Source organism: Mya arenaria, chromosome 5 (assembly GCF_026914265.1).
Source record: "Mya arenaria isolate MELC-2E11 chromosome 5, ASM2691426v1".
Lineage (NCBI taxonomy): Eukaryota > Metazoa > Mollusca > Bivalvia > Myida > Myidae > Mya > Mya arenaria.
The window spans coordinates 49,409,103-49,481,191 of record NC_069126.1 but is presented as its reverse complement, the minus strand read 5'-3'; the positions used below and the strand labels follow the sequence as shown (position 1 = coordinate 49,481,191).

The following is a 72,089-nucleotide window of genomic DNA, read 5'->3' as shown; positions in this document are numbered from 1 at the left end:
ATCTGAGATGTTAAATCGTTTTCCTGCATCAACGCCGTGCTTAATAGAGCTATGCGATTATTTCTCGACGTTGGGAGATATATACCTACTGATGCTGTTTCAGGCGAAATGTCATGGGTTCCACCGATGATCCGTCAGTGAAAGGATATAGCCGGTCATTGGTATATCGGAAAATACACCTGAGACACGTTTCACTTTGAGCAAACAACAAGGCATGTAGTTCATACAAATCTTGGTGTTATTATGTAAATAAGAAATTGATAAGCCTTGACTTAGATGTATATACTAATATGAATGACAATTACTAAATACCACCATTGTTAGCCAATTATATGATATAATGATGTCAGCGTATGTCAATGATTTACTCGATACTATAAATAGAACATAAGGTATACATGGAAGGGTTGGAAATAAGTTAAGAACTATTGTAAGTATAAAATTAATTATTCTGTTGTCATCAAAACATAGGGCAGCGTTAAGTAAATTTCGATGTGGAGCCATTATTCGAGTGGAAACGGGCCCTTAATGACCGTCTTTGCCATTTTTGCAACTCTATTGAATCAGAAATGCATGTGTTTTTCTATTGTACGTTATACTATAATATACGAATGCCATTATTTAAAAAGGCGTACACAATCAATCCAGTATTTTAAGGTACATGACCACGTTACTCCGAAAAATATGAATGTCGGCCGATTTCAATGAAACTTGGAACAAACAATCGTCAATGACTCTACTTTAACGAGGTGTAATAATTTTTTTTTGAATCCCGTCTTTTGTTGATTTACAGCGCCACCTAGCGGACACGTGCTATTTGGCGCTAACATTGATAAAACCGTAAAAAAAATAAAACTTTACGGCTTTTATTTACAAAAAAAAATCGGAATATAATTTATTGTACGATGAATAAATAATCCTATAATTTTAGTATAAGTATTTAAGAAAAAAATAATTAATTTTAAGTTTTATGACAAAAAGGCTTTAATAAGAAATCGCCAAAAACAGATACCCATCGGTGAATTTGACGTATTTATCTCGAAAACGAACTCGGGTAGGGTATGTTTTTATTTAGTCATAGGAAACGGAACGGAATAATGAATAAAATTATGTAAAAAAATAAAAAGTTGACGGTGAGGTTAATTGCTAAAAGATATAAGTAACCTAAGAAAATTGATAGAGTTAGCGTGATTTCAACGCCAACGTCAATATAAAACACGTCAAGTTAGTGACGCCATTGGTTTGTTTGATGCATGAGAATAGTTGTGGATGGAACGTTGTATTCGTCCATAAACGATGGTATCTGTATCTTTTTTATTTTTAATCAAATATTTTCCAGTATCGGAACTAAGTAGAATATCAGAAAATAGTAGGAAAATCAAATTCTTACTACCTGAAATATATCTACAGAATTGAAACAAGAATTTACGGTTATTATGAACCTATTAAAACTGGGATAAACTCAGAAGCCATGATCGATTCTAATTTAAATTAATTTTATTCTCGCTAAAAACTGCATCAAGCGCTGATGCCAATTTTGTGTAAAATTTCCCTGCACCCCGATCTTTCAATACAGCCTGCATACCATCTAGGCCCGATCTTGAATATACTTTTTTCAAGTGGTCTATTGAAATTCCACTCCTAGATAGGCGCGTGGCCTGTGCTTTTGATATTATTTTTGACTCAACAAAAGTTGTATATGATCCCTTGTATAGTTTTTCGTTGTTTAATTCCTGAAGTTTGAATTTCACGGAGGACACAGTAGTAGCATAATTCGACAGTTTATCTAGGTTTGTTTGCAACTGGAGAATTGAAGAAAGCGCGTACACGTCTTCAGAGGCATCATGAACTCCGAAGTCTACACCTGCAATATCGTGAACTAAACTTGCCAGGCGGTAATTCTGTCTCCCGGGGTAAACTGTTCTAAATAAACGCAGACTGTCTGCGAAGCCTATAGTTTCTGGGACAGTTATTCCTTCTTCTTGATATTTTGCTACTAACAGTCTTGCGTCAAACATGACATTGTGTGCCACAAGCAAAATATGACTTCCAAATGCCTCAAGCCAGCGTTTGAAGGCAAGAAGTGCTTCGCTGGCTGCCACGCTCGTCACTTCTTTACAGTGCTGGTATAATACCCCATCATGGAACTCGAGACCTGTTATATTGGAGGCAGTAGTGGGAATGTATCCACATTTGGGTTTTACGAATAAATTCAGGTGTTGTCCCGAGGACACGTGCAAAGCTGCTATCTGTACAATGCTGCTATTTGTCCCTGAAAGCAAAATACTCTCTGTAACTGTTTGGATAAACTTTTAAATACCAGTGGCTAAGACAAACATTCATACAACACATGTATTCTCATTTGTAGAATTGACTATATTTAAAATGTATTATTTACCTAATCCTGTAGTCTCAAGGTCGAAGACGATGACATCATCTTGCCCGTACGCATGGGGCGTTTCACTGCATTCAGCAGGGCAGGGTGGGATGTCTTCAATATGCTCAATTTCGATGTCAGAGACGCCAACCGCTGTTTCGTATGTTTAATGATAAGATTTAATACTGTTCGATTAAAAATAAAAGCCTTTTTTTCACGAGTCTTGATGGCTAAAATTAACATCAAACATTTCAGGTTTGAATAAACTTCGTTTTACGAAACTGATTATCATTATTATTATAACTATCATTTGCATGACCCCTGCTACAAAAATGAAGAACACGTAAAATGTGTAAGACATATATAGTGCGTACCCGTGTATCACGTTCTGGAAATCTTTTCTCAATTCGGTACCCTGCAGTATGTGCGCCTGTCGGTAATTCTCGTCCCTTAGAGACTTACACAAGGTTGGGCTGCATGAGGAATGTTCATTGAACATGTGGGAGGGCAGGGCGTCTAAACTGGTCTTTATTCCATGCGTGCTGCCCTTATTTTGACTTATTCCATAAGAGAAGCATTTCTGAATATGGGCAATATTATTGTTTGATAATGATTTGTGTTTTGATTTTAGCTTATACAATTCATTTCCGAAATTTTTGACAATATGATTTTTATCATTTGATGTTTCAAGTTCTGGAAATAAAGACCGCTTGACGCGAGCAAAAGTGGTTGAATCTCCGTCCATTGTTAAGCGTTCGATATTCAACCCCTTTTGTTTCACTTCCTGTGTATGTTGTCAAGACTTAGTGCCAAACCTGCAATGATACTCTTAATAATAGGACGTTTTTTTGTAAAAGTAACGCTGTTGTAGTTTTAAACAAACTATTGTAGTATTTTATGTATCTATAGCTAAAAATAAATTCCAATCATTTTATCTACGGTCTGACCGGGGTGATATTAGATTTTACACCCATTTCTTAAGTATTGCGCACGTTAATGTCTTTTGTATTTTAGTTTGTTTGAGTAAAATAAGTTTTAAAACAAGATTAGCAATAGTTTATGGTTTCTTACTTGTAAATAGATATAGTCTCTTATTACTCATTCACTGAGTGGCAATACATGTTTAAAGGTATATTTATAACGTGATATATGTTGTGTTGATGAGACGTTAATAAACTATCAAATATACTTAAATGGCAGATCCAGATTTATTAACTGTAAGTAAGAGACATGTTTGTAAAGGAGGACTCTCAATTTTATGGAACAAACGATTTAATGATATTGTTTCGCCTAAGCCTAATATTCGCCTTAATTCGAAGTATCTTATAGGCATAGAAATTTATTTAAGAGTTGGGCATTATGTATTTGTATTTCAGGTTTATGTACCTTGTAAGAACCACAATATAGCACCATTTGATAATTGCATTAATGATATTGAAAACATTATATGCAGTTACATAGATAGAGGCAAGATTTATGTTATGGGAAATTTATAATAATACCGAAATCCCCTCTACGCATCAAGCGTCAATTACCTTAGACTCGAGGGTAAAAAAAAACTTGTTGATTTAATGATGTGACACCAGTTGGTCGCTGTAAATGGTTGATCGATTTATACAATAGCGGAGTTCAGTAATGTACCATATAACGAGATTAAAGATGGCGTCAAGTATGGTCAGATTTATTTACCTGTGCTGAAAAAGTTCATTTTTTTGGTGTTAATCTCTTATTAATAGTGATATATATTCTGGATTAAAAGGCATTTAGAATGTCTTTAAAGTTGCTTTAAGAAAATTGCACTTATAAGTTATTTAAACTGGAGAAAATGGATTTAACAGCCAAAAATCGGTTTGAGGTTTTATCTTCGCGGGATAATGAATCGAACAAAGAAGTTTCACATCATTCAAGAGATGACTTTATGTAAGGGAACATGGATAATAAACTGTTGTGTATGTTTGATGAACTACGATTCATACGTACTGAACAGGTAATATTCAAGCCTTTCAATACGTGCATTTCAACAAAACATCATGGGTGTAAACGACAAATTGAACCAAGTGATTAAAGTGGCTAATTCACAAACGGACTTTATGAAGACGCTGGCTTATAAGTCTATAGACTCTGGGCACATTTATGTTCATCGGGCTCATAGGTTAGGCAGGCCCAACTCAAATAGACGTTTTCAACACAGGCCCATCATAGTAAACTTTAGAGACTACGGCGTTATAGAATTAGTTATGGCGAACGTCCGTTCTCTTAAAGGGAGCCCCTTTTCAATTGACATGGACTTCCCCCGTGAAATTCAAGAAGCATGCGGTCGCCTTTGGCCGCGTATGAAGGAGCTTAGAAGGGATTTCCCAAGATCACGAGTCCAAATCGTTTACCCGGCAAAACTTATCCATGACGGAAGGGTGGTAGGTGATGAGCTTCCCGAATGGAATCGTCTCGTAGGGGCGAATCGGATCACGTCACTCAACGCTCTAGGGCAAATCAGCAATACACACTTGAATCGGTCAGCGCAGTTGCTCAATACTGACAGCACGAATAGCATGCCTGGTGTTATATGTGGTAACAGTGGTGTTAACTCCGCCGATGCAAACACTTTACCAAATGCCGTCCCTAGCATGTCCCCGGTGACATTCGACCCACCGCCAGTGTCCGCTATCCATGTTAGCTCTAACGCTGGTAACCCCGAGCAGGTTGATCACGTCACCATGGAAACCCATATCGCGGCTTCTGCGAACCAGGCCGAAGTCCTTACAGAGTCGATCATCACACCGGCTAAGTTCGTGATGCCAAAGCCGGTTTTACAGAGAACAGGTGCTACCGTCGCCTGTCCGGTTTTACAGACGTCAGACACTGACGAGACAGTGTTAAAAACTATTTCCAATGTCGCTACCCGTGGCACACCTCGCTCCGTGGCTAGATCTGAGAAAATGTCACAATCCGCAAAACCGTTTAGGAAACAAAGTCTTAGCAAAACGCGGACTGCAAATGGCCCGGTTTTCCCCATCGCCCAAAAAAGTAACAGTGATGCAGGTCATATTGACAGCGGTGGTCATCTGGCGGAAAGGAGTCAGACCGTTACAGCATAGAACAATAATGAGAAGATCACGGTGAGATGTACGGTGTTAAATGTTCAAGGACTTATAAGTAGACGAACTAAAAATTATTAATAAATTACAATCTCCAGAATTAATTAGTATTTTTCAGACAAATGATGTTATTCTATTAACAGAAACTTGGACTAACGAATTTTCTGATTTACATGTTAATAATTTTGAATGCTATGTTTTAAATAGGGAAGAAAATAAGCCAAATAGTAAACGATCGTCTGGTGGTATAATTATCTATTTGAGTGATACTTATGTAACGAACGATCTTGAGGTTATATAATGATTTGTATTTCTGTTTATCGTATGTTGTACCGGAAAATAGTAGTAGACAAAGTTTAATTGAAAGACATACTTTTGATAGGTTACTTTCACATATAACCGATCTTGAATCAAATAATTTAAACTTTTATTTTGTGCTTTGTGGAGACTTGAATGCACACACGTTGGATTACCCTTATTATGTTACAGATGATAATTGTACGCATATAAATGATTTTTTACCCGATAATTATATAACTGATGTACCTATTGCGTGATGTTCGAAGGATAAAGGCAGGATAAATAATTACGGATTAATGCTATTAGATTTGTGTAAACAAACCGGATTACGTATCATAAATGGTCGTTTTGATAAAGTGGGCAATTATACACATGTTGGTTGTCGAGGGTCAAGTGTTGTCGATTATGGTTTAACTACACACAATTTATTTGAGCATGTTTCTAGTTTTGTTGTTGATTCACCAAACATATTATCAGACCACTGTGCTGTTAATTTTGCATTGTCTTTTAGTAAACATACAGCAGATGTAACGTGTAATGAGAGTAGTCGTATTAGCGTTAAAGGTAAATACGTGTGGGATAGTAGTAAAAAAGATGTTTTTATGCAAAATTTATCATGCCAAGATACATTTGATGATTTACAATCTTGTAATACTAGGATAAAAAATGCTACAACAGCCCAAGATTTGGACTCTTGTATTTCTGAGTTTTCTGCTATTATACATAATTCGGCACAACCATTTATGCGTAAATGTTTTACTCAGTCGGACACAAATCGTTTTGAATATAGCTCTAGCAATGACCAGCCTTGGTTCAATGAAGATTGCTATGAGAATAGGAGACTATTTTATAGCACATTAAATACTTGTAGACATTACAACTCCGAAGAAAATAGATTAAATATGGTAAATGCAAGATCTCGATATAAAATGTGCATTCGTAGAAATAAGCTTTCTTATGATAAATTGCAAACAAAAAAGTTAAATGAATCGCGGTTTAAAAATGCAAAGTTATATTGGAATATGTTAAAAGGCTGTGCTAATATAAAAGCCACCAATATATCATTAGACACGTTTGGACGGTATTTTAAAACGGTAAATAACCCTAATGACCCTTTTTTCTCTATCGATAAGGATGTTGTTGATTTCATAGATAGATATGAGAAGAATAAATTCGATGTTATGTTCAATGAATTAAATACACCGATAACCTCTAATTGTCTGATAAAGGCTACTTCACAATTAAACACAAATAAAAGTGGTGGACCAGATATGTATATAAATGAGTTTTTCATCCATGGAAAGTCTGTATTGTTACCGCATCTACTTACACTTTTTAATAAGTTGTTTGATATTGGATATTTCCCAAAGACATGGTCTGAGGGTTTTATTATACCATTTAATCCATAAAAAAGGAAATGTTAATGATGAAAATAATTATCGAGGGATAACATTGTTGAGCACAATTGGTTAATTATTTACGCGGATATTAAACAATAAGTTGACTGATTGGGCAGAACTATACAATGTGTATATCGAAGCACAGGCAGGTTTCAGGTCAAATATGGGAACTGCTGACAACATTTTTGTATTATATGGTATTATTAATCATATGTTAAACCAAGGTGAACGTATATATTGTGCTTTTATAGACTACACAAAAGCTTTTGATTATATTGTAAGAGATAATCTTTGGTACAAACTGATTAAACTTGGAATTAGAGGTAAGCACTCATTCTCAGGAGAATTGGGATATTGATGTCGCCCAGTATCAATTCTGTATATTGTGTTTATGATCCAAAACTATTATGGTGAATGTGTAGTACTAACTACCACAAAAAGTTAACACCATTGTCAACGTTGGTACATGCGGACTTTACCCGCATTTTGTAATGTTCGAGACTGTCGCTTTTTAACTTCTTCAACTTTGAACAAATGTTCATTAAAAACCTGTTGCACCTGATGCTATATTGTATATATGTTTATAAAACTAATTCATGTATATTTAATTTGGTGACTTTTATACACGATAATTGCCATTTACGCTTAAAAATATGTGAAAAACCGTTGTCACCTGAGTTTGGTATATTGCTGTAATCTCCGCGATTCTGGCACAATAACACTTATAAATGACGATGTGATGTCGCCTTATGTACAATCATTGTTAAGATCAAGTCTAGAATGACACTCTTATACGATTTAGTGGGTATTTATATACTAAACTATCATGTATGTGAAAAATATGCATCCAAACGTACAACCTATTTTTTATGTGAACAAAAATGTAATGTTCGCTACGTCAATTTAGTTCTTTTCTCCTAATCTGTTTGCAATAATTGTTGAATTATCACATAGTAATAATAATAGACATTAAAACAATCACGCGGCGAAGATTCTCTAATCGTACACATTTTAATTTTTGAACAAAATTCACTGATGTGTAATGTACGAGACTGTAATGTTCAATACCATTTTTATAACACCACCAATATTTGCAAAGTTCTCGCTTTAATCTACGTAATTTCCGAATATAAATTTACATCATCATATATTTCGGCTATATTAGAACAGTTGTTACAGTTTTGCCGAAAACAAAAACATACATTTGGTAAGTACTTTTTTCTTGTATTTTAACATACAAGTTATGAAGTTGATGAGATACATGTATTTTAAAGTGCATACTTTCTTGAAAGCAGTAATAATGTACAACGTTTTAAGATATCTACAGTTGTAAAAATAAATAAACATGTATGATTATCATGTTTTGTAATGTACGCTACCAATGGTAGCGAACATTACACAGTTTGGAATGTATCTTGTACAATTGTTTTTATTTATCACAAGTGGTTCCAAATGACGAAAACTGTTCACTTATTTATTTAATACTGTTCTCTTACATTAAAATTACTTAAAACATCATAAATAATTATACGTCGGTTATGGGAATTAGAAACCTAACGAGAAATAAAGTTAAGGAGACACATACTTACACTATTTATCATGTCATCTTCTGGTGATACATGTACTTAAATACTCTGGAACTGATGTATTTTACTAGTTAACTCACCAGACTTCATTTGAATATAATTTTAACAAACCTATGATGCTACATATATGATACAATGCTAATTATCTTGGTCTCGAACCTTACATATAGATGTAGCGAACATTACATAATGTTAAACCCCATTTTAACTTGTTTATTCACAGAATACAATGGTATAATCAAGATCAGAAATTTGAAGATATTACCGAAAATGATTAAAAGAGAAGGACAATTAATCTGACCTACGTAGGAACGAGTAAGAAGACAAAGAACCTATGTGCCAACAAAACAACAAAGTGAATTTGAAAAAGCTGAAAGGCGGCGAAATTGTCGAGAGGTTGTAAAAGATGCCGTGAACGAAAGAAATACAAGAAACAATATAAACGTTCAAAATGAATCGATGGACACAAGTGGTTATGAAAGTGTTAATGTACCAAACGAAAGCAACAACAATTTGGTAGTGACAATGCAATTTCCGAGAAGATCAGCATGACCAAGAATAAAGGCCTGCTAACGATCTTAAACATGCCAATGAGATGGTTTTGGAACTGAAGCATGCCAATATTAACTTAGCTAGAAACCTGAAAACAAAACAAAGATGGCGACAAAGGGTGAATTAGAGACTCCAAAGCTCTCCAAACACACCAAGAAGCAAAACAGAAGCTTTGGTGAAAGACTCATAGAGGTACAGAAAAATAAAGTAAGAAAATAATTAGTGTTTGGAAAGGTTGTCGCTGATCAGATCCGTGAAAAGAGAAAAGAAACAATAGGTGGTCTGCACATGATACTAGCCGGCCAGATATTGGGTCAATATCAATGTAGTTCTGCCCTCTGCAATAATACTGTCATGGCCATGATTCAGAATGCGTCTGACTTCTTCACATGGGCGATAGAGAAATCTACCTTTGTAAACGTGATTTGTTCCGGACACAGCTTTCAGAGAATGCAAGCAAACTCGGAAACTCATCTGAGGAGTTGCGGCTAATAAAAGATATAATGACTTTTTGGTGCAATTTACTGCCTTCTAAAGGCTGTTCCCCTTGCGAAAAACTGTCCATTTTCCCAAAATTTTATAAAAAAATCAATTTGATATGCAGTATGTAATGTTCGAGACAGTCTTTGTTTAATATTAAGTTAACATAGCATTTCTATCAATAAAAATGTAAATTTTTGTCCTTAATGATGTTAAAGCTTGTATTAATATTTTTATTATTCGGATACGATTTAAATACTTGCAAAAACACACACAAGTTGTCCCCTGTATGTTTAAAAATGTAATGTTCGCTACATGTTCAATTTTGCAAGTTATGATTTTACAATGCACCAATAGATAACTTTTATGTTTTAATGGTTAAGATATGGTGTATTTGTTTAAAATTGGTCACCCTTTCTTATTGGCATTAAGCTCAGAAGCTCAGAAACAGATGATTAATGCATATTAACAGTTTTATTGCTGTTAGGTCCAAAGATTTTGATAAAATAAGTTGCCATCTTTCTTATCAATAATGAATTACTGGCAAAGTATCTTAAAACAAAACAATGTTAAAAGTAAACTTATGGGGACAAAGTTTTAATTCTAAATTCCAGAGTATTTGTTTTCACATATCTTTAATCAAAGCCTACCCCGGTATGTAATGTTCGATACAAATTACATGTTTGCAATTATTTGAAAGCTTCGTACCAATTTTAGTATATTAACATGTCATCAGACATTACTAGAATATTACTACATTCATCTTACAGATAAACCCAAGAACAGATATTTTAAATCAGGAATGGCTCAGCAATATTAAAAGTCTAACCTAGTGATCCTATGGACAGTGTATTCCAATCTACTTATGCATTATGTAATTTGATTTCACAATTAAAAAATATGCATATGAAATGAAAAACATGTAAGACTCTTCATACTAAGATTTTGAGATATCATGTGTTTACTTCGAGATAGATTATATGTTTTTATTAAACCATTGAAAACAGTTTTACTTGATGGTTGTTTATGGTAAGGATGAGGTATCGTACATTTCAAATTGAAAAATAGCAAAAACTGTACTGTTTCTTTCAGCGCTCACCACAACTTTAATGTTTATTTCAAGTTCAAGATAATTTGCAAACTTATATTTCAATGATTTTTCTGTCAGATTTCAATAAAATATATAAGTTTTGGAGAACTTATATTTTCACATTTTTTCTTGCCAATATCCCAATTTTCCTGAGAATGAGCGTAAGATATTAAATATAGTTAAATCAATGTATGATAATGTCAAATCGAAAGTTAAACATAATAATTTACTAGGAGAAGGCTTTGACTGTAGGTTAGGTGTACGGCAAGGCGAAAGTTTGTCGCCCTTCCTATTTTCTATGTTTTTAAATGATTAAGAAGATGTTTTTATACACAAAGGCCTAGATGGCATATATGTCTAACATATTTCTGATTTTATATGCTGATGATATAGTGTTAATTGCAAATTCTAAAAATGAACTACAGTTAAGCTAAAATGCTTTGTTTGAATATTGTAATAGATGGAAACTCGTAGTAAATACTAATAAAACTAAAATTATGATATTTCATAAGGGTGGACGATTAAGGGGGGATATGAAGTTTTATAACAACAATGTTGAAATAGAAATTACAAACAAGTTTCCGTACCTTGGCATTGTGTTTAGCAATGGAGGATCGTTTTCTGATGCTCAAACAACATTAGCTGGTCAAGCACTTAAAGCGATATTACAAATGAACAAATATCTTTATAAATTTACTAGCGTATCAGTTAAACATCTGTAAACGTCTTCTCGGTGTAAAAAAGACGACACAAAATGACTTCATTTATGGAGAGTTAGGGAGGCTTAGCTTTAAGACAATGAAAGTAAATATTATAAAAATGTTTTTAACATGCTGAAAACAGATATGGAACTGAGCATCCCAACAAACCAAATTGGTGTTCACTCACAAAAGACCTACTTTGTAGTTAGGCTTATATGATGCCTGGTTTTATCAAGAAATTGGAAATGTTAAGATATGTTTGTGTCTTGTTAAACAAAGGTTAAAAGATACTTTTATTCAAGATTGGCAAAGTACATTAGACATGTCCAGTAGGGCTTGGTTTTACAAAAATATGTCAGAATTTAGATTTCAACCATATCTCAACATTTTAAATATTACTAAATTTAGAATGTCGGTGTCCAAATTGCGGCTATCTTCACATAGATTAAGCATTGAAACGGGACGATGGAATAGACCGCAATCAACGCCCTTGAATGAACGTAAATGCACGGTTTGTTCCTTATTAGAAGATGAATACCATTTTCTTCTAGAGTGTACATTATTTAATGAACTAAAAATGATATTTATACCTAGGTATTATAGACAATATCCTAGTATGTATAAATTAATTGCGTTGATCAATACAGAAAATGAAACTATTATAAAAAATCTGAGTTATGTTTATATACAAGGCTTTCGAACTTAGAAATGTTGCATTATATCCAACATAAGTATGTGTGTGTTATATGTGTATATCTATGGGTGGGTGTTTATGTATATGTATATGCATATAAAATATAATCACATTTATATCAGTAATTGTATTGTTAAAATTGTGGTTATTGTATGTTTTGGTATGTTATTTGTTGTCTGTAGTGCACGAAAGGTCATATATATGTATGAATATTTACACATGTTTTGTACGTGTCGTCATTTTTGTATGATATTCGGCCACACGAGTCTATGATCTTCTGGTAAATAAATGATCTGTTCTGTTCTATAACAGTATAAAAAATCTAATATTGACTATATCGTATATGTTAATTCAAAGTGAGAATGTCAATAATGTTGTATATTGTAAAATGCCAAATGATAATTGTATTAATGTATCAAGCCACCGTCCTATCAATATAGACATGAAAGTACAAGTAACAGTACTGAGAAAAAATGATACAGATATTATAGATTGGATAAAAGAAAGGTTATAATATAACTAAGTATATTGAGTGTGTGCAGAATCAGTGTTTTTAGTGCAATCTATTGTCTTCTAAAGGCTGTTTCCCCCTTTTAAAAATGTTCATTTTTCACCAAACAAAATATATATTTCCCAATTTGATAAATGCATTAATGAAAACGCAATGGAATTCTTTAAAGATAAAACAAAATCTTGATAACACTCTTTCACAGCTTAATGTATACATAAAGAAGTGTAAACATGTTAAATCGCCATTATATTAGCTATTTTGCTCTGAATTGCATTTTCTTTAAGTCAGTTTTTTCCCAGAAAACATAGACAACGCACGCAAGGTGAAACAAAGTGCTGAAAGCACTGATGGACTAGGGCCTCATTCAGGGGAATGTTCACAACCATGTTCTAAGCATTGAAAAAATCAGCTCATATCACTCTTGTGACGTCGGTACGCCGCTCTTCTATCTGCTGTTGTAGAACCGAGCGTTCACGACGTAAAGCATCCAGAGAGTCGTAAGAGATCTCCTTCTTCGGAGTCAAATTCACAAGCTCCTCTTGTATTTCCTTGTTCTCCTCCAATGGAGACTCAATGGCCTCTTTAACTTTTTGCGAAGGCTTTGTCTACGGTCGAGCGCCATTTTCTGATGCCGCCATTTTTTAAGTCAAATACTGGACGTCTGGACGGGACGAAATTAAACTGAATAATGACCAGATCGGATTACCACCTAAGCGACTATGGGTGACTGCGCATAAAAGTAGTTCCCATAATTATAACATTTTAGGCTAAGATGTGGTAACTGCGTTTTGATCCGGATATGGCGGAATGTCATATTTGGTTCTGGTAGTTTTTTTGTAGATTTTGATTTTACTTGGCTTGTGCCGTGTGGTGTCCGAATCTGCAAAAATCTACTTGAGTCGAATACAACCTACTGGATTAAAACGCAGTACTTATAACCCTATTATGTACAAAACCTGTTACCCCGTGGACAGAACATATTTAACCCACAGGGCCATTGTAACTTGGAACAATCATTGTAAAAGACAACTACATACATGTACAAGATGCTTAAGGAAGTAGTTTGGAAAAAATAGAATTATTTTCTCCGTCTTAATTTGTATGCATTAGATAACTCAATAAATGCAGCATTCTTATATTGTCCTCTGTCACTGTCCTGATAGCTCCCTATCTCAATAGACGCAAAAGGTTGTAGGTTCTTGATTCCCTGGTCCAATATGTCATACAGAAAGAAGATGTTGAATGTAGAATCAAGAAGCTTTCTTTTCAGGCACTCCAAATTGAATAGTACTGTAACATTTGGAGTGCCAAGAATTTGTTGGATTCCTAGGCAACAGGTATCAGGTGTTGCAGTACATTTGGAAAATACTTTTCACCCGTCCTTGTAAATCTAAAAAAGCTTTCATTTCGCAAAAGAAGTTCATATAACTAAATTAAGGTTGCTAAATCAGAGTTTGAATAATTATCAAAACTAGATGTGCCTTTAATTGTAGTAATTTGAACTCTAACTCATAATGTCAGTTAAGCTGGTTATGCAATACTGCAGTTCCTTGGTGTTGGGATTGCTTTATTTACTTGAATAAACAAACAGTTCTTGTGTTGGAAAGTACAATGTATTAACATGCATTTTTCTTGCCCTGACTCCATCCAAGCCTTAAGTCTTAGATCAACATGTACTTGGGGCTATGTGTAATATCAATGAGAACTATAAATTATGTTCAATTTAGTGCCACTTATGATATTTCATTCCACATACAAAAACACTAACATGTTCAAACCAATATCTTATGTTATGATAAAACCATTGCCAAGTTGGTAATTTGAAAAGACAAGAAATTATATCTGGTCAGGGTTTGACATAGTCTTTCTAGACAGCTGGACTTGTTTTGCAGTTACTTTGAAAATCTTCAAAAGCTAAACTGAACAAGACTTGAGCAAAAAACTCACAATACCAAAAGGGTTTTTAAAGACTTATGAGATCATTCTCACATCACCTATACCATTAGTTCTTATCTACAAACTTAAGGTCAACATAATTATTGATGTTTTACATAAATATTGCAATGAATAAAACATATTGCAATAAGTGCCATTAACATAGCAATCAAGTATGATCACTATAGGCCTAAACATGAGATTTCAACCATTTCCTGATAAACAATAAATAATTTGTCTTAACAATTTTATCATTTTTTACACAAGCTGAAAAAAATGGTCTCTTTTTGAATACTTCACATATTTCATGACTTTCATCATTCAAACTAACATTTCGCTTGTTATTTCAATATTCAATGATTGTGTAAACATTCATAAATGATGGTTAAAATTAACATTCGTGCTAATCATTCCTACCAAAAGCACCTGACTGACCAATCAGTATCCAATTTTGGCAGGGCTTATTGGTGGTTCATTGAAATCGACCATGACCTTCCACAATCTGCACTGATCAACAGTAGTTAATGATTTGTTTCAATTGTTCTTATTTTCATAAACTTAGAAAACACAACTGCAGTGAATAAAATTTATTCCTCATCACTGAGAGAAAGTTTAGAAAAATGAACAAGCCGAGTTACATGTAGTAGGATATCAAATCCTACAAATGTATTCATCATTTTTTATAACCGTATTTAGTAAATGTTAAACTTTTGCATGTCTAAAAAGTTTCATTTTTTGGTATATCAAAGAACATTTGTGTGTATAAATTTGATGATATTTTGTGATTTATTTAATTTCATTCCTGTTTCATTTAGTGTTCAGTCCCAAGCTTTCTTGTTCACATTTAAGTGCAAGAAAAGTCACTGATCTGAATAAATTCATTATAATGTAAGGTCACATTAAAGATATACTGTGCTTTTTTAAAAATATCATTTTTTCATCTGTTTAAAATTATGTCAACTGAAGTGCATTGACATTTTATTATGAGTTTAAAGCTGCACGCTCATTTTGACAATTTTTTTAAATTTTTGTCTTGGAACGACAATACCTATCTTTTTTAATGGAAAAACACGAAATAACTGCTATTAATAAATCATTTGTAAACTATGGGGATCATCAGTAGAAAGTTTTAATACATTAATTGTACACAACGATACCAAGTTTATGTCATTTTTCTACAATTTTCTTTAAATTTTTGCTTTTTTATCATTAACTTAGTACAGCACCTTTAAACTGTACCTTATAATGTCTGTGACTTATCAAATATTTAATAGTAATGGTCTACAACCAAGATTTGTTTTAATTATTCAGGTTTCAAACTGCATTGAGTATGCGATTGGAAAGGTAATCTTGAAAGCTCACTTAGTATAATTTTTACAAATAACATTCACCCTGCAAGGTACTCATATTTGGATGATACAAAAAGATTTGCACAGTCATTTATGTATATTTGCATTTATTGATAAAGGATACCTTTTTCAAATCTTTGAATTAGATTACAAAGTATAAGTTATATAAATAAATATTTATTCTTAACTTTATCTGAATACACACGCTAATGCATCAGTCAATTGTAACCATGCCCCCGCCCCCCGATCCCGGTATAGCAGGGACTTTTACTTTCGGTCCAGCCAAACCCAGCTAAAGTCCCCGACCTGCGGTGATAATCTGATGGTAAAGTCCCCACCAAATGCCCCGCACCCAAGGGACATTAGGTTAAGCCCCATCCACACTGTATTTTCCGGGAAGACCTGGCACTGCGGGGCCACCTGAAAGGTAAAAACATGGCCCATTTCGCCGGCTATCCCCGGTATACCCCCGGATGTGAGGGCCGTGGTTACAATTGACTGGTGGATAATGATACATAGTGTTCCAAGCTCATGCCAAGATGATTTCTGGTCTGACATCGCGAGGTTAGATATTCCTAAGCATAAAAAAGCCTTGAAAGCATTTGAGAAAGACTGTTGTGAGATTAAATCTTCATTACTTTACTATTCCACAACATTAGGGATCTTTATTGAATATTTATATTTTGTTCCCTAAACGCCACAAGTCAATTGATGAATTAATACAAATTCAATTATATCTCCACAATTTTCGGCACTGCATTGTTAAATAAAACTCAAAAGTTACACTTGTAAATTATTTAATTAAATACCTTTCCCTCAAATACTTCACAAATTTATATTGATCTATCAACAACAATGCATCACCATACTGTATCTCTGACTGATTTTTTATTTTCATTCTTGGCTAGAAAATAAAAAGTGAGCACAAAGCGTCTTCAGAAAAAGAACTTGTAAAGTATGCACCAGACAATTGTAACAACGCCCTCCCCCCTCGGATTTTCACCGCAATCACCCAGCATTGCGAGGACACTAGTTCTGGCTTCCATAACTGTAATGTTGATATTTATTTTTTTAATGTTTACAACACGTCCAAAAAGGTAATATATAATGTGTTCGCTGAAGTTCTTTAGCTACGAGGACACCTGAAAGGTAAAAACACAGCCCTTTTCCCTGATATATCCTCGAGGGGGCCGTGGTAACAATTGACTGGTGCATTATGTAAGAGAGGAAATCAAAATTGAGCATGCAAGATTGTTTTATCAATGTCATGGCGATGGTTTATCACAATGTCATGTACTTACACTGAGAGTGGCTCCAAGAATTTTCTACGCACATAGGTAAACAATCATCTTATTCACAGATGCTGTGTACATATCCATATATTTGGCTTCATTTAGAATGAAACTTCATAAATAAGTATGCGCATATTTGATATTTTTTATCTCCATTTTGCAAAATTGAAATCACATGAGTTTTTCAAACGAACTTGTATTGCTTGAAAATTAACGTGTCAAATTAAAAATGCTACCCTCGGTAAGATGAAAATAAATCCGTTTGATGGTGGTAATCATTCAATGGCGGCTTTATTGATAAATTTCCTCAATAAAACGCTATAAAATTCACATCATCAGCATCCGGAAGTAGTGATAACATACATGTCTGAATCATTCGGCCGCTCTGATCAGAGTAAATTTTGAGGTCAATAAGTAGACTGGTACCCTGATTTACTTTTCCTCAAAAATATAAAGTTATACAGGTACGCGGCATATGGTTTTTAGTTAACATTAATAGTATTTGAACAATAGATACCAAAAATCATGTTGTATTTTAAACATTGCTAAGTGCCATGCGATGATTAGTTAAAAAAACTTTGTATCGAAAAGAAAAAAATCACGGAAACATGCAAATTATGTCGAAAAAAAGATCAGGGGCCGACTTCGGAATACCAACATTGTATACAAAGGATAACACTACTTTTTTAAACCAACTTTCCTGGTTGTTTTCTACTTAGACCGCACGCTTTATTCGCTTTTAATACGTATGAATTCACAAGATATTTCGAATGCGCGACGGGCACCACGGTTAGCTGATACTAAATTCTTTTCGGATAAAAGCGAAAGAAGGTACCAGTATATCAATACAGAGCATTGAACGGAAAAACCTCGATGCGTACTTTTCCAATATGTTCATATTCTTATTGCATATAATCTGACCGTATGCAAGTACATTCATGTGGTTAACCCGATTAACTCACTCGCTACGTATGCATTTATTGTGCTTCATTAAAAGAACATACAGTTAGCTTGAATTGTTAGGAGAACTATTTTTATTGGATGTTGTGATTGTAATCAGTTCTGGTACTACTTTGATTATTCAAATTCGCTAACGGCCATCCAATCAAAATACAGCGTATGAATACATTACGTCAGTGAACCCTCAGATGCGGCTTGAAAATGCAGACATCGCGGTTATGGCTATGAAATAGGTCACAAGTGCCCTAGTCCAAAAACTAGAAGCAGAGATTGATCAAGCTGCTGAAATTACCAGTAATGAGTTTAAGCGCTCAATTAATAAACGTCGCAAGTCAACAAAATACAGCGTATGAATACATTACGTCAGTGAACCCTCAGATGCGGCTTGAAAATGCAGACATCGCGGTTATGGCTATGAAATAGGTCACAAGTGCCCTAGTCCAAAAACTAGAAGCAGAGATTGATCAAGCTGCTGAAATTACCAGTAATGAGTTTAAGCGCTCAATTAATAAACGTCGCAAGTTAACGACTTACCAAAAAGTGTTTGAAATGACATTTGGCATTAAATGTGCACATGTTAACAGGTTGCCACTAAAACCATAAATATGATCTGCAATATTATCAAATGTACCCGTGTTTAGACATAGCTACATATCCTTGAATACACACACATTGGAAATAAACACATTTAAATTATCTAAACACTCTGAAATGTTGTTTATATCAACACAAATGGTTAAATTGCTTTGATCTTGACCGTGCATGTCCGGTTACCGGTATCCGGGAATAACTACCACTGATTTATATTCCTATGCGATATGGTACTCAGGGGCGGGTCCAGGATTTGACGTTGAAGGGCGTTACATAAGGGCGTAGCTTTCACAAGCGCCCCTCCTTCTGAACCGAAATTTGTTTGGTTCATAAAAATGTTGGCAAGGGGGCTTGGGGTAACTTACTCCCTCGAGAAAATTTTATCACCGATTTCCAGTCCGAAATGGTGCAATTTGGGCGTACATTATTACTTTTTTCTCCAATATTGGACCAAAAAGTATTCTGGGACAATATTTTAAGAGGCGGGGGGGGGGGGGGGCTAGTTGTACTGGGTCTGGATGTATTATTGTTATCAAACTAATGTGTTGTATATATGCAAGCAATACGATACGATTTTGTTTTCTTGCATATACGAGAGATGAAAAGAAGCACACTTTTTGTTTTACTTCTGGTGGCAGACAACAAATTTTGCTGCTTTATACTTTCCATTTGTATGATCTTTGAATTCGGTATTCGTATGATCTATAGCGCTTACCTTCTGAGTACTGCGTGTTGTTAACTGAACGGTGGTCAGTTAAAGTCATTTTCATATTTATTTATTTGGGTTTTTTTTATAAATGTATAGCCTTATTGAAGTGTGCACTTGACTAAAATGGCTCGAAAAGCGATTGCAAATACCGGGTACCGGTTACCGGGCTTTTGCACCACCTTTCAGAACGGTTAACGTTTTATCAAAACAATACTCTGTACAAGAAAGACCATTGATGCAAAGCATCAAAGGGCGCCGTTAATAGTTTATGCACTTGTTTTATGTTGAAAAACAAGGAATGTCAAGGCCAACAAGCATATTATGGTGTATTGAACCGCATCTATGAAATTCTCAAAATGTTTGTAGTTTTCTGCAGGACAACATAGGCAAAAGCATTGAAATTACTTGTGCACTGTACTTTTTGTCATTGCCACATACCCATATACCAAGTTTTATTTCAATACCATAAGTAGTTTTAAAGTAATGCTCTGGTCAAGAAAAAGCGGCAAAGGGCAATAATTATGTAATTAGCTTAAAAACAGCTATAGTCGTTGTGCACTGCACTTCCTCTCGTTGTGCTAAATACCATTGAATGATGTTTAATGAGTTTTCTAGTTATGCTCCGGACAGGAAAAGATACAAAGGGAATAACTCTTGCAATACGCTGAAATAGAGTTATTGTTCATGTACACTGCAGTTCTAATCATATAGGGGGAGGGGGCAACGTCACCATGCTGGAATGACAACTTGTAGGGAAGAATAAGTTACCTCATTCATCATGAAGAAGTGATATGAAATAACAATTCAACAATTTTAAGTACTTTAATAAACATTATCATTTCGTCCAAAAGTTGCAAACAAAAATAGAACATAATTATTGAACTGTAAAGTTGCAAACATAAATAGAAAATAATTATTGAACTGTTATATAAAAAATGAACATTGTTTACTAGATGAAATGCATTTATAACACAACATGCCTTGTTTTTAGCTGTTTAATAATACTTATGTTAACTTCTTCATTTACATAGTAAAGAAGAGTAGGAAATGGATGTTTTAGTTGATATTAACACAAAAACAGCATGTGTCTTATTGGACAATGGCATTTTTTTCAAATATGATAAAAATAATGCATTCAAACTGAATATGTATCAGACTATGTATGAAGGAAATAATAATGTTTCTATTTTTCACAAAGGTTTTGAAATACAACAATGCACATATAAGCATAAATAGGCCAAATATGCAAAATAAAATAATAGTAAACAATGTGTGAAAGTGATACTGAACACTTAAAATAATTTCTTTGTGCATTAAATGAATATATACCAGAAAAGCAATACTAAATCAAGTCCAAAATGTATAATAACATGAAGAACACCCCTTTATGAATATCTTCATAACAAATCAGAGTACATGTAAACAATAATCATTTATATCATTAGTATCAAATGTGTCCAGTTTAAAGTGTGTTTTCATTTGCATTAAATTACATTGTAATATATACCAGGAACGCAATTATAAAAATCCTTAAATGTATAAGAAACTGAAGACAATAACGAACAACACCCATTTATGAATATCTCCAAAACAAATCAGAGGTCACCTATATATAAAACAATAATCATTAGTATAATTAGTATCAAATGTGTCTAGTTTTGTGTGTCTGTTCATTATCTTTAAATGAGCCTCTTTAAAGTGAAACTCTTATTTGAAATCAGTACATATAATTGTATATATAACACACATCAAATTGAGTGAAAAAACAATAACTACTTACTAAATAATGCATTTACTGAAATATCGTTTACTGATAACAAACTTTTCACCCTGTTTATAATAGCAGAATGCATGACAAATATTAAATGATCAATTGACCTTAAGACAGCGGCTTCTAAGCCACGCCCCCTGATATCAAGGGAGCGAACTCTGTCTATGTCCGTCAAACAAACGAGGAAGTAATGGCGTCTCGCGTCGTTTCGCTTTCCGATATTCCTGACAAATTATCATAAATGTGACATTACAATGCGAAAAAAATAGAAGTCAAAGGAATTTGTAACTGGCTGCTACATCGGAAGGCTCGATATATCTTTAGAAAATGACGATATCTAACATTGACGGGGTGAAATCTATCCAAGTCAGAGAAAATCGGATAGCCGCCATGTTGTCAACATTGACATCGATACAAAGGAAAAGCGTGTGTGTGACGCATACTGTAAATGCAAACAAGGGTAAGTTTAACTTTTAATAACACCGGTCCTTCTTACAGTATTGTTGAATTAAAGATTAAATCATCGCACAATATGAGTAAATCATAAATGGCCCGAATGGGGAACCCGGAAGTGACATTAAATAACAGTTACATGCCAGCTATACAGTATAACCTTGTATTCTATAGTATGAGCAGAAATGGTTTATTGGAGTTATGCATAAAAAGTTTCAGTTCTAAGCGATTGATAATAATGTAATAGTTGACAAGTGACAATCGTGGGTGATACCAATATGTAACTTTTGCATTGCTCAAACATTCACATGCTTTGATTTTTGTTCTTACAGAAATTGTGGAACATGTTCACACACTCTGGCTGTAAAAGTAGACCTGGGAGGAAAATTGCCCCCGGTGTGGGGCTCGAACTCACAACCACCAGAACACTAGCCCGGCGCTCTAACCAACTAAGCTGACCGGGCAGCTGGTTCTAACCCACACACACTACCCTCCCCCCCCCCCATTTACCGGTTAAGGCTGGTGGAGGGTCTCCTGCTATTTACCGTTGACACCATTAAAGTATTCTGATTGATGGAGATAATGAAGTCCCCTTATTGGCTTATTATTGTCTTCAACAAGCCTACCGCAACAGGGGACCTAGCATAAGACCGGAAACAGCCCCGCCCCCCCCCCACACACACACATGATATTTGCCAGTCCAGGCAATGTCAACCGCAAGAGAAAACCAGTGATGACAAGTTTTACAAATAATCGGTAGGACCTATTTTAAAGCTTTTTATAACATTTAGTTTTACTTTGCTGTACAAAAGTAATGGACTATTTGTCCAGAGAAAAACAACAACCACAAACCATTAGCTATTATCTTGTCAATATTTCATTATGATATACATGTAGGAAGCAAACATCAAAGGCAGTAGCATTTACAGCTAGTATTAAAATATTTAACAATACATGTAACTGATTTATTTTAATATTGGCATCTTTTATTTATTTCAGGAAAGTGTGGTCTTTTGAAGAGAGTTCTTGAAGTTGTTCAGCATGTTGTTTTGATGGATTCTTGGACGGATGTACCTCTATGATGTTAGCTTCAGTTCTGGATTATAACACCAGTTGTTGCATATTTAATATCAGATTTATTAAATACATTGTTGTTTTGCAAACATTACTTAAACTTTGATATTTCTTTAGTGTTTATGTATGATATTGTAGGTGAATATCTCTTTATTGCAATGGCAAATATATTTTAAAATATATAGCATTAGCAGAAGTTATTTTTCACTGTTAAAGCTGCACTTTCACAGATTGATCACTTTGACAACTTACACAGGATTTGATTGCATTTATCATATTTTGGCTCGGAGAAGTTTGCTTTGTGATTTATATATTAGGTCTTAATTTAAAGAATGCCAAAATAAGCCGATTCTGAGACAAAAAGTGTCAAACTAGAATTCTGTGAGAGTGCAACTTTAAGAATACTATTAATCGACTGTGCATGTGATCCGGACTCTGAACATTGGATGAACTATCATTAAATATTGTAGATTTACGTAAATGGCCCAAAATATAAGAATAACAATGAAAATATGTACATGTTTGACTTGTTCTTTATTCATAATAAGTCTAAGTCTTTACAGCACATGTTTGGCAGAATCAAGTTCTAATGAACATAATCATTGATTTAAATGTACAGTGAAATAAATTGTTTTATACAGAAAATAATACCTTAACGATTCAGACCGATCTGTTCTCGTATTTTTTGGTGGCTCATATATTTATCTGAGTTTTGGAGGAGGCCTAGCTGGTGTGAGCTGGTCAAATACAGTAGCTGCTTGAGGGTCAGGGTTTTCTTGATTGGATTTCCCGTCGACAAAGTGCTGATATGAAAATAAGAAATCTATGAAATGTGTCGGAATGACAGCTACAAAAGCCATTGTTTACATAGGATCCATACGAGTAGATGAGATTCGGAAGCATGCGATGGTTCGGACAAAAATTTAGTTGTACGATATTTCCTGATTTACTTTGAAAGCAAAGCAGTTTATAAAAACTACATAACGGTATCAACAAAAATACCTCTATCTTGAATGAAATCAATCGTGTCCATGTTGAACCTGATATTAAATGGCCATTAATGCCGTTTTGACAACACAAGCCAAAGTATAAATGTAGGATGTTTATAGTTTAAAAATAGTAACACTTATTTTGGTCATGCACGGACAATTTCAGTATTAAATAAATTTTGAGCGGATTGAAATAAGTAGTTTTGTTCAAAAAAATACTTTTGTACAGACGTATAAATGTTTCTCCTTTGAACGATCTTTCAAAATTTCCAAGTTCAGCTGTTGATGAGGTCTTCCACAGAGTCTGATACAGCACTTGCATTTTTCTAAATAACTCGCTGGTTTCGAATACGGAACGAATTGGAAGCCATCTTTAGTCGGCCTGGCTACCTTGTATCCGAATTACAAGTGCCATGACAATACCTTTTTACCATAATACTTAAAAAGGCGAGGAATTGCCAGCGCATGTATATGACGGACTCTGGTCAGTTTGACGGACAAAATGGCGGATAGCAACACGGCTTATCAGCCCTGCATTCTGATTGGCTGATAGGACCTGTCAATCAAATCCTGTCGTAAGGTCAATTGGTGATTGTTAAAAGATTTACTGTGGTCTACTATAGTATCACAAGGCAGAAATACCATGTTTTAAGTTCATTCTTATTAGCAAATTGAACTCCTTCATTAGAAACATTGTTGTTGACATCTATCAACACATTTTTGAAAAATGAAAACAATAATATTAATTATCATAAGTCTTATTGGGGAGTAAGAGTGCATCTTTAAAAATAGTGTGTGTGTTTTTTCACTTAAAAATGTAACAATTCAATTTGACAAATGAGACAAAAGTTAGGAAATAGAAGTAGTAATTGTACATAAAACAAAACATCAACACAAATTGACAAAGCTCAATATAACAGGAAATCTATATTATGAAAACACAAATCCTTAAAGGCCATAATTATTTGAACTGAATTAAGGTATAAGTAATACACACTTTTATAAAGCTTTTACGGACAACATAGTTATTGTCATGGAACACTATGGGACTTTTATCCAAGATTTTTTACTGTTAATTAAAAATATTTTGTCTTTATTTGATTTTTTTTTCACATTATCAGAGATTATGAAATAAACACAACAGTTTCTGGTAAAATAAACTTCAGTTAACAGAAAAATTACGTTCAACCGAACATATTATTGATACACATGGAAAAAAATCATTTTGATTGATCTTGTGAGTCTTTGGAACAGAGCAGTATTTCGATGTTTGAAAATATATAGCAGTTTTATAAATTCATAAAAAATAGTTAATAATAAGGCAACCTGCTGAAATCATTTAAATATTTTCTATGATCTCTAATGAACAATTCAAAAGACAATTTATGATAGTTTACCGTTCAGTTTTGAAGAAAATATACATAATGTCATGTAACTATACATTTTTATAACTAATAAAATGCTTAATAAAAATCAACCTTTTTCTTGTAAAAAGCTCAATTGGACTTATTCATAAAATGTAATCATTCAAATAAATGAATTTTACTTATGATACTAACTCAGAATTCAGATTTAAAAACAATGAATGTACTTTTAAATTAAAATATGTAAAAACAAGAGGCCCAAAAGGGCCTATGCTCTACTGGCATGGCTTTTGTGGTCATATCAATCCAGAGCATGTATGTATGGGTAAAAGGCAACAGACATATGGTTTATGTTTTGTGTTTGGTTTACCTGAAAACGTAGCACGTTCAACATCTGAGCCCAGAAAGTATTGTAAGCAGATTAGTTCCATGAACTATTTTAATATGTGCCAAGTAAAAGTCATCTGACAAAAAAAATGCTTTCAAAACTGTACTCATAGTAAACATTTCTGTAGTTTTAAAAGTTAAAAAAAGTTGGTCAAAAGTTCAAAGTCAAGGGCATCCTAGGACAACATTGATCAATTTGAACAAACATTCACAATCAATTGTGCTGAGATGGATGCACGAACACACAAAAAGATTTTCAAACCTTTCCAGATTTATGTTTACCAAACTTGTGAACCCTGGGTGAGGCCAGTAATGACACCAGGTGCATAACTTAAACATTCACAACCAATTTTATTAAAATGAATGCGCAAACTACAGAACTTAAAGCTAAAAAATGGCCTTTGGGCTTTCAACAAGAACAAGGCAGAGTAATTCACAAAATCAGCTGCAGAAGCAAAAAGCAAAATGTCTCTCAAAATCCTAGACTTGCAAATTGTCTCCCTTAACTCTATACTTGAATTTACATGTACATGTAAACTTGGCTAAAATTAGAATTCGCTCATGCAGACCTGGCTTAAAATAGAGAGCATTTTTTAAAAACTTTCATGGCCCATAATCTAGGCATTCATGGGCGGATCTGGCTGGTTTTCGAAAGGAACCGAGCTCTAATGGATATCTAGATACTGTACAAGTTTCATCGAGATACAATAAAAACTGAATACTGTATCGTGTTCACAACCAATTGTTACACAATAGCATTTTTTATACTATCAAGGGCTATAATCTAGGCATGCATGGGCGGATCTGGCTGGTTTTCGAAAGGAACCCAGCTCTAATGGATATCTAGATACTGTACAAGTTTCATGGAGATACAATCAAAACTGAAGACTGTATCGTGTTCACAAGCAATTGTTTACAGACGCACGAACGCACGACCGCACGGACGCACGGATGCACATACTACGTACACATTACCATCGCATAAGCTCTTCTGGCCTTTGGCCAGTAGAGCTAAAAACAAGAACACTAAGTAGGCGGAAATGCCCCTCCAAAAATGTCAGAGTGAAAGTTCTCAACTAATGTCTCTTTAATATTATAACATGTAAACAGTCTCTGCTGGTAATCGATGTCTATTTGTTTTATTTAGTCAATGGTATTCTAACATTTAGAACTTTTCACAATAATTCTTCACTCTTCAACATTTGAAGTTTGGTTTGTTCCCATGCGTTTGTACTTGTAGTGTCTGCACAGATGAAAATTACTCAATGCTTAGTCAATGCTGATTTAACAGGTCTTTACCCATCTAGAATGTTTAGTGCTGTAAAAGAAAAAAAAGTACTTTCTAACTAATTTGTATAGATAATAATACTGCCATACATATACAAAATAAAATATAAACAGTTTAATATTTCTCAACATTATTTAAAAACAACAACAATAAGCTGATACATACATGTATATAATATAAAGAAAATTACTAAATTTATCAATAAAATTCATCATCACCACCACCATCACCACCACCACAACCACTGGATTATTGAAAACAGTGAGTTTATAAAACAACAAACACCAACTCAAATATGTTTTATATGAAATACTCACATCATCTCTATCAGATGTGGATAGACATGGATGTCAAATCTGTCTCGATGATCCAACAAAGTATTTAATGCAGGCTGGAATTCTTCATATAATAGTAATATTCAGTCCTTTTCCTGTCTGAAAGAAATTAGACTTCTGATTATCAACCAACAGAAACTACAACCGTAAAATACAAATGCACATGTATTAATTATATATTCTGCACTAATATCCGTTTTAGCCAAGAGTAAGGGTTGGTAGGCACAAATGTGTAGATGTTGTGCATATAATTGATAATGATTCACAACAGTATGGCGTTCAACGAGACCTACACCAAGCAAATGAATGTCGCTTGTGTCCAAGCTGTTGGGCTTCCAGCCCGAAACCATGTACATCTTTTAATACAGGTTTATTTTGAAAATATGCAGTTTGTAAACAAATAATGGGTATTTTTAAGTGTAATATTTTTCTAAGATAAAACAATCAAATAAAAGATTACATACTCATATCATATACATAAATGATGTACATAAGTACATTTAAAAATATGTAACATGTCCATAATGCACCAGTCAATTGTAACAACGGCCCTCCAGGTCTGGGGATATGCCGGGGATATGCCGGGGAAATGGGCTGTGTTTTTAACTTTCAGGTGGCCTCGCAGTGCCGGGTGAATACGGTGGTTTTGTCTTTGAGCCAGATATAGCAGGGAATATGCCTTACCTAGGCTTCCTGGGGTACGGGGCATATGGCTAGGATTTGACCATCAGTTCGTCCCCGCAGGACGAGGATTTTACCCGGGGTTGGCTGGACAGAAAGTCAAAGTCCCAGCTATTCCTCAGACCTGGTGGGGCTTTGGTTACAATTGACTGGTGCATTATAAGTAGATGTAAAGTATGTAACATGTATATTTATAGTACATGTAGAAATATTAAAACGCTGTCTTAACGTTTAGCAAATAAAAATGATTTAAGAATTCCAAAGAAATTAAAAATCAAACATTTTTGAACACATAAACTTACACAACTACTCAAGGATACTTACATGAATAGCCCTTTGGTACGAATATCCCAATTCCATGCTGATTGTTGACATTAGTTTTTTCGACAGAAAATCTTCTCTTACGCGTATAATTCACTTATAATCCATGTTTTACTGTAATGACTCAAATTAATAGATGTATCGTAATCAACTGTCAGTGTGCACTTTTAGTGTTTACTTATTTTAAACGTATATTCATGACAAAACCGAGTTTCCAACTATTAATCGACGATGTAGAAATTCCATTATTGACCTATGGATAGCGGGGAAATACCTTCTGGTTCTTAAAATAGCAACATCCGGATATGTGTAGTGTTCTAAAAATAAAACAACTCGGGGCAATCGTAATACAATTTTACTAATGTCACCTTCAACACATTAAAAAATAAAGTTAGGTGAACATTTAATCCAATATCGATTAAAATAAAGAAAACAGCTTACCTCATTGTTTATTAATGCAGTAAACATAACCAAACAACATAAAACATAATTATTCCCATTCATATAATTACCGGTCCACACATTTTACATTTCATTCGGAACTCCTCCGAATATTTACATTTCCGGCACATGATATTACAGTTATCGGAAAACGTAAACGAAACGGGAACAGTTATTAAACTTATTTGTCGTCCTTCAAATATAATGTTTTGAAGATAAATTGAAGACAATCTATTCAATCACAAATAGCATTTTTAACACCCATGCAATCGCCATCCATTTGCATTTTTAGCTCTACTGGCCACAGGCCAGAAGAGCTTATGCGATGGTAATGTGTATGTAGTATGTGCATCCGTGCGTCCGTGCGGTCGTGCGGTCGTGCGTTCGTGCGTTCGTGCGTCTGTAAACAATTGCTTGTGAACACGATACAGTCTTCATTTTTGATTGTATCTCGATGAAACTTGTACAGTATCTAGATATTCATTAGAGCTCGATTCCTTTCGAAAACCAGCAAGATCCGCCCATGAACGCCTAGATTATGGGCCATGAAAGTTTTAAAGAAATGCTTTCTATTTTTAGCTAGGTCTGCATGAGCGAATTCTATTTTTAGCCAAGTTTACATGTACATGTAAATTCAAGTCTAGAGTTAAGGGAGACAATTTGCAAGACTAGGATTTTGAGAGACAATTTGCTTTTTGCTTCTGCAGCTGATTATGTGAATTACTCTGCCTTGTTCTTGTTGAAAGCCCAAAGGCCATTTTTTAGCTTTAAGTTCTGTAGTTTGCGCATTCATCTTAACAAAATTGGTTGTGAATGTTTAAGTTATGCACCTGGTGTCATTACTGGCCACACCCAGGGTTCACAGGTTTGGTAAAAATAAATCTGGAAAGGTTTGAAAATCTTTTTGTGTGTTCGTGCATCCATCTCAGCACAACTGATTGTGAATGTTTGTTCAAATTGATCAATGTTGTCCTAGGATGCCCTTGACTTTGACCAACTTTTTTAACTTTTAAAACTACAGAAATTTTTACTATGAGTACAGTTTTGAAAGCATTTTTTTTGTCGGATGACTTTTACTTGGCACATATTAAAATAGTTCATGCAGCTAATCTGCTTACAATACTTTCTGGGCTCAGATGTTGAACGTGCTACGTTTTCAGATAACCCAAACACAAAACATAAACTATATGTCTGTTGCCTTTTACCCATACATATATGCTCTGGATTGATATGACCACAAAAGCCATGCCAGTAGAGCATAGGCCCTTTTGGGCCTCTTGTTTAATCATAATAAAATAACAGTAAAACCCAACTGTCAATCAACTTAAAAACCGCTCCTAACACTAACTAAAATAAATTCCCATTCCATAATAGGTGCGCTCTTCGGAGCGGCGCCAATAAGACATTCGGAACTCCTCGGCCAATTTTTATCGAAACAACTGTAACGTTTCTTCCCAAGCTAGCTCGGACATGCTACCTTGAATTAAACTACAACCCTATTCTCGGACTACATTGTCCCAAAAATTAAGTATGAAATTAGTAATATATGCAAGTGATTAACAATGATTGCTTACAAAACCAATGATTGGAGAAATAATTATTATGGATCAAAAATCAATGTACCGTTTAATTATCCCAAAACCAAGAACGCACACACAGAAACACTACAACATCTATGCTATAACTTCAACAGGACCAGCATACAAAACGCTTATAAACCAATCTCACACTATATTAGTGAAACCCGCAGTCTTAATTGTATAGTTCAGAACCCGCCCTAAACAGTACAAAAAGATACTTCAAAGCTTCCCTATATTATGACGTGATGCTTTCCCCTCGGCCTCGAGACACGAACTAACCATTTCTATGCCTTTTGCTGCTTATATACCCTATCATCACGTTACCAAAACAGAATGATCCATTTTAACAAATACTATGGGTGAAACCATTATATATAACTTACATTAAAGACTAGGGGTGTCAAGCTCATTAATCTTTAGAAAAGGTAGAAAACCATTAAGAATATAACTTCTTTCGTATCAATTTTATAAAACCATTACTTGAATATCAAATACACAAATCATCTTAAAGAAGTAATAAGAAAACAGCGGAATTCGTAAAAAATCAAATACTTTATAAATGTCACTAAAACAGAAATGTTTATTTTGCGGGCTCCGGACTACATGATTCCAGGAACTTTACAAGACGTATGCCGGTACATCAGTTGAATTAGTTCGTAAATATTGAAATTATTTTATTAATTAAATGTAGTATTTTAGAATTGTATGTATTGATCTAAGTTCAAATTGATTGCCAGTGAAGTGTACTATTGCAAACATAATTAAGATTCCCAAGAGTTAAGTCATAAAGTTTAACTGCTAAATAAAATTACTTCGCGATCTACTTGCAGCGGACTTAAACGTACCTCTTTTTGAGTATGTAAACCGTCCAAATACATCCGAAGTTGTTTACGATACAAATGGCCGAGGAGCTCCGAATGCTTTACCTTTTATCTTTGAACTTTTAATAAAATGTTCATGGCCTATTACAGGCTTATACAGAGTTAACAAACAAAATGCAATAATAAAATGGAATGACAAACACAAATGTTTCCTCATCCAAACTGGATGAGGATCATAATATCTATCTCAAACATATTCTTCCAGTTTCGACATACTAATTGCTACACCACTTATATATGATAGCTGAAATTGGTTCGATTGCTGCTGAGAACATTGCATTGGAAACATAAAAGCTATTTAACAAAATATTACATGTCTACCTATGGAATTAGACCATAGTGCCATGTTCTTCACACCTATGTCCGTGACAGTAATGGGCAATTTAACGATGGCATTTGAATCGAAATCAGTATCGTGTTATGAAATTATATCCATTTCGATTTGGTACACGCTTGTTTTTTTTTTGTTTTTTCACCAATACCTTTATTTACTTAATTAAGTATGACTTATAGAAATCAGACCATAGTACCGCGTTTTTCACAAATGTGTCCATTCGTTTGCGGTAAAGCACGATTTGCATCTCTGAATATAAGACAATTTAATTAAATTTTCTTAACATATGAATTTAAAACAAAGGCATCATGTGAAAGCTGGTGGTCTCTTCTTTGCATTTACACATTTTTTAATCAATTGATTTAAAATTATAGTAATTAGATCACAGGGCCGTTTTTCATAACTAAGCCCCGTTGCAGCATTGTGTGAATTTCAACGGTGAATTCGAAACAAAAAATCTCGTGAAAGCTTGTGTTCCTTTCTGTGCAACAACAATTTGATTTACAAAGTTGATTTAGAAATATTGGAATTATACCACAGGGCCATGTTTGTCATATCCGTATCCATTTACGGTATAGCGCGTTTGCAAAGATGAATTGATAGCAATTTTATCATAACCTTTCACACTAGGAAATAAATTACGAAAACGTTTTCTGAAAGCAGGTTGTTTGTACTTTGCAACGATACCAAAATTTATTAAATTGATAAAGAAATAAAATAGTTAGACACTTCACACTGTTTTTCACACTTGCGCTTAGAACTATGCGATACCTATGCCAATTTCAACGTTGACTTTTAGACATTATTTGCATAGCTTATATAGGTACATTGTAGGAATTTAAAACCAAAAATATTTTCTAAAGCTGGTTGACTCTTCTTTACAACGATTCTAAAATTGATTAAACTCGTAAAGAATTAAAAAAAGTTAGACCCTAGGGTCGTGTTATCATACGTTTTTTTTGTATTGCTCAACGTCAATGTACTAAGTGACAGGCCGGGTCGAACTCGTATGGATGAAGGGAAAACGTAACACAAGCTTTGAATGAAAATAGGGCATTTATTAATGCCATAAACGTGTTTTTACGAAATATCGTAAAATAAAACATAAGTGTCAATAGCATGTACACGTATAAAAACATTTCCCGAAAATACATATCTGGGTGGAAAAACCGACATAAAATGTTTTTACGAAATATCGTAAAATAAAACATAAGTGTCAATAGCACATGTGCCTGACAAAACTGGTGAAGAGAAACAAAAAACTAACAATACATATGGTAAGAAAACATGAAAAAACATGGGGTTAAACGATGTGGTCACAATTAAATGTGACATGAAAAACAGTTAGATAAGCTCATTTCTCGATCTTGTAAACTGACAGATATTTAAACGGAAGGTGGTGGGGATGGTGGTGGTGTATTATATGAAAACTAAAATAAAATGCCGAGGCTTTCGCCCACGCTAAAAATATATCAGTAATGGCTACAACGTATCGCGATTGGCTATTCAGAGCCACATGAGATAAAACTCAAAGGTGATTGGCTGAGGCAATAATTTATGCAGGATGTTGACAGGGTTAAATACCACTAAATTAATGTTTGAACAATTCCATAAATAATTTTATGTTTGCATAAAATTTCATTTATGTATTGCTCAACGTCAAGGTACTAAGTGACAGGCCGGGTCGAACTCGTATGGATGAAGGGAAAACGTAACACAAGCTTTGAATGAAAATAGGGCATTTATTAATGCCATAAAAGTTTTTTTTACGAAATATCGTTAAATAAAACATAAGTGTCAATAGCATGTGTATAAAAACATTTCCCGAAATACATATCTGGGTGGAAAAACCGCCACAAGGGGTCGTGTTTTCATACGTTTATATCTCTGTGCGATATTACGCGATTTTCAACGATGACTTTAAAATAATATTAGCATATTTTTTACTCTAGGAATTAAAAACCAAAAACATTTTCTACAAGCTAGTTCTTTCTTCTTTACAACGATACCAAAATTTATTAAATTGGTAAAGAATTTAAAAAGCTAGACCCTAGGGTCGTGTTTTCCATACCAATGCCTCTGTAGAGGCCTTATAGGGCCGTATTTTATACATTCACTTGGTGGCTCATTTCCGGAAATGAGTCACAAATTAGTATCTAAGAAAGCTAGTCGATATTTTGGAAGCAGTCGAGTATTTATACAACTTCAAGCAGAATCAGGTGATTTCGTGTCCATTTTACTATTTTTATGTTGTTAGATCTAACAGCGCTTACACTTTATTTGTACTTTATTATTTTTTGATATTGTTTCAGTTATTTTTTGATATTGTTTCAGCATGGGTCGCAACAAGATGTCTCACGGGACATCAGAGATATCATGTCTCAGGTAAAAAACCTTTATGAAATGATACATTTATTATCCTCCGCTAAAAATCCCCCGCCGAAAGTCAAAAGAGAATTTGTAATAGTAGGAATTTGTGTGTGTGCGTGTGTGTAGGGGTGGGGGTAGTCTAAAATAATGGACTTATTATAAGGGATTCTTCCAATCCCTGAAGTCTAAACGGGTTTGTGCAAAAACGGGTTTTGAAAAATATTGAAAGTGTATTTAGAGAAGTATTTTTTGTTTGAAATAGATAATACAGGTTTATATTCATATTTTAACATGTAAGTGCAAAGATATTTTGCACAAAACAAGCATTAAATGTTTTTAATCACCTTTCCAATAAAAGGAAACTTGACTGACACAGACAACAAATATGCCAAGCAAAACAATTCGACCCAATCGTAATAACTCGGCCATCGTCTCCAAGCTTCGAGGTTGTCCTCGTTAATACAATTGTAACAACTCGGCCATGGCCGAAGTGTTCGGGTGGTTTTAAAACTGTGAACCACAGCCTTGCAGGTGCCCTTCATGTATATATCGTTTTGTTTTGACATTATGAGATGAAGAAACAACACATCAAACTCATAATTAAACATTGGATATTTATTTTTTGTGAACGGAACTTATATTATACTGGTTGGGAAGCAGTTTCCGACGGTTTTTATACATTTTTTTTTTGTTGTGTTTAAATACCTACTTAAATTGTTCACATTTGAGATAACTACAGCTCAAGCTGCTATTGTCGATATATTTTTCACATGTGTGATGTCACATATAGAGTATCTAATAGCGGCGCAAAGAAGGTACTTACACTGTTCTGATTAGCTTGTGATGAGAAGCAGTTTCCGACAAATCAAATGCCCGGCAGATTTGAGGTGCCTATTGTGTGTTTTTATTATCCGTTTATTTAATATACTAAATATAAGACCTTAAGAAGAGAAATATTATTTAATTTTTCAGCATTTACGAAAAATTTAAATCTTAAAATATACGACAGTCAATTCATACTCGAAATCAGGCAGACACTGAATATCAATGATATTTTGATTCATTTCTAATAGAAACTTGTGTTTGTAAACATTTAAGTGAATGTGGGTCAAAACATTAAGCATGACACCACGCAGTGTTCACAAATATGAACACAATGATCATCAGTTTTATAAGTCAAGTTAGAAAAACCTTGTAGCTATTCAAAGATATGGAAATTAGGTTCACACGCATGCGCAATACGCTGTGCGTACTGATCCCCCATGTGCAAGTTTTTCTTACAAAATGAAAAATAAACATTAAACAGTACATAATAATAATAATTTTACTTACGTGTCTCGGTAGGAATTTCAACTTTTGATTGCCTATAAAGTTGAATTGCAATACCTTCTTTATGAAGATCTAAAGAAAGTATGCGAAAAAGCGCTTTGTTGGAAACTGCTTCTCAACCAGTATATTAAAAAAATTATCGGGTAATATTTCTTTTTTTTATAATATTTTATAGACGCAATATGCTTTAACCCGGAATCCCTGATCGGAAAAACCACCCACTGTTGGTACAAAACAATTTGTACGTGAAGGGTTTGCCATATCACAAATCGTAAAAAATCCGTCAACGTACAAATATTTGGACTAGGGTAGGAGGGTTGGGGGGAATCTTTTCCGGGGTATAACTTATAAAGTCTTTGAGGAATTGACTTTAATCTTAATATACAGATATATCTCATTGAGAAAAAGTGCATTGCACTGAAACCATAACCATGAGTGCAGTATTTTTTAACTCACCTTAGCCGTAGCCTGAGGGTGAGCTATAAGGATCGATGAATGTCCGTTGTCCGTCGTCTGTCGTCCTTTTGAGGGGGGTGGGGCTAAGGTCAAGGTCACTGTTACTAAAAATAGGAAAATGGTTTCTGCCCAATAACTTTAGTTAGCATTGATAGATATTAACGAAACTTGTTGTGTAAGTTGCTTATGTGAAGAGCTAGCATGGGATTGCTTTTGAGAGGGGAGGGGCTAAGGTCAAGGTCACTATGACTTAAAATAGAAAAATGGTCAAGGTCACTGTTACTTAAAATAGAAAAATGGTTTCCGCCCAATAACTTTAGTTAGGATTGACAGATATTGATGAAACTTAGTGTGTAGGTAGCTTATGTGAAGAGCTTGCTTGGGATTGCTTTTGAGGGGGGTGGGGCTAAGGTCGCCTGTTACTAAAAATAGAAAAATGGTTTCTGCCCAATAACTTTAGTTAGGATTGATAGCTATTGACGAAAGTTGGTGTGTAGGTAGCTTATGTGAAGAGCTAGCTTGGGATTGCTTTTGAGTGGGCAGGGGCTAAGGTCAAGGTCACTATAGGGTCGGGTAACCCGAACCAAATGTATTTTTTTTAGGCCTTGCTAAAAATAGAAAAATGGTGTCCGCCCAATAACCTTAGTTAGGATTGACAGATATTGATGAAACTTGGTGTGTAGGTAGCATGTGAAGAGCTAGCTTGGGATTGCTTTTGAGTGGGGAGGGGCTACGGTCAGTGTCACTGTAACTTGAAATAGAAAAATGTTTTTTGCCAAATAACTTTTGATAGCATTGATAAATATTGATTAAACTTGGTGTGTGGGTAGCTTAAGTAAAGAGCTAGCTTGGGATTGCTTTTGAGGGGGGTGAGGCTAAGGTCAAGGTCACTGTTACTAAAAATTTAAAAATGGTGTCAGCCCAATAGTGATGTTCCGATGATCAATTATAATCGAAAATGGATTGGTTGGGCCTGAAATCGGCGACAATGGATAGTATTTGGTTATAATCGATTATCAAAAAAAAATAATAATAAAAAAAAAAAATAATTAGTAAGTGTTCAGATGTTATCTTTAACAAAATGGCTGATGAAAGCCACAATGAGCAAAAAAATGAACTATTTTTTATACAACAACACTTAGAGTGGAACCGATCATCGATAGTAAAATTGCAACCGATTCCCAACACTACCGCCCAATAACTTTAGTTAGCATTGATAGATATTGATAAAACTTGGTATGTAGGTAGCTTATGTACAGAGCTAGCTTGGGATTGCTTTTGAGGGGGGTGAAGCTAAGGTCAAGGTCACTGTTACTAAAAATAGAAAAATGGTTTCTGTCCAATAACTTTAGTTAGGATTGATAGATATTGACGAAATTTTGTGTGTAAGTACTAGTAGCTTATGTGAAGAGCAAGCTTGGATTTTCTTTTGAGGGGGTGGGGTCAAGGTCACTGTTACTAAAATAGAAAAATGGTTTCTGCCCAATAACTTTAGTTAGCATTGATAGATATTGATGAAACTTAGAGCGAAGGTAGTTTATGTAAAGAGCTAGCTTGGGAGGTGGGGTCAAGGTCACTGTTCCTAAAAATAGAAAAATGTTTTTCTGCCCAACAACTTAGTTAGAATTGATGGATTGTGATGAATCTTAGTGTGAATATAGCTTATATGAAGCTGCAGATTGAACTTGCTCATACAACAAATTAATTGGCTATAATTTCTGATTGCCCATAACAAAAACCTGGTTTCGTCGCATTGCGGCGCTTCTAGTTTTATTTATTGCCCTTTGTTAATTTTCATACTTGTTTTTGTTTGGAGAATGACTTAAAGAATTTTTAAGGTATTGACTTCAAACAACATATTCAGATATCTCATTGAGGAGAAGTGCAGTGCACTGAAACCATAACTCGACCAAAAAAATAAAAATAAAAGTACCCAAAGGTCATTAATTTTTATTTTAGCTCAGAATATTGTTTAATAAAGCGTGTTTCATGTTTTCATTCTATTCAGTTACTTCATAGATACTTGAACAGCTGTTTTTTTTCCTACACTTAAGAAACATAATTATTATGTACAAGTTTGACTTATTTCTACAGATATTTGACTTGAAATATGGTGACTTCAGTGTCCCACCAACCTATAAAATCTGTAGAAGCAGAGTAATTTGATACCACAACATTAGATTTGGAAGCCTTTAGTTACATGTAGATAATTTAAATCGGTTATTCAGGAAATAACAAAAAAAGCAATAGGATGGGTTCACAGTAGGCTGCTAATATAGGGTTTAATATATTAGAAACTTTAACCTGCTAAACTTTGAGTATATATATGTGAAAACTTCTGATTTAGGAAAGGAATTTACATAAGTTTTTAGTAACTTGTTTTCCAATCCTTATTATTTGTATTGTTGTTAAAATACCTTGTATATGTAAATTTGAAATAAATACTGTTTAAACTAAAACTTCTGATTTAACGGATAAATTTGCATCTACATCTGATGATTCGGCACCTACTAAGGTACTGAGGACACACCCACTGCGATCATTAAGACAGAAATTATTGTGTATTCCTGTTAGTGTTAAAGACCATCTTTCATCATCTGGCCTTTCAGTCCATTTTAGGAAAAACAGCTAGACGTTTTGAGAAAATTTGTGTTGTGAAATGTGCCATTTTGAAAAAAAAAATCGTTTTACATAAAAAAAGGGAAATTTTACAGTTTAAAGAACAAGCATTCTGTCTCCTGCAAATGAGGGAATTATTTAAAGAGTTGTTTCTTTTCCCTCTCAAAATAGCTGAACTGTCTGAAATATCAATCTGTGTGAATATAATGCACCAGTCAATTGTTACAACGGCCCCCCCCCCCCCCCCCCCAGGTCTGGAGAATAGCGGGGACTTTGACTTTCGATCCAGCCAACCCCGGCTAAATCCTTGCTCTGCGGGGATGAACTGATGGTAAAAACCCCGCCAAATGCCCCCGCACCCAAGGGACCTTAGGTTAGGCCCATTCCCCGCTATATTTTGCGTGAAGACAAAACCACCGCATTCACCCGGCACTGCGGGGCCACCTGAAAGGTAAAAACTCTGCCCATTTCCCCGGCTATCCCCGGGTATACCCCCTGACCTAGGGGGGATCATGGCTACAATTGACTGGTGTATCTATAAATACATTGTATCTATTGCAATAACTCATGACAGTTAGTATTGCATACTGATCTCTGAATTCAATAATCCCCAAAGCTTTACATCACACAATTCTTTAGGATGTTGAATGAACCATTACAGGTAAAAATACTTTTGAAAAGATTTTTTTTACTTTTGATCAAGATTTTCAACAATAAAAGGAGTTTGATGCTGATTATGATAACTATCATATTGAGACAAATGGATGTTCTATTAATGTATTGAAAAGAATTGTGTCTAAAATGTTATATTACATTATACATGCATGTTTATAATTTTGGGGAACATCTATGAGATATAAACCACAAAGGAGGATATTGAATCTTGCCAGTGTATTTTGCCACCCTTTTGTGCATCTGGCCAGGGCCTTTGGATTTGTGAAAATACATGTAGCGACAAAATGCATGAAATTGTTAATTTTCAATACTATATTTCTAACAAGGAAACAAAGGAAAGATATTTTAAGATACAGGATTTGAAGAACTCTAAGAGATTTGGATTGCATTTAAACATAATAGTACTACTGTTATAAGCTGGATTGTGAATTTTGAGTTCAATTTTTGTAAGAAATAGTATACTTTTTTGAATTGAAAATAGGGCCAAATTTCGTCCCCATTTTTAGTAAAATAGAAACTCTTCTCACCTATTATAATATCAGTTTTTATGATATCAGTGTTTTAGCCTTATGGAATGTAACTGCAATGTAGATTTCACTTGATACAGGAAAAAGCTTGAAGAGAGAGAAAAGGAGATTACCGAAAAGGATGAGGAGCTTGCCAAGAAGGATGAGGAGCTTGCCAAGAAGGATGAGGAGCTTGCCAAGAAGGATGAGGAGATTGCTAAGATGAAACAGGAGCTGGCCGAGAGTGAAAGAAGTAAAGTTTTCCTATGAACAGTTTTTACTTTTTAGGTTTTTTTTTTATTTTTGCTTTTCTGATTCACAAGAAAAGGTTGACATTGTGTTTGTCATTGCATATGCCTAAAGATAGGACAATGGTTTCCCCCAATAAATGAATGTAAAATTGATGGATAGTGATGAATGTTGGTGTGTAGGCTGCTTTAGATTGCTTTTGAGGGAGGTGGGTAAAGGTCAGGTCAGGGTCACTGTTGCTAAAAATATTAAAATGGTTTCATCCAAATAAATTAAGTAAGAATTGATGGAGAGTGATGAAAGTTGGTGTGTAGGTAGCTTATGTGAAGAGCTAGCTTGGGATTGCTTTTGTGGGGGTGGGAGTCAAGGTCAATGTCACTATTACTGAAGATAGAAATGGTTTCTGCCCAATAACTTCAGTAAGAATTAATGGATAATGATGAAAGTTGGTGTGTAGGTTGCTTTTGATGGGGACAGGGTCAATGGCATGGTCGCTGTTACTAAAAATAGAAAATGGTTTCTGCCAAATGAAGTAAGAATTGATGGATAGTGATGACATGTAGCTTATGTGAAGAGCTAGCTTGAGAATGCTTTTGAGGAAGGTGGGGTGGAGGTCAAGGCCACTGTGTCTTAAAGTACAGCAATGGTTCCCATCCAATAACTTAATTTAGAATTGGTTGATGGTAATGGAAGTTTGTGTGTACGTAGTTTGTGTCAAGTGCCAGCTAGGATTTGCTCTGGTGGGGGTGGGGGTCAAGGCTTCCGCCCAATAACTGGTTTCATCGCATTGCAGTGTATTTAGTTTTTCTAATATCATTATAACGACTACATTTAAGAACAAAGTGATTCTCATCTTCAAGCACATTGCACAAATGACATTTTTTCTGTATACATGGTGAAAACTGGCTTATCTGAAATAAACAGAAGTCCATGAATGTTAACTTTATTACAAAAAAACAAGCCTAATATGTTTAAATGGCTAAGTTGTTTGTTGTGTTTGTGTGTGTTTTTCTTTCTCAGAATATCTGTATCTTAGACTAAGTTGCTTTTTTTCTGTTTTAGAGATCAACAAGTTATGTGAGCAGAATGAACTACTCAGAAAAAAAGTTTTTACGAAGGTATTTATAAACATTAAATGTGTTTAAGTAAGGTTTCATTGCAGTGATTTTTTTGCTTGCAATTTACGGTACTGCCTTTGAAAGCTGATTTCCCATGCAAGAAAGTGTCCCTTTTTGCCCAAATGATTTCTTATGTGTTTTACACCTTTTTTTGTGAAGGAATACAAAAAAATGCATTTTTTGAAAGAACAAACAAGACCAGAAAATAGTACTTAGTTTTGATTCAGAATGTCATATTCAACTCGGGTGGATTTTTGAAGATAATATATTGGAGTCACCTTGTGGTCAGTCAGTCGGCTTGTTTGTCGGTATATTGCAATTGGATGGAATTTACTTAAACTTCATAAGATGGTTAAGTACAATGAGAGCAAGTGCAGTGTACAAGAACCATAGCTCTATTTCAACTATTTACAGAGTAATTGTCCTTTGTTACTTTCTTCTTGTCTGGAGCATAACTTGAAAACTAATGGATGGAATTTTAATAAACTTCAGGGTTTTTTTCGAGCACAATAAGAGGATTAGTGTAGTGTATAAGAACCATAACTATATTTTAGCTGTCACTTTTTCTTGTCTGGAGCATAACTTGAAAACTAAAGGATGGAATGAAATTAAACTTTGTACAATGGTTAAGCACAATGAGAGTAAATTCAGTGTACCGTCTATAATCGTATGCCATTGTTTTTACTCGTTTATAAAGGCAAAGCGTATTTAGTTAAACTTCAAGGTTTTCGATTATTTCAAGTTTTCTTCCGGAAAATGATCAGCCAATTATGGAAACCATTATCTATTTTTAACTGAGTTGAATAAATTGACTGAATTGAGTTCACTGAATTAGACGGAATGAGTTTCCAATTCTCGTTTTTCTTCATTATGAGTCCCTTTTAAATTAATTGCGTGTTCTGCCTTCTGCGTATTTACGCAAATATGCACCTTGTAACTCAGCATTCCATGCATATTTCATTCAATTGTCCAAATAATCCTGAAAACATGGCGCTGAGGGGGGCATTATGTTTGACAAACATCTCTTGTTCTAGGTATTTAATTATCACATTACTTACTTGAAAATGCTTTTGTAAAAATAGTTAGTAAATAAATTTCTTTCTTTTTTTTGTGTTTGGTGGTCATAACAGAATATTTTTTCCCAGCTGACTTTGCCTTGGACAACAAAAGTGCTTAACCTTTCAATGCAAAAATATCGAAAGGATAGTTTTACTGATTCAGTTTACTTTAACCATAATGTATTTTACCATGATTGTGAAGGAAGCTATAATAGCTTAAACTAAGTCACTCTCTTTGGCACGATGTTGTGAGAGAGTGTGATCTTGTGTTGTGGGGGGAACCAGAGTACCCGGAGTAAACCCACTTGTCCGGCTTGGTGACCACTAACCAAATTCACATGCGCCCAGGCTGGGAATCAAACCCGGGTCGCCTTGGTGGGTAGCGAGTGCACTAACCACTGCACAAACCCAACAACCAGTTACTGTTTGAAGACTATTTCCCTGGTTAATCTCTATATATCACATATAGCATATATATTAAAAGTTAGCATAATTATTTTGACTAATTGTTACTTGTTTTTAGGGTGCCAGTGATTATCAACCCACAGTTGACGTGATGCTGAATGATGTTACAGCGAGTGAAGCAGCAAATGTTATAGACACTCATGGACAATGTTTAGGTGCAAAAGGTGGCTCTAATACCCTAGCACACTCTTCTTCTGATGAGCCATTGACCACAGAATATGATATTTATGGTAGCTTCAATTTTATTTATAATTTTTATTACACCTGCATAATTTTGCAGATATAATTAAATAGGTATCATACTGTCCAGCGACTACACAAATTCATTCTACTTTCTAACTTATTTGTTAGTTATCCAATCATAAGTTAACCAAACTTGATTAAAATGTTAACCCAGATCCCTCAATTTACTCAATAGAGTTATAGCCCTTGAATTATATAAAATGACTAGATTCACTTTGTCTGATCTCAAAACTGCATTACCTATCCAATCATTGAATCTTAACCAGATTTATTGACAATGTTAATTTTCATACTTTTTTGACTGAGTTTGATAAACAGCCAAATTTCAAAATCAACTAAAATGGTCTGGGCCCAGTGTTTCAAGCACAACAAGTTTAGTAAATTAAGGCCACAGTTAAGATGGCTTCATTTTTTTTTGGAATTCTAGCCCCTATTCAACTTAAAATTTGTAAAAAAAAACAATAGTGTTAAAACAGTTTGGTACACATGTTCAACACCACAAAACAGAGATCTAGTTTGACTTTTTGTACAAACTGCTCATGTTTGAGGGAGATAAAGCCCCTGTTCCACTGGAGTATGATTGATTTTGAAAAGCAGATATGTCACTTAATCTCACTTTATCGGCCGCAATTTGTTTACATCACACCTGCTAATGTTATTAATAGTCATAAGTTACCTAAGTTCCCTCATGTATTTCTAGTAAGATATGCAACAGCATGAATATTAACAAAGAAGTTGTGGCTAATATTTAAAGTGCAGAGATATATCGAAATAGTTACTTCTTTGTTACAATTAAGAAATACAATTCTATCAAAGACACAAAATCATTGCAAGATTTACATAGAATATCATTACATTTTATTAATTGATTTAACACTTACATACAATATTAAATGCATTACTTGAAAAAATGTCTTATTCAGAACGCTCAGAACCAAAGAGATTCTGCAAAAGTGACGAACAGGAAGATTGCGAGTCTGATACTGTACCTGATGACTGGGAAGAGCGATGCGAAGAGCCAGGTAAACTAAAAGTATCTGGGGTTTTTGCTCTCGAAGATTGGCATATCAAAATCCAGGCTCTCCAGCCCTCTAGTTTTTCCTAGTTTTCCTATTTTTTTTAAAGTGCTCCTAGATTTTCCTAGTTTTTCTAAAATGCTCGTAGTATTCCTTGTTTTTCATTTGCAGCATTATGTCTGAAATATTGTGTTTTCATTGTGTTTTGAAGATTTTCTTGCTTAAAACAAATTGAATGTAGAGATATTCAGCTGACCTGCCTATGCTACTGGCAGTAGTGGTTTCGTGTCACTCGTACATAGTTTGGCCTTCACCCATGGTGATTTAAGGTTAGACTATGCTGAAGTGAAGCCAAACAGAAGCAAATTTACAGTCAGCTAAACACTTATATGTAAGGTAATTGGACTGTTACAGTGGTCGAAATTAACACAAGCCCGCAAGCCTTGCACTGGTAAAATGTCTTCCGGGCTTGCTCAAATTCTGAATTTTATATAGCAGGGCTCGTTCAAAAATTTGATGACAAGCTATAGTATATGAGTTCAGGCTTGTTCATCCAAAAGTCTAATTTCAATGATTGCTGTAAAGCAGTATTAAGGTAATACTTTATCTAATAATACATCCCAAGTTTTTGTCTCAGTATTCCTAGTTTGTTCTTAGTTTTCTGCTTGAAAAATTCCTAGTTTTCTCCTAGTTTTTTCAGATGTATTGCTGGAGAGCCTGAGAATCACACCATCCCTCAATGCAACTGGTTTTCGATATCTGGTCTGTAATTTTGTTATGCAGGGAGAAAATTTAAAATTACTTGGCACATGTGTTTGATACACAAGACCCACTTCCCCAATTCAAAGGTCAACGTCACACTTACAGACTTATTATGGAATGCTGCATATTACATGCATATACAGTAACGTTGGGGATGACCCGGGCTGTTATTTTGTCATTCACTGAGAGATGTGGAAATAAAATATAAGAATTTGGTAAAACCAAGCATAAAGTAATTCAATTTTCAATAGCGTAACAAACATTTTTTGTCAACTTCTGTCATACTTGTTTAGCTCACCTGAGCACTGATGGGACTGTCCATCATTCAATGTCCTTAGCCATAAGGCCCCCATGTATGGGGAGAAATATTGTATTTGTCCTGTCTGTCCATCAATCAGTCAATCGGTAACCTTGTGTGTACATCACACTTCAATTCCACTTGATAACTATAGAACACGTGGATTCAGGAACTTCATACTTAGTATGCAGTTTGGTCATGATCTGTAGATGACCCCTATTGATTTTTAGATCAGAAGTTCAAAGTTCAAGGTTGCGGTGACCTTGAGGTGAATAAAACGGTTTCAGCTCAATAACTTTAAATCCTTTGGGTGCAGAAATTTCATAATTGGTATGCAAGTGGTCCAGGAACTTCATACTTGTAATTATGTTGATTATGACTTGTAGATGATGCATATTAGTTTTAAGATCAGTAGGTCAAAGGTCAAGGTTGCGGTGATCTTCAGGTGAAAAATGATATGTCAGATGTCACCTTAAGCTAAAAAATGGTTTCAGCCCAATCACTACAGAACATTTGCACCCAGGAACTTCATACCTGTTATGCCATAAACTGTTGGTCATGACTTTAAGTAATGACCCCTATTGATTTTGAGATTTTGATCTTATTTTATTTAGTAGATGTTCACTATTGAATAGAGGGTGGATAGGCCAAACTTCAAGGTCACTGTTGGTTCTAAAATGATTTAAGAGAAATGTTCCTAAGATGGCCCTTTTTCAAATTCCTTCAAGCCATGCTGGTTCATAAATAACTTGTCTGGTAGGTGTGGGGCTAGTTTTCATGATATGACCATACGGAAAACTTTGAAAATATTCTCCTTTGAAACCGGTCGCCATATTTTAGAATAATTTCACAGAAATTTGCTTACGGTGGCCCTTTTCCAAATGCCTTCAAGCCATGTTAGGGCGTAGAGAATTGGCCAACAATGAGAGCTAGTTATCCCTATATAACAATATGGAAAACTTTGCCAGATTTCAAAATATTTTTTAATAAAAACATGGCCAAGGCAAACAGATCTTTTCTTTAAAATTTTTGCGTTTTATCATTATTATGAACATTAATTTGATGTTTCATGTTTGTTCGATGTCTGCCCCTATAAAATGTGAACTATACTATGAAATGTAATTATACATGTTTGTACTATGCTCTTATGTGGTAAAATGCGTTGAAATTGTGGTTGAGATTTGACTTAAGAATTATTGTGATATTTGAGCCAGTAATAGACAAAAATTGTTGATCTGAGACAGGTGAAGAAATCTTCAAACAAAGGGCGAAAGCATTTCACCTAAATGAAGCATTTCAAAACATCTGAATAACATGTAATGCTAGTTAATGTTGGCCATAATTTAAAACACTTTAAGATCTGAACTTGGTTATATATAGTTTTAGTTTATTTCAAATACATTAGGTAGTATTTCCATGTGTATAAGCAGTAAAACATGCAAGATCCTCCAAATATCAAGTTTTACAATTTGCAAATTTAACAATTATAAGTTAATAATGCAAAACATATTACATATCAAATTAAGCTAGGGAGAGGATATACCTTCAATATAAATAATTCTCCATAATTATGATTATTAATCCTTTTCTTAAATCTATAGCCTTAAACATATGTATTACATCGCTAGTTTCCTATTTACATTGATACTTATAGAGGAGAATAATTTTACAAATGTTACCATATTATGTCGGACGTAATAATTCCTATATACATGTATGTATGTTTTTCTAATGTTAGTATAAAGTTCACATTAAACATGCACTCTTACTCCCAAATAACATTTACCACAATTGATAGAAATGTTTTAATATACCAAAAAGGATGAATTAATGTAAAAAACAATGGGTTATGAAGGATACTGAGTTTAATTTAAAAGAAAGGTGCAGAAAAAGTGCAGAAAAATACAGTATTTCTACCTTAGAAATGGTAGTAGATCGCAGTAAATCTTTTAGCATTCACCATTCATTTAATATATTTGCATTAACAGCTATTTAATACACGGTAACAAACTTGTTATCAGCAATTAATATTTTCCATAAATGCATCAATTAGTAAGTACATGTAGTTAAATTTTTATCACTACAAATTAATGTTTGTTATGCATGTGTATGTATTGATTTTGAATAAGTGTCACTTTAAAGAACAATATGATACTCTTCATCGAGCACATAACACATAATTATGACATTTTCTTTCTGTATTGTAACAGAATACTGACCAAAAAAAACTACTAAAATAACCAGAAGTCCATGAATGTTAAATTAATTAAGAATAATATGTGTAATATATTTACGCGGGCAAGTTATTTGTTGTGTTTGTGTGTTTTCTTCTTCTTCAGAAACTCTGTACCTAAGATTTAAGTTTCTTATTTTTCTCTTTCAGAGTCCAAAAACTTAATGGAGCAGGATGAATTGCTCAGAAAAAATGTTCATTCCCAGGTATTTATAAACATTAAATGTGTTTAAGTAAGGGTCCATTGCAGTGATTTTTCTCCTTACAATTTACTGCCTTTTAAATCTGTTTTCCTCAGATGATTTTTTTCCGATTTCGCCAAACTTCCCAATGTGTAATAACACCATTTCTGTCAAGGCAAACAAAAATAATGTATTTCTTGAAAAAAATGTGATCCTTATACACAAAGCCAGCTCTTACACAGTACATAAAAGGAGTAAAAACATGTATATTTGATATTATAGCATAAAAAGATATCTTTGATGTGGCATGATTTTGCATTCCCTCTTTAAAGTTTTCCCAGTTTGGAACTTACAGATGATGGAAGAAATTCCCCAAAAATCACTGCATCGAAAATTATAAAAGAAAACACTAGAATTTCATATTTATTCCATGTATAGAAGTTTTAGAATAAACAAGATTCCTGTAGACTTTTAGAGAAAGTTTTTGAGGACTTTTGAAGTTAAAAAACATTCTCTGTTGGTATATAAGGACAACCTTCCCTGATCATTTGACTTTGGGTAATATTCAAAACCTTCATATAAGTTTCCAAGTGCTTAAACATTTGGTAAATCTTGGATTTACTTTAATTATTCTGTGAGGATTACCTGTTTACCCTTTAATGATGAAAATGTTCTGAAAATGTTGTTTGATTTATATAGTGCTCGTGTTGTGTGTTCAATATTTCATGAAGATTTAATTAGGGCCTTGCAAAAATGTGTGTCGGTTCTATAGTAATCATCCTGTCCATCTGTCTGTTCATCCACATTTTTTATGTTTCTTTTGTTTATAACTTATAAGTGGTTCAAGATATCATATTCTTTTTTGTGACAAGATTTGTAACTTATGCTTAAATATTGGTAAATTTATGGCCCTTTGTATACTTAGAAATTAATACAATTTTATGGTTTTGTTAAAAACTTGAAAATCTGTTCAAGATACAAATTCAAACTTTCTTTACTTGTAAACAGTAATAATATTCTCTTAAATATTGTCACATTTATGGCTCTTTGTATATGACATTTTATGGTTTTGTTAGTAACTTAAAAACCATTCAAGTTGTTAAAACTTGACTTGCTCACAGTAATGATACACTCTTGTATATCATTCAAGTACTGTCATCTCAACATGAATTTAAGTAACATGAATACCTTTTATCAAGTCATGTTTTCGATGCTTAACAGATAGAGTCTTAGTTTTATACCTAATAACCGTACAATGGCTTAAAATTTGCACCCCTTATCAAATGTGCTATAATTTTGGGCCCTAATGACTCTTGTAATGGCTCTAGTTTAGTGAACAATCAGAAATACCAGGATCAGTGAAGATATTTTGTGAACTTTTGGACATTATTTTTTATTCTATGTATCTCTACATACCACAAGAAAGCATACATATTAAAAATAGATATATTTTGACTAATTGTTACAATGCTCTTGTTTTTAGGGTGCCAGTAGTTCTCAACGTACAGTAGATGTGTTTTTGAATGAAGCTACAGCGAGTGATGAACCAAATTTCACAGAGCCTCGTGTAGAATGTTTAGGTGCAGACAGTGGCTCTAAACCCAAGGCACATTCTCCTTCTGGTGAGCCATTGCACACACAGGATGGTAATTATAGTAGATAATATTTCGCACATAATTATAGGGACCATGTTGTCCAGCGTCGTAACATTTCATTCTGTTCTCTGACTGATTTTTAGCTCTACTGGCCAAAGGCCAGAAGAGCGAGCTTATGCGATGGTATTGTGAACATAGTATGTGTGTCCGTGCGTCTGTAAACAATTGCAGTCTTCAGTTTTTTAGCTCTACTGGCCAAAGGCCAGAAGAGCTTATGCGATGGTAATGTGTACGTAGTATGTGCGTCTGTGCGTCTGTAAACAATTGCTTGTGAACACGATACAGTCTTCAGTCTTCATTTTGATTGTATCTCGATGAAACTTGTACAGTATCTAGATATCCATTAGAGCTCGGTTCCTTTCGAAAACCAGCCAGATCCGCCCATGCATGCCTAGATTATGGCCCTTGATAGTATAAAAAAATGCTATTGTGTAATCACTAGCTTGTGAACACGATACAGTCTTCAGTTTTGATTGTATCTCGATATCCATTAGAGCTCGGTTCCTTTCGAAAACCAGCCAGATCCGACCATGCATGCTTAGATTATGGGCCTTGAAAGTATTAAAAAATCAGTTCGTCTGTAAACAATTGCTTGTGAACATGATACAGTCTTCAGTTTTGATTGTATCTCAATGAAACTTGTACAGTAGTTAGATAACCATTAGAACTCGGTTCCTTTTGAAAACCAGCCAGATTTGCACATGCATGCCTGGATAATGGGTCTTGAAAGTATAAAAAATGCTATTTTAAGCTATGTCTATTGTTAGCCAAGACTACATGAGCGAAGTCTATTTTTAGCCAAGTGTACATGTAAATTCGCAATTGCTTGTGAAGGTTTGTTCAAATTATGCCCCTAATACTACCCCCCCCCCCCGGATATTGTCCCGCAAGTGATTGTTCAAATTATGCCCCTTGGGTCAAAACTGGCACTGCCTTGGGTGTCACAATTTTCCTAGAGACTTATTTAAACATTTGAAATAATGCCCCTTGGGCAAAAGCTGGCCCCACCCCTTTTGACTTACTTATTAATTTTTAAAGCTACAGTAATGAAATTTTGGCACATATTAAAATAGTTCATGCAACTAATCTGCTTACAACACTTCCTGTCCTCAGATGTTGAACATGCAGAGTTTTCAGCTAACCAAAACACTTAAAGTGAACTATATATTTGTTGCCTATTACTCAAACGTACATGCTCTGGATTGAAAATGACCACAAGAGCCATGCCAGTAGAGCATAGGCCCTTTTGGGCCTCTTGTATTGTATCTCGATAAAACTTGTACAGTATATAGATATCCATCAGAGCTTGGTTTCTTTCGAAAAACATGTGAAGTCAAGTCTAGGATGAAAAGGAGACAACGTGCTTTTTTGGTTCTGCAGGTGATTTTGTGAAGTACTTTGCCTTGTTCTTGTTGAATGGCCATGCAAAGGCCATTTTTTTTAAGCTCTATTGGCCAAAATGTCTGTAGTTCTCGCATTCATCTAAACAAAATTGGTTATGAATGTTTGTTCAAATTATGCTCCCGGGGTCATTACTGGCCACGCCCCAGGGCTCACAGGTTTGGTATACCTCAATTGGAAAATGTTTGAAAATCTTTTTGTGTGTTCACGCATCCATCTAAGAACAATTGCTTGTGAATACAATTGCTTGTGAATGTTTGTTCAAATTATGCCCCTGGGGTCATTACTGGCCATCCCTTGGTGTTCACAGGTTTGGTTGACTTAAATTGGGAATGTTTGATTTTTTTTTTGTCTGAACCAGCTATGCAGACACTTCCTATTTTGAATAAGGCATAATTTAGTGGTCTGCTACCATGGATGTTCAGATTATGCCCCTGGGGTCAAAACTGGCACTGCCGCAGGGGTCACAAGTTTTCTAGAGACTGATTTAAGAAATATTTTCAAAATCTTCTTGTTTCAAACCACAAATGTCATACCTTTGATATTTGTTGTGGAGCATAATATGATGACAGCTAGCAAAACAGTTGAAATTATGTTCCTGGGGCCAAAGCTGGCCCCACCCCTTGACCTTTTTTATTTTTAAAGCTACAGCAATGATATTTAGACCATGCGTACAGTTTTGCAAATGAGCATCAATGTTGTCCTTGGATGACCTTGAAATTTGACCTTTTGACCAACTTTTTTATTTTTAAAGCTACAGAAATGTAATTTTGACCATGAGTACAGTTTTGAAAGCATTTTTTTTTTTGTTGTTGAACTTTACTTGGCACATATCAAAATAGTTCATGCAACTAATCTGCTTACAACACTCTCTGTCCACAGATGTTGAAAGTGCAACATTTTTAGGTAACCCAAACACAAAACATGAACTACTAATATATGTCTGTTGCCTTTTACCCATACATTCATGCTCTGGATTGAAAATGACCACAAGAGCCATGCTAGTAGAGCATAGGCCCTTATGGGCCTCTTGTTCCGTTATTCAATCTTTACCAAACTTGGTAAAAATTTAATGGATAGCCAGCCTGATCCCACAATTAACTTAAAAGCTATAACCCTTGAATTATAAAAAGTGACCTGATGCACTTTGTCCGATCTCAAAACTGCATTTCCTATCCAATCTTTACAGATTTGGTAACAAAGTTAATTGGCATACTATCTTGACTCAGTTAGATTAACAGCCAAATTGCATTATTAACTCGAGTTTTCTGGGCCCGGTTTTTCAAGAACTAAAGGTCAAAGTTACACTGGCTCTATAATAATTTAATGAGAAAGATGAACTGCTAACTGGAAACCAACCTTAAAAAACATCAACTTCAGTTACAAAACACTATTTTTTGAGGGAGTTGTAAATAGCCTTTTTCAACTAAGAATTTGTTAATACTATGGTGCCTGGACAATAACACAAAAAAGGGTTTAAATGATTTTTGTCACATGTTTAACACCATGAAGTACATGTTAAGTTTGACTTTAGTTACAAACAACTAATTTTTGACAGTAATGGCCATTTTTCAAATTTGATGAAAATATGGTGTAATTAATCATTAATCATTATGGAATGCTGCAGATAGAGAATTGTTGGTTATGTCAAGGCTGTAACTTTGTCATTCACAAAAAGATGATATGTCACAGTCAAGACCCACTACCATTAACTTCATCACTCCCCAAATTTGAGGTCAACCATCACGGGGTTTAGTATATGCTTATAGTTTTTTGTTAGCTCTTTTTTTATGTAGACATAGGGGAAATGGATAATCCATTAAATTGGATGGCACTTCGGGGGCTTTCGTCACTGACTGTTTTATTTCTGAAATTGTGATTTTTATGATTTAAAGGGACTTGTTCACAGATTGTATGTTGGCAACATCATGTTTTTATTTGTTTAAATTGAGTTTTTCTACTTACTTTCATTAACAAACAGCAACTGACGGATACAATTGAACATAATTTTGTAAATCCAACCCTATAGAAGTAGTAGTACATACATTTTTTAGCAAAACAAATCAAATTCTGTCATATTTTTGAATTATAGTTAACATAAAGCTTTTTACTTTTGCGGATATTTTATTCTGCGTTAAGTTTTCATTTTATGTAATAAAATCTAGAGTTTTTATCCAATGGTTATCAAACTTATCCAGACTATTTGTCGGTATGTTATCTTGAATACATATGAATATGGGTCATCTCGGGTCAAAAACAAGGTCACTAGGTCAAATCTTTAGAAGAAATATTTCACGGTAATAAATTCAACAATTTTTATCAAATCTCGATGAAACATGGCCAGAATGCTGGTCTACATTATATCTTGCATATTTTTCAATATGAGTCAACCCAGGTCAAAATTTAGGTCACTAGGTTAAATCTTAGGAAAAATATTTTCACGTCATAAATTCAACTTTATTTTTTCATATCTTGATGAAACTTGGTCAGAATATTTGTCTGCATATTATCTTGCTTATTTTTTATATCGGTCATCCCGGGTCAAATTCTAGGTCACTAGGTTAAATCTAAGGAAAATCTTTCCATGTCATAAATTCAACAATTTTTGTCAAATCTTTATGAATCGTGGTCAGAATATTTGTCTGCATAATATCTTGCTTATTTTTTATATCGTCATCCCGGGTCAAATTCTAGATCACTAGGTCTAATCATAGAAACATCTTTTCACGTCATAAATTCAACAATTTTCGTCAAATCTTTATGAAACTTGGTCAAAATATTTGTCTGCATACTATCTTAAAAGTTCTTTAATATGGGTCATCCTCGGTCAAAATCTAGGTTACAAGGTCAAACTCATGAGAAAGAATTTTACGGACATAAAAATTCATTAACTTTTGTCAAATCTTTATGAAACTTGGTCAGAATATATGTCTACATGTTGTCTTAAACATTTTTGAACATGGGTCACATCAGATCAAAAACTAGGTACCTAGGTCAAATCTTAGGAAATATTTTCCCAATGTCATAATTTTTTTATATGCTTACCAAAGGTTATCAATATCAGTCAACAACTAAATTCATTTGCTACTTTATAAACACACATCCCAATCATGAATTTCATATCTAACCATATCTTTCAAAAATTTAAATTTTAATTAACTTTAAATAGATTTGTGTTCATGAAATCTTAGATGATAGAGTGTGTCATTTAGGGTCAAAAACTAGGTCTCTGGGACAGATCTTATTGAAAAGCTGATGTATTTATAAAATGTTCATTTTTCCTCACACAAATGGAATAGTGTCTGTTGATCAGGTTTTTTGTATGAAGGATATCTCTGATTAGTATAAATATAGGTCTTTTTGGTTAAAAATACTAGGTCACTAACTCAAATCCTAGGTTTGCAAAATTGCATCGTCAATTAAAAAATCCTGCTTTAATGCGGCATTGGCGTCTTGTAAGTAATAAAATGTTTATATCTAAGGTTTAAACTAGGCCTTAAAGCACTATTTGCAAAGAGTACGAAAATGAACTCGCAGAATAAACAAGAGCGGTCACAGACAGCTATATCCCCCGCCTCATGGGGGCATTTTTTGTAACGAAAGCCAATCAATGGTAAGGGTAGTTTCTCAGGAACATAAGAAATGCGTAAAATTAAGAAAGGGCAATAACGCTTTCAAAAAAGGTCAACTTGCAAAAGCCCGACAATATGCGCTGCTTCACTTTATGATGATCAATCTGTGAAAGTTTGGTATAAATCACATGAAAAACGTAAGAGGAGTTGCAAAGAAACCAATTTTAAATGTAAAATAAGCAAAGGGCAATAACTCTTTCAAAAATGGTCAAATCGCAAAAGCCAGGCAATATGCGCTGCTTCACTTTATGATCATCAATCTGTGAAAGTTTGGTAGAAATCGCATAAAAAACGTAAGAGGAGTTGCGAAGAAACCAATTTAAATGTAAAATAAGCAAAGGGCAATAACTCTTTCAAAAGTGGTCAAATCAGGAAAGCCCGACAATATGCGCTGCTTCACTTTATGATCAACAATCTGTGAAAGTTTGGTAGAAATCGCATGAGAAATGTAAGAGGAGATGCAAAGAAATGAATGTGGGACGGACGGACGGACGCACACACGCACGCACACACACACGTGTAAGAGGAGATGCAAAGAAATGAATGTGGGACGGACAGACGCACACACACACACACACACACACACACACGCGCACGCACGCACGCACGCACACACACACACGCACGCACGGAATCGCGCCTTCCATTACTATATCCCCTCGCCTTTTCAATATAATTGTAGAGTCAACAAACCTTTTAAACGTCACATTTATAACTGTATCTTAATGACATTTGGTCAGAATGTTTATATTAGTAATCCCTTAGACAAGTTTAAATCTAGGTCAATTGTGGTCAAAAACTAGGTCATTAGGTCAAATCATAGGAAAGGCTTGTTAGCACTCTAGAGGTTACATTTATGACTGTATGTTCATGAAACTGAGACAGAATAATAATATTGAATAGTTCTAGGCCAGGTTCGTATCTGGGTCATGTGCGGTCAAAAACTAGGTCACCAGGTCAAATTAAAGGAAAAGCTTGTTAACACTCTAGAGGTCACAATTATAAAGGTTTCTTCATGAAAGTTGGTTAGAATGTTAACATTAATTATCTCTAAGTCAAGTTTAAAACTGGGTCATGTGCGGTCAAAAACTAGGTCATAAGGTCAAATCATAGGAAAAACTTGTAAGCACTTTAGAGGTCACATTTATGACTGTATCATCGGGATTCTATGTCAGAATGTTTATATTGATTACCTCTAACCCAAGTTCGAAGCTGGGTCATGTGCAGGCAAAAACTTGGTCACCAGATCAAATTTAAGAAAAAGCTTGTTAACACTCTAGAGGTCACATTTATAACTGTATCTTAATGACAGTTTGTCAGAATGTTTATATTTGTGATCTCTAAGTCAAGTTTAAATCTAGGTCAATTGTGGTCCAAAACTAGGTCATTGGGTCAAATAATAGGAAAAGCTTGTTAGCACTCTTAAGAGGTGATATTTATGACTGTTTGTTCATGAAACTTAGTCAGAATGTTTATATTGATTAGCTTTAGGCCAAGTTAGATTCTGGATCATATGCGGTCAAAAACTAGGTCACCAGATCAAATTTAAGGAAAAGCTTGTTAACACTCTAGAGGTCACATTTATGAATGTTTCTTTATGAATGTTGGTCATAATGTTTATATATATAGTCCCTAAGTCAAGTTCAAATCTGGGTCAATTGTGGTCAAAAACAAGGTCATTCGGTCAAATCATAGGAAACGCTTGTTAGCACTCTGGAGGTAACATTTATGACTGTATGTTCATGAAACTTAGACAGATTTGTTTTTATTGAATAGCTCTAGGCCAGGTTCGAATCTGGGTCATGTGCGGTCAAAAACTAGGTCACCAGGTCAAATTAAAGGAAAAGCTTGTTAACACTCTAGAGGTCACATTTATAAAGATTTCTTCATGAAAGTTGGTCAGAATGTTTAAATTGATAATCTCTAAGTCAAGTTCAAATCTGGGTCATGTGCGGTCAAAATCTAGGTCATTAGGTCAAATCATAGGAAAAACTTGTTAGCACTCTAAAGAGGTCACATTTATGTCTGTATGTCTATGAAACTTAGTCAGAGTGTTTATATTGATTAGCTCAAGACCAAGTTTGAATCTGGGTCATGTGCGGTCAAAGCTAGGTCACCAGGTCAAATAAAAGGAAAAGTATTTTAACACTCTAGAGGCCACATTTATGACCATATGTTCATGGAACTTGATCAGAATGTTATTGTTGATGATCTTTATTGGATCAGGTGAGCGATTCAGGGCTTTCAGGGCCCTCTTGTTTTAAATATTAGAGCACATTATCAAATATTCACGTTTAAAGGGTTACATTGTTAACTTAAACAAAGTTCTGAACATTTGGGCTTGTTGTTGTGTAATAATGCACCCTAGGTTTACAATAACTATATATTTAAACCTCGATTCTTAAATGTGTCCGAATTCTTATTTATGTCGATGATAACAATGTCAGGTATGATATTAATCTATGTATCTATGTTTACTTTATGGTATGCAGTTGAAGATGCAGACATTTCCCATCTCCAAACTAGCTGTGCCAACGATGATGAGCCTTGTACCTCACCAGAAGCTAAGGCAACTACAAACAAAACTAGTAGGCCATCAATACCTACACCAGCAGCTATTGAAAACATTTTTGGGCCTTCACAAACACTTGATTCTTGTTACCAAGAACTGCCGAAGGATTGGGGGAAGGATTGGCTGCCCCGAAGAGTGCCAGATGTGTTTTCTATCAAACGGTTCATGAACTTAAAGCTTCCATTCTATTATGTTGTTTATTTGATAGCTTCTTTGCTTCAGTTGTTAGGGAAAGTTCATGTCAAAGGAATTTTGATAAATAGTTTTAGTGTGGAGAATATACGCCTGTTCAAGATTGGTGGACGTTTAGTACTGAAGATTTCTGACCCAAACATGCAAGCTACATCGATGCCCCTGGATCTGTCAAACCCTATGTTAGAAAGGTGTCAGTCAGACTTAATTCATACTGTTAAATTTTGTTCGGAGATCATTACAAACTATAAAGGAAGCAAGGCAGTTACCGGTAAGGACCTTGATATCTATTTGGGTGTATTTCAGATATTTAAAACAGATGGTATTTACTCTAAATGCAATGCATTCATAAATTATTTTATTCTTATAAGCACTAACATGAAAGAGTTGCATCCCCTGCTTAAAGAATACGTTAAGAACCCAAACTTTACATTTCTATATGAGGGCAGAAACCTGCACCTGTTCAAGGAAACAGAGCATTCCTGTATGCATTGCATATTGAGGATTATCTCCCAAGATATCAAAATGGCACCTCTTAATGACATTGAATACCTACGAAATAATACCGTATTTGGTATAACAGACTGGAAACTTCATCTTGATGAGCATCTGGTCAAAGATTTTGAAATGGGGGAGAAAGCCAAGTATTCTGGTAAGAAAGTGACAAATTTATTTAAATTCTGCAAAAACGTTCTGAGCCATTTGATAGAGCGAAGGAACCAATATGACGATTTCAGTATTACATTACATAGGCTAGGTATTCATAATGATATAGACTTCATGAATTACATAGAAAGCAAAATCCCGAAACTGCCATTTCATGTTTTTTCTGGGATTTATATGTACAAAAGAAAGTGACAAACTTGGCCATTGACTAGAAGCTGTCTAAACAAATCAGAATATTCTTTCAGTAGCCCTTTAAATCCTTAAAAGATGTACGTGTCATTAAATTACCCATGGCGTTAAATATAGATTTTGTTTTGATGTTGGATTAATGTTAGCTTAAAATCCCTGATAGTAAAGAGGTTTACAACCAAATTGAAATATAGATCACAATTTATTTTCATAATAAATCAATAGAATTTTCTACTTGTGAGTAAAATGAATGGAATCAATAGTTATGACCGTCGTGAAGTATAGGGCAGAACAAATGATTTAACGTGTTATATGCGAAATTGCGCTGGTCATTTGAGTGTAAAGGTCATGTGGTATTTGAGTAAGGGTGGTTGATTATATTGGCAACTCGGGTTCAGGTCTGACTTCTCACAGTGACCATTGATTTTATTCAAATTTGAAAAATATTTATAGACATGATTGAAATTTGTTTCTCACATGCATGCATACATGTCTGGATGGATTCCGTACTTCCTATATTCTGAGGAATGAATTAGGGGTTATCTGTTTTAGTTAAGCCCTACGTGCATCGCTACGTTAACACGTTTCATCCACTCAACTGGGTGTTTTTCGTGGGCGGCTGTCATTCCTATGAAGGATATATGATGAAACCTGTATCACCATTGTAATTATTAAGAGGCGCAATTTCGACACAGAATTAATTTTTAACTATTTGTAACTATTGACGCCTAGTAGTGTACAGGTTTGATCAGGGCATGTGCCGGATGGGCCGGCAGAATTCAGACTTAATGGATAGAAGAGAGAAAAGAAAAGAGCAGTATGTTCGAACTTTTACAGTGTTTAAGTATTTATGTTGAGTGTATGTTTGTTGTTTGTATGTCTTTATATAAGCCACTCTGCTCCAACATGTTCCAAAATAAATCAACGTCTTGCCCACTGCAAACATGTGTTTGCTTTTGAGTGAATATTAATAATGATTTCAAATTCACTTTATCAGCATTGAACTCAAGTGTTGATGATCGTGCTTCTGTCAAAATCAACTCCTTTGCCATTACTTGTGATTAAAAAATAATGAAATCAAAATGTAATATTTTTTAATTTGCGCTTTCTTTTTTGAATTTGTACCATAGCTGTTGGGGAGCATACATCATTTACAATGATAGCCTATTATTATTTATTTTTTAATGACTATTGATATATATGCCATCAATGACCTAGTTTATGTTGCTGTGTTTGTATGGATTATAGTTAAGTTAGTTGTATATGAATGAAGTAGTTATGATTGCAGGCAATGCTTTAAGTTTTGTTGATTTTTCATTTTATTCATTCATTGTTATATTTGTTCATGTTTTTTTTCATGTTTTTATTTATATGTGTTTGTACCATTGTAAATATTTGTAAATATTGTGTTTTTCATCATGGGCCATATATGGCTTATTGTATATGAAATATACCTTCTCTATAAATTATTTAAAATCACATGACACAAATCCTCTCGACATTGAAATAAAGTGTTGATTATTAGGCTTCTGTCCACAACCAATTCCTTTGCCATTTGTGTAACATGTAGTTAAAAAAAACATAATTGAGAAGTAATATTGTCTCATTTTCCCAAAATTTTGTACCTTAATCTTTAATTAGTATTCATTGCTTCTAACATAGCCTTGTTAGTCATATTATTAAATATATTCAATCCATGTGCCATCATACATAGCGTTCCTGCATTCACATGTTTCATAGTTTTTAATGCATGATTATATAATAGTTCTAATGACTGCAAGCTATTAATTATGATCAATTTACCATTTTATTCATTTTACTTTTTTGACATTGTAATTATTGTTCATGTTTTTATATTGTTTCATTGATTTGTATTAAAAAGACTCTATTAAACTATTTTCTGTTTAGCTTTGATTAGCATTGTAACAGGAGCTAAAACTAGAATTCAACACATTTGAAAGTAAACTTTTATGATACAGGTGATCATCTTTAAAACCATTTCGATATTTAACTACTTTAAGTTGTATGTTTCATTATGTTTTTGTTTCAAACTTTGGTTTAAATATTCTTTGAAATCATGTATCTGCATATTACTGTAATAAACAATTTATTTTCAATATAGAAAATCATAGAATAAATCGTTGTTCATTATCTAAACACTGTTTGTTGTTGTGCTAATTGTACCCCCAATTAGAGAAGCAGTAGTTGCGCGTGTGACGTATTATCATGTTACATCACTAAATCTTGTGAAGCATGTAGCTACAAAAGGTATTGCATATACACTCCTGAAATTTCATAAGAATGCTGGTTGGCCTGACATTTCACTTGGTCTAACAAAAGTCAAGGCCCATGACTAAGTAAAAAAATGGAATGGTTTAAAATCATGTGTCCCATGTATCTCCAAAAGAATTTCACCTACACTCCTGAAACTTGTAGGAATGTTTGGTGTTGTGGCTCTAAGAAAATGTTGGAAGTGTGATCCACATTAAACGTTGGTGGTGTGATCCCCAGGAATGGTGGTGGTGTGATCCATAAGAAAATGTTGGGGGCACCTCCCCCACGAAATATTAGGAATGCCCCCCTACGAAATATTGGTGTTGAGACCCCTCCAGGAAATGGTGGTGTGATCCCCCAGGGAATGTTTGGGGTGTGATCCCCAGGAAATGTTGATGGTGTGATCCCCCAGGAAATGTTAGGATGCTCCCCACGGAAATGTTGGGGCCTTCCCCCAGCAAGATGTCTTGGTAAATGTGATCACTCAGGAAGTTTTTGGAGAGTTTCCCCAATGAAATGTTGGCGTTCCCTCAGGAAATGTTGATGATTTGATTCCCCAGGAAATGATGGTAGTGTGATCTCCCATTAAACGTTGGTGGTGTGACCACCAATGAAATGTTGATGGTTTGATTCCCCAGGAAATGTTGGTAGTGTGACCACCCATCAACGTTGGTGGTGTGACCACCAACGAAATTTTGGTGGTCTGATCCCCAATCAGTCGAAGATAATCTGTAGATTAAAGCTTTAATTAAACATTTTATACATTGTTATAAATAATTTAGACTGTCATCTGCCAAAACATTGCCAATCTATATAAATTAAGTATTCATGTTCAGTCGGAAAAGACAAATAAGTTTGTCAGAAAAAGCTTATGAGGCTAATGTTATTTGTAATGTTGTTAATAAACCCTACTTTAAATTAAATATTTGTATGGTGTACTTGCATAATACACTTGATTGCAAATAAGTAAGTAGCTTCTGGACTAACATATGCATCTTCCCCACAAAGTCTCCTTGCAAGGACTGCTCTGTCATTCAGTGTATTGGTCAGCTCCTCAACTTTGCTGAAGATTTTTTTGAGAATATAATATAGCAAACTTGTTCATAAAACTATTGTTTGATAACATACATGTTTTCAAAAAAGTTATTACAGTCTAATATTTTTTATTCACTCCTGCTTTTAACTTATTTAAATATCTATTACACTGAATAAAGCTAATTATATTCTAATTGGATGGTTCAGTACCTGAATTCTAATCCATCATACATTCCACTCCTGTATGATGTGATGAGCATACCCAAGGACTCTGTACATGCCTACACCCTTTCGTTCAAGTTTGTAAAAAAATCCTTATCTAATTGCAGATACAAGTTCAGAACTTCTACATGTTTGAGCAGGTTGTTTAGCAGAAAAATGGTGTAAACCAACTTTTGACATGTTGCCTTATGACGAATCCCTCTTCTTCTCTTCTGCGTCAGTACTCTCCTTATCTAAGGCATCTAACGTGTCGAGAATACTTTCATACCGGGAGATGAACCTATTGCACGCCTTGAAGTGGGACACCCATCTGATGAAAGCAATAGCATAATGACGCATAAATTAAAATGGATTTAATGCTTATAAAAATTAATATAAATTGAGTACAAATCCTAGATATGAAATACTTATAAAATACTATCTAATATCTCAGTCTGTGAATTGATTCAATCATTAACTTAATTCAGCAGGCAAACACCATTGACCTAATAATTTACCTTGTGACAGCAGCTCTAATGAACGTCATAGGTGCCTGGTCATACAGTTGTTGTGTGCTATTATACACAGCCGACCATTTTGCAGAAAATGCAAAGAGTTTCCATATGCTTATCAGGAGATCCTCAACTGCTGCCATTGTTTTTTACAAGGTGTGTAAAGCATAGGGCTAGTTTGTGGTTTCTGCAACCGACATACAGAGAAAGTGGGTTGACATGACGAATTCTCCTTTGAAGACATGAAAAGCAAATAGATTAAGATATAGAGTATTTTATAGAGTATCCATTTATGCTATTATACAACAAAAAGTACTCTATTTTATTGGTAACAGACTTCGTCTTGTGAAATAGAATAAGATCATAAAAATACTTTATTGTTTGTTAAAGTACCATAAGCTTGTGTTTTTTTAATGTAGATTATTTGGAGATATTTACCCCCCCCCCCCTGACTTCTCTCCACTCATTGTATTACAGCCATCTAAAGCTATGAAGCGGATATTGGTCATCTCCAGCCCTTTTCATTGAAAAAGATACTGACAGCTTCCTCGAAATCGACCGCCTTGGTCTCTTTCAGTTCAATAAGGCCAATGTACTCAACAAAAACACATCTTTCATCAACCCATCTAGCCATCAGTGAAGCCTGACTTCGATTAGAATTATCAGTACTTTCATCCAAGAATAAAGTTAGTTTCTTTTCCCTGAGGGAATTCAATGTTTTATTTTCAATGAAAGTGCTGATAAATTGCACAAATTCTGTTGCTGATGTAGAGGATGCATACCGTATGTTGTTTTATTTTGTAACTGTGTGTTAAGGTCCTCATCAAGTTCAGCATCTAATTTAGCCAGTTCTGACAAATTTTGCGTGTAGCCCCACTTTTACTTAACAAGAAAAAGTGTCATTTTCATCAGTTTTTTTCCGTTTTCTGTTCTTTTCCGTTTCTACATTTGTGCCCACTGATCATTTAACTTTCCTTGGATCTCAAATGCTATTTTCTTTAAGGGCTACTGAGCGCTTTGTAGCTTCCTGGTGTCTGATACTCTCCTCATGTATTCTCAGCCGCCTTGAAGGATGGGTACCCAAAGCAGCTCCAGTTTTCACAAATGCTGTTTCTGTGGACATACCAAATCCAAATGTTTCACAATGTGTGCATACTATGCCCCCTCTTTGGGCACTGTGATACATCCATGGGTACTTGAGTTCAATCCTAATCATTGTTTTTTTTTTCTTGCATCCTGGGAAACAATATAAATTTCATCAGAATCAAGAGCTTTATCAGTCACTCTACTGCTGAATTGTTCTACAAACTTAAGAGGTTTTTTTCAGTCTGGATACTAGGCTGTGCGAAGCCGAATATAAATGAATGCCGCTCGGGGGCCATTCGAACAGAACTGCCGGAAATGGCAGAACAACTAAGTGGAACGCCTCTTATATTATCCTAAAACGTGAACAAATGAAAACTCGAAAAATTGATATCTTTTATTGTAAAGCAGTCATGTAAGAACTTCCTTTTTGTGAAAAAAAATCTGGAAATTGGGAAAATATGCCATTTTCCGCAATTGAGAAGTAGCCGAAATTCGGGGCTATTTATACTTTGCGGAACGGAACGAAACGGAACGGAACAAACATTGAGGCACCACACGGGGCACAGCATTTTTTTTACTAATCACAACATATAAATCAAATACAGAAATGTGGAACTTATATAACACCGTTTTCAACAGTATTTCAGTCATGTAACGATGGGCAGTTAACCTAAACGGTGTTCCTGGATTCTGTACCCGTACTTACCTGTTCTCCGCAAGTAACTGCCAACTTCCCGGATCGAACTTGCGACTCTGCGACCCGAAGACCGACGCTCTTACCTACAGACCTAAGTGTGCGTGTTGGAAACTATATCATTATCGTAAACAAATTAAATTTAAAAACATGTTTGCCTTATAATTTGAATGTGCATGCACTAATAAAACTGAAATATCACTATTACAGTCAGCATTATGTACAATCCTTGTCTTCAACTCTATAAATTGTGATTCCGTTTCGTTCCGCAAAGTATAAATATCCTCTAGGATAATGATATTTAGCGGAATGGAACAGAACAAGATTTCCCCTAGGATAATGATATTTAGCTTACGGAACCGAACAAGATTTGTGACTGCCAACTTCCCCACAAGAATCAGAGGTGGAGTACAAATGATGTCAGACTAAATGACTTGTCATCTTCATGGAGAACATTGCCCACCCAAGGATCGAACTCGCGACACTGATGCTCCTACCTACTGATCTAAGCGGGCGGGTTAGAAAGTTATATAATTATCGTAAACAAATTAAATTTGAAAACACATTTGCAATATATAATTTGAATATGCATGCACTAATAAAAGTTGAAATATCACTATTACAGTCGGCATTGTGTACAAACCATGTCTTCAACTCTATAAATTGTGATTCCGTTTCGTTCCGCAAAGTATAAATATCCCTTAGGATAATGATATTTAGCGGAACGGAACGGAACAAGATTTGTTATTTATGACTCCAAGTCTTATATTGTTTGAAGGTGTTATCACCCATTCAGCAGCTGGCTCCCAGTGCCTTACAATATGCCTCATTTCAATTATTAAATCCAGAATCAAAACTCTTGATGAATGGATGGAAACAGATGTAAATGAAGTTATATGATGAAGGAGACAAAGTGCACAGGACATTGTTAGATGCAAAAGGATGGCCTAATAATAGAAGAGATCCACAACTAGATGTGGATGAAATACCAAAAGAATTACATTGTGTGCTGAGTGATCTTGAGGTATTTGTTAGTGTTGGTGTTGGAGAGAATGCAGCCTATGGACTGGGATCAGAAATAAAAACACCTTATGACAAGGACAATGATTAATTCGAATCCCGACAACTTCATTCTACGAATGTATGGAAAGTGTCGTGTGATTTTCACCAAACCAACATATTGTGTTTTTGATCCGCATGCAGTGAATACTTGCGGACAAGTAGATCCAGAGGCAGCAGCATGTTTGATGACTTTCGAATCTTTTGATAAACTAGTGATATATCTTCAGCAGTTAGTCCCTGCTGGTGGAATCAATGATCAGATAGATATATATCCAGTGAATATAGAAATGCTATCTACCAATATCAAAACACCACACTACAGTTTAGGTAAGGGCAAATTTTGAAGTTTATGTTTTCAATGACACATTGAACAATTAAGGACAGTTTCATATTTTTTAATCCTAGATGAAGGGATATAGTACCGGTACACACATATTTGCATGTTCTGCCTGTCATTCTAACAAGAGACTATACATAGCTTTATATGTTCCGTGATCCATGTGAAAATTAAAAGTAAAAAGCAGAAATCAGAACAAAACTGGCATAGATTCCTATAAAGAGGTCCAGTAATTTTTAATGAGCATTATATCAAGCTTAACTGGAACAAAATTAGTGTTTTAAGTTTCTTTGGCCAGTAACACTTAACATCTTTATCTTAATAATTTTATGCATAACAGGTTCAGTTATAGTGGACTTTGCACATGGGCAGGACCTGTTAAAAATGTTCCCTTTGTTATTGCAGGATAAGATGAGGATATACCAAATCCCACAAAACATTCCAAGGGGACCATTCTCGATGCAAACTGCACTCTAGACTACACTGTACCAGAAAGTAAGAAAATCACAATAATGCCAAAAATATGCTTTTTGATACTTGCATCCTTAACATTGGGTTTTTTGTATGAAAAATAATCGTCAGCTTTCATACCACCACCTTAAGTGTACATTGTATCTTAGTATCAAATATTAGGGTATGATATTATTGTTACAGGAGGGACAAATTGTTGGTACTGCCGAAAGATTTATCCCATTCTTGTAAAACTACGAGGCATTCAGCTTGCATTCAATTAATTTTACATGGAGTATACATCTACAAATAAAATCCATCGGACCAAAACAACAAACGGAGATAGCTATGTAGATGGAAATTGTTGCAAAAACAGATATTGACTCGTAATCATTTTCATTCAGTTTTATTATGCTCCCCGAAAAATTTCGGGGGAGCATATAGTCGCCGCCTTGTCCGTCCGTCCGTCCGTCTTTCCGTCCGTCCGTCCCCTTTTCTTGTCCGGGACATAACTTTGAAACAACAAGAGGTATCAACATGAAACTTTGTAGGTAGATAGATCTCATTGAGTAGGTGTGCAGTGCACAAGAACCGTAACTCTGCCTTGCCTATTTTTTTTAATTATCCCCCTTTGTTTATTTTCACACTTTGAACTTTGTTCAAGACATAACTCTAAAACTATAAGAGGTATCAACATGAAACTTTGTAGGTAGATAGATCTCATTAAGTAGGTTTGCAGTGCACAAGAACTGTCACACTGTCTTGCCTACTTTTGGAGTTACCGTAAAATTCCTATTAAACGCCCCTGCCCTAATAAAGCCCCCCCCCCCCAGGTTTTTTGACAAGGAAAAAAAAATACTCACCAGTAACTATAAAACTATTAGAGATATCAACATGAAACTTTGTAGGTAGCTAGATATAATTGGATAGAACTGCAATGCTTAAAGAACCTAAACAAAGCCTGGTCTAATTTTGGAGTTATTGCCCTTCGTTCATTTTTACACTTTGAATTTTACCCGGGACATAACTCTGATATCATCAGGAAACTTTATAGATAGATAGATCTCATTGAATAGAAGTGCAGTGCAAAAAAACTCCGCCTTGCCTAATTTTGGAGTTTTTGCCCTTTGTTCATTTTTTTATACTTTCCTGTGTCCAGAACCTTCTCGGGGAGCATCACCCGGTTCAACCGGTTCTTGTTATACATAATCATATACATGTATGCTGGAGTGGTTGTCATTCATTAAAGCTAAATGTGAGGTCATAATTATACTTTGTATATTTAGTGGCTGATGATTCAGAAGAGAATGAAGGTATGGATTCAACAAGCACTTCTAGCGGCAGTTCAGCATTTTCTGAATCAGATTCCAGTGTGCACATGATTGAATCAAGTGTTGAAAATTCAAACTGCAAAGGTATGGCCCTTAACCTTGCTATACAGAAACCTAACCATTGTTTGTAGGCTAGTGTATATTTATTTTCAACTTTCTGTATGATCAGGGTCTACATACTTAAAGGACGTTTGTTTTGATGATCTCTTGGCCTAGGCCAACTGTATTTAAAAATCAGGTCACCAACTTGAATCAAAGAAAAATCTTGCTTATACTCTGAAGGGCCATTTTGAATCCACTCACAATGAAAGTTGGTCTTAATCTTTATCTATATATTTTTGGATCAAGTTTGATTCTGGGTCATATTGGGTAAACAACTACGTCACCAGGTGAAACATAAGAAAAACCTTTCATTATCCTAGGGCCAGAGTTTTTTTATCTTAAGATTTACGGGAGATTTTTCAAAAAGTTGGGTAAGGAGGAGGAAATAAAAATAAAAATAAAATGCATAAAATGTCCCAAAGGAGAAATAAATAAAAATAAAACGGATTTTTCTCCGATTTTTTTTATTTTTTAAATCTTCTTATATCATGAAGACAAAACACACCTTACTTGTGTCAGCTATTTCATAGACTGAAAAAATGGTGATAGATCACCATAAAGTTTCAAAAGCATAATTAAAAGATCCTTTTAATGACTGAAAATATTGACCTCAACACTGTGAAATCAAGGGCTCATTGAAATTAATTGTATATATTTGTTCGAATGCATCTATGCATATGAGGTGCATATATTATCAACCCATGGATTTTATGAAACATGTCAGTGTAATAAAGAAGTTTAAATGGCCAATTCTAACCTTTTGCCCACAATATAAGCATATCCTTTCCATTGTGAAGTAATCAAACATTGAACACAGTTTCAGACACGGTATAATAAGGAGGTCAAATGTGTTTTTCTGTCTTTAACGAAATAGCACCGTGACAATTTACCGTGATGTGGTTTTTATATAGAAAATATAACCAAAAAAAGTAGAAGCCCTGATGGAAATTCCTCTTCACTTCAAAGTTTGACAGGGCTTACGGATACACAGACAGTCAAAATCTACATTTATGTACTTCACCAAAGAAAATTCGGGAGCATTAAGATAAATTTTACAAGTGTTATATGTTTCAAAAAACCAGGTCTAAGAACTGATTTTAGAATCAGTCCTGAAAAATATCCTTCTAATTCCAGCTATGATCGTAAGTTATACAGTGAGACAGTTTTTAACACTGTATACTGCCACCTCTGTAAATAATATACTAGAGTATGTACGTAACAAGGCAATTGAAAAAGTGAATAAAGGGTTTATATTTCGTGGGATCTTGAATTCGTGGATCACCCAACCCACGAAAACCACGAACATTAATGCCCCACGAACATTAATGATTTCACAGCATGCCCGTTGACAATAAGCAACAGATAAGTTTGACTTCTTGCACTGACTGCCAGATATCTTATGTTCAGATTTTTTCTCTTTTATCGGAAACACACACTATGTTATTATTACATCATTTTCAGTATTCTATAACGATTTAAATACTAAATCATTATTAAACTAATTAACAACTACGAATATCACGATACCTTGTGTTTTTCTCTTCAAATATGTGATTGTGAAGCAGTGTGTTCAATGCTCCCCAGAGTCAAATTCAGACAAAAATATCCATTTTGACTATGATGAACACGATATCATTTTGCAGTTTGTGTTTGTCAGAAGCTATACATTTTTGCGCTGTAATCCAATTCATCCTTGTTAATATACGACGTGCGCCAACGACTTTTAATAGACAATACAACCCACGAATTTCTGTCTCCTTATTTTGACCGGAAGTTTCGCAATCATTCCACGAAACGCGAACAACATACTGAATCTACAAAAAAATCACAATAAACACGCTCTAAGTTCACCACGGTTTTATTTAAATAATGAAACATAAACATCGGAACGTTTTTGTAGTAAAACATTTCTATATAGCTGCAGAAATTGTGAGAAATAAGGGGTATGACAAAAAGTACTTTCACTTTTGACAGGACGTTGTTATGGTAACGGGTACCTGTTCTGTTTCCCCGCGTATTTCCGACTGGTTTACGTGGTTTGTGCAGTAAAAAGACCGATAATGAATGACAATTAGTACACCAGTTGGTTCTGAGATATGGGTTATAGAACACTAATTTTATTTTTTTCTTAACCTTGGAGCAACGTTCGTCGGAAAAAATAAAAATAAAACTACGAAAATTAATTTTATTTTTATTTGGGTTTTGCAATATTTAGGTACGGCGCTCCCGTAAATCTAAAGATATAAAAACTCTGGCCTAGGGGATATTTATACTTTGCGGAACGAAGCGGAATCACAATTTATAGAGTTGAAGACAAGGTTTGTACACAATGCTGACTGTAATAGTGATATGTCAGCTTTATTAGTGCATGTAATTTCAAAAAAATATATGGCAAACATGTTCTCAAATTTAATTTGTGTGAGATAAGATAGTTTCCACTTTTCTGTATATGATTAATATGTTGACATTTCTAAAAACAAAGTGACGAGTCTTCATTAGCAGGATAGGTAGTTTGCTTTTTAATTTATGCATCATAACTGATTATATATAAGTGAAGTTTATACAAGAATTATAAAGGAGAAAATGAGTCATAAATAACAAATCTTGTTCCGTTCCGTTCCGGTAAATATCATTATTCTAGGGGATATTTATACTTTGCGGAACGAAGCGGAATCACAATTTATAGAGTTGAAGACAAGGTTTGTACACAATGCTGACTGTTATAGTGATATTTCAGCTTTATTAGTGCATGTAATTAGAAAAAAACTTTTTGGCAAACATGTTCTCAAATTTAATTTGTGTAAGATTAGATAGTTTCCACTTTTCTGTATATGATTAATATGTTGTCATTTCTAAAAACAAAGTGAAGAGTCTTCATTAGCAGCGCAGGATAGCAGGATAACTGATTATATATAAGTGAAGTTTATACAAGCATTATAAAGGAGGAAATGAGTCATAAATAACAAATCTTGTTCCGTTCCGTTCCGCTAAATATCATTATCCTAGGGGATATTTATACTTTGCGGAACGAAACGGAATCACAATTTATAGAGTTGAAGACATGGTTTGTACACAATGCCGACTGTAATAGTGATATTTCAACTTTTATTAGTGCATGCATATTCAAATTATATATTGCAAATGTGTTTTCAAATTTAATTTGTTTACGATAATTATATAACTTTCTAACCCGCCCGCTTAGATCAGTAGGTAGGAGCATCAGTGTCGCGAGTTCGATCCTTGGGTGGGCAATGTTCTCCATGAAGATGACAAGTCATTTAGTCTGACATCATTTGTACTCCACCTCTGATTCTTGTGGGGAAGTTGGCAGTCACAAATCTTGTTCGGTTCCGTAAGCTAAATATCATTATCCTAGGGGAAATCTTGTTCCGTTCCGTTCCGCTAAATATCATTATCCTAGGGGATATTTATACTTTGCGGAACGAAACGGAATCACAATTTATAGAGTTGAAGACATGGTTTGTACACAATGCCGACTGTAATAGTGATATTTCAACTTTTATTAGTGCATGCATATTCAAATTATATATTGCAAATGTGTTTTCAAATTTAATTTGTTTACGATAATTATATAACTTTCTAACCCGCCCGCTTAGATCAGTAGGTAGGAGCATCAGTGTCGCGAGTTCGATCCTTGGGTGGGCAATGTTCTCCATGAAGATGACAAGTCATTTAGTCTGACATCATTTGTACTCCACCTCTGATTCTTGTGGGGAAGTTGGCAGTCACAAATCTTGTTCGGTTCCGTAAGCTAAATATCATTATCCTAGGGGAAATCTTGTTCCGTTCCATTCCGCTAAATATCATTATCCTAGGGGATATTTATACTTTGCGGAACGAAACGGAATCACAATTTATAGAGTTGAAGACATGGTTTGTACACAATGCCGACTGTAATAGTGATATTTCAACTTTTATTAGTGCATGCATATTCAAATTATATATTGCAAATGTGTTTTCAAATTTAATTTGTTTACGATAATTATATAACTTTCTAACCCGCCCGCTTAGATCAGTAGGTAGGAGCATCAGTGTCGCGAGTTCGATCCTTGGGTGGGCAATGTTCTCCATGAAGATGACAAGTCATTTAGTCTGACATCATTTGTACTCCACCTCTGATTCTTGTGGGGAAGTTGGCAGTCACAAATCTTGTTCGGTTCCGTAAGCTAAATATCATTATCCTAGGGGAAATCTTGTTCCGTTCCATTCCGCTAAATATCATTATCCTAGGGGATATTTATACTTTGCGGAACGAAACGGAATCACAATTTATAGAGTTGAAGACAAGGATTGTACATAATGCTGACTGTAATAGTGATATTTCAGTTTTATTAGTGCATGCACATTCAAATTATAAGGCAAACATGTTTTTAAATTTAATTTGTTTACGATAATGATATAGTTTCCAACACGCACACTTAGGTCTGTAGGTAAGAGCGTCGGTCTTCGGGTCGCAGAGTCGCAAGTTCGATCCGGGAAGTTGGCAGTTACTTGCGGAGAACAGGTAAGTACGGGTACAGAATCCAAGAACACCGTTTAGGTTAACTGCCCATCGTTACATGACTGAAATACTGTTGAAAACGGTGTTATATAAGTTCCACATTTCTGTATTTGATTTATATGTTGTGATTTCTAAAAGTGACGAGTCTTCATTAGCAGGATATGTAGCCTGCGATTTTGTTTATGCATCATGAATGATTATTTATATGTGAAGTTTATACAAGCATTATAAAGGAGGAAATGGATATTGAATAACAAATCTTGTTCCGTTCCGTTCCGCTAAATATCATTATCCTAGGGGATATTTATACTTTGCGGAACGAAACAGAATCACAATTTATAGAGTTGAAGCCATGGTTTGTACACAATGCTGACTGTAATAGTGATACATGTATTTCAGCTTTATTAGTGCATGCACATTCAAATTATATGTTTTTAAATTGAATTTGTTTACGATAATTATAGAAGTTTCCAACCCGCCCGCTTAGATCAATAAGTAGGAGCGTCGGTGTCTAAGTTCGAACCTTGGGCAGGCAATGTTCTCCGTGCCGATTTGATAAGACATTTAGTCTGACATCATTTGTCCTCCACCTCTGATTCATGTAGGGAAGTTGGCAGCTACAAATCTTGTTCCGTTCCGTTCCGCTAAATATCATTATCTTAGGGGATATTTATACTTTGCGGAACGAAACGGAATCACAATTTATAAAGTTGAAGACATGGTTTGTACACAATGCCGACTGTAATAGTGATATTTCAACTTTATTAGTGCATGTAATATCAATTTATATATGGCAAGCATGTTTTCAAATTTAATTTGTTTACGATGATTATTAATATTTTTTAGAATTTTATATAATACAAAATGAGTGTACTGGATATGACGGCCATTCGATACATATTAAAGAGGTCCTGATATCGCCAAAAAATATTTAGATTGTCTACTCTTTTTTTTTTCATTCGTCAGTTTATATGAATTATAAATATTAAATTACTGCAACAAGTGCAAAACATTTAAATATATAAATTTTATGGCGATAGGATTTCCTATATTGACTAAGTCAAGAACATAGTTTT

The 72,089-nt window shown here is 34.5% G+C and overlaps 1 protein-coding gene and 1 long non-coding RNA gene across 3 annotated transcripts; both read left to right on the top strand.

Moving 5' to 3' along the window:
* Positions 1 to 21,568: 21,568 nt before the first annotated feature.
* Positions 21,569 to 23,437, top strand: LOC128235118 (uncharacterized). The gene is made up of 3 exons (XR_008261128.1): positions 21,569 to 21,853; positions 22,179 to 22,602; positions 22,846 to 23,437. It is a non-coding gene; the product is annotated as an uncharacterized LOC128235118 (long non-coding RNA).
* Positions 23,438 to 33,651: 10,214 nt separating this feature from the next.
* LOC128234599 (uncharacterized) lies at positions 33,652 to 59,569 on the top strand. 2 transcript variants are annotated; one of them, XM_052948909.1, is made up of 9 exons: positions 33,653 to 33,740; positions 33,856 to 33,906; positions 39,578 to 39,729; positions 40,788 to 40,843; positions 42,425 to 42,596; positions 43,533 to 43,631; positions 47,069 to 47,124; positions 48,584 to 48,746; positions 56,281 to 59,569. In XM_052948909.1, the coding sequence occupies exons 2-9, from the start codon at positions 33,857 to 33,859 to the stop codon at positions 57,408 to 57,410; spliced, it is 1,878 nt and encodes a 625-aa protein (XP_052804869.1). In that variant the 5' UTR covers positions 33,653 to 33,740; position 33,856; the 3' UTR covers positions 57,411 to 59,569. The 2 variants fall into 2 exon arrangements, with proteins under 2 accessions (XP_052804870.1, XP_052804869.1); XM_052948910.1 differs by having other exon boundaries at positions 33,652 to 33,906; positions 48,584 to 48,722.
* Positions 59,570 to 72,089: the final 12,520 nt, after the last annotated feature.

Bases quoted from the DNA above. Each gene is read 5' to 3' on its own strand.
- LOC128234599 (XM_052948909.1), top strand. From the start codon at position 33,857: ATGGGTCGCAACAAGATGTCTCACGGGACATCAGAGATATCATGTCTC. The intron at 40,844-42,424 runs GTATTTATAAAC...ACTTGTTTTTAG, and splicing joins GAAAAAAAGTTTTTACGAAG to GGTGCCAGTGATTATCAACC. The intron at 47,125-48,583 runs GTATTTATAAAC...TCTTGTTTTTAG, and splicing joins GAAAAAATGTTCATTCCCAG to GGTGCCAGTAGTTCTCAACG.